Raw genomic sequence first — 60,948 nt, 5'->3', positions numbered from 1 at the left:
TCCCTCGGATTATTATGGATTTTTACGTATCGATTTTTTAAAAAAATCCAAAATCCAGTAGGATTTTCAAAAACAACCGTTGTGTTTTTGAATTTTTTCATGGAATTTCGTATTTTTTTCGGGATTTTGTATTTTTTCGGGGATTTTGTATTTTTTCGGGATTTCGTAATTTGTACTGGAAGGTGAAGGTGAAGTAGTGAAAAATATTCCTGCTAAATGTAAACGTATTCTGTGTTTCTGTTATCGCTTTTGGATCCATTTCTGCTTTGGACGTGAGTACAACTAGACCAATATTTACAAAGAATAATTTTTATCAAATATTATATTGGAGAGGATTTGTTCTTGTAATTGGGATATTTTTACGCGGGTAATTAAACTTCTGCTCTGATTCATAATTATTAAAGGTGTAAAAATATATTTCCCCAAGTATAGCACGTGCTGTCCCGGAAATAAGCACAGGACACTGTCCAATAAAAAATTAAAATGTCCTATAATTTTTTTAAAAACTAAGGGGGTCACTGGACGTTTTGATCATTAAATTTTCCGGCGTTTTGGGAGCTTGACTATGATGATTGAACACCATTTTTGCGCACTCCAGTGGACAATGTCCTATAAATTTTCAGGTCAAAGGGGGATCACATGTCTAATAAGAAATATTTCTTATTTCCGGCCCTGACCACGTGGGGTAGGAACTTAGAAGCAACGTAAATGACTTGCTCTCTCCTTTCTTCCTTACTCTCTCTCTCTTTTTCTCTCTTTTGATAATCGGTTGGATGAAGAGTTCAAAATTGAAAGAAATCTTCTCTAATGAATAGAAACTTCTTAATGATATTTGTGAAAGCGTGTGGACGCCTAAAGATATATAGACAGAAAGAAACATTTTTTTTGGAAATAAATTTATTTAAGATCGAATAACTTTCCGAAGCCGAAAGCTTTCTTTTCGCTATGAATTGAAATAATTTTATTGCTACAGTTCCCTCGTTAATATAAGTTTCAGATTGTTGCCGGTCTTTCTGGTTAAAATTTAGGTTGATTGCGCAATGATATTGAACTATGGCACAGCGGAGTTCTCGTTAGAACCTTCAAGTGGCGTATCCAGTATACCAACTTTGCCCGGCGAAGAACGGAAGAAAACCAAGATCGTTCTCTTGATTTTGTCACTTTCAGTTTCGCAGTTTTTCAACTACCAATCTGCCTTCATATTATCTTCATTCTATCCCCAATATGTAAGAATAATTCGGTTTTAACTGTGACCTACCCATCTTTCTTTTCAAAGGTGATTCGCGCATAAAGAACCCATGGTGACTAAAATTGACAGTTGATATTCATACATGATAATTGTTTTCAGTGCCAGACCAGAGGAATATCGGGTCTTATAATTGGTTTTATCATTGGAGAAACCCAGGTTTTAGCCATTGTTGTGGTATACGCTCAGGTTTGGTTGGTAAGTAATAAAATAAGTTAAAGGCCGACTTCCAGCGAAAAGGGTTCTAGCGAACTGAAAACCGAGCATCGAGGTTAACAATGAAGCGACCGTGCCGATTTTCGAAGCCCCGCTGGGTCAAAAGTTGAAAGGGTTCTAGCTAACTCAGCTAACTGAAAGCCGTACAATGTGGTTCTAGTGAACTGAAGATGAACAAATGAAATCGTTTTAAATTTATTTCCTCTCGAATTTTTGCTTTCCCCTGAAGGAAATTCTCTATTGTGTGTCTTTAGTTCGCTACAACAACATTTAACGGCTTTCAGTTAGCTAGAACCTTTCCAACTTTTACCCCAGCGGGGATTCGAAAATCGGCACGGTCGCTCCATTGTTAGTCTCGATGCTCGGTTTCAGATGGAAGTCGGCCTTTAATAACACGAAGATCTATTAGGCATTTTTATCCGACATCCGAGTCAGAACCAACCGCTCTATTTAGTATGTGATAGCTCTATCTTTCCTTTCTGTCTAGCATTTGAGATAACAACAGTCAGGAAAGCAATATAGGGAACGATAACATTTAACCCCAATCCTTCCTCACAAGTACGTTGTTTTGTCCCATATCACTGACTCTTTTGTCAGCTACTGATATTATGTACTACATGTACCTTCTGGTAAATTCCAAAAAAAAAATAATAACAATAATCTAAATTCCCGGCTTTCATTAATTAAAATTAAACTAATTAAAGATGAATTACGTATCGCCAAAAAATCAACTCGTTTCTGGTATCTTTATTACTGGACTCACCTCTTTGGCATTTGGGTATTTACACTTGTGATTTAGAAATCAAAACAATGTAAATAATTATCCTTTTCATTTTCTGACACAGTTTCACTGATAAAATCGCAGACAACACTATTTTCATTTGGTCGTGCGTCATTCTAAGATTGGTTCAAGGATTGGGTATTGCGACATCTGAGTTATCCGTATTTGTCATTGCCAATGTGGAAACTCCATTGAAGCACCTCTCCACAGCTATGGTACGCATATTTATACAAAATATACTGTATTTAACTAAAGTTATTTTAAGGCCATTTTGGAAAGTCTGGCAGCTGTGTCTATCGGCATTGCAGCTCCGTTAGGTGGAGCTCTTTACAAAGTAATGAACTGCTAGGAAAGCAGACTTCGGAATAAGTATTTTTCCGGACTTGTGTCTCCTGGTGTCTTGAATATTTACACAAGATTACACCAGAGTACCAGTTCCCCTTACCCTATGTGTTGAATTTTCAAAGTAATCCTTGGGACTAGTGAGGCTTGGGGTTTGAATTAAAAAAGTGGTCCAACGAATTGATAAACTAGTTTTGGAATTGCAGACTTGTCTTATCTCGAAGTCAGCATGAAACTGTGCCAAACTTTTTTAGTTAAACTGACGTATTTCAATATTTATTAGGAAGATCAATTTTACATACCGTTCGCTGTCTCGGGCAGCTTGTGTTTAACGCAAGGCGTTTTCATGGCGTTATTTTTAACCAAAAAAGGTATCGTTTGTAGGGCCGGATTAACAATATTTTGGGCCCTAGGCAAGGCGTTAGTTCCGGGCCCCCAGCCCCCCAACAGACCACAGTTTAAGAGAATCTAAGAGACATGCTGTTTTTATATTTTTAATTGACTTAACACTTAACTGCATATTTAAATTTCTTTTTGAACTCAATAGTTAAATTCCTTTCTTTCTATCATAGGAAATTTATAAATGATCTGTTCATAGTCTATGAAGTCTTTTAGCAAATCCCTTTTCAATATATATCAAAGATAAAGAACTTAATTTTTCCTGGGCTTATGTGGTTCTTAAGTAGTTTTTCACTCATTTTAAAGCTGAAAAGTATCTTTCGCCACTTGCATTGCAAACACTTGTAAGTAAATTCTCAAAACAATTTCTAAGTTTGGAAAAGTTGAAATGATATTACTGGTAAGAATGAAGGAATGAAAGAATTCTGGGTTTTTGCTTTCTTCATTCTTCATGAAATGCTTGAAATGTAGCAGTTCGTTTTCAACCTCTTCAAAATTTAAATCATTGCAATACGTTTCTGCCAATTCTTGGAAAGCTCTAGAGAAAGATTCATCGGGGACATTAATGTTAAAAATAGGTTTGAACTTTTCATCATTGTCCTTGTTAACTTTAGATTGTTTTTTTAGTATTTGTCATTAGATTGTCACATATGAGGGGTCCGTCATTCGAAGAAAAAACGTACGGGATTTTTAAATCCCTCGGATTATTATGGATTTTTACGTATCGATTTTTTAAAAAAATCCAAAATCCAGTAGGATTTTCAAAAACAACCGTTGTGTTTTTGAATTTTTTCATGGAATTTCGTATTTTTTTCGGGATTTTGTATTTTTTCGGGGATTTTGTATTTTTTCGGGATTTCGTAATTTGTTTTAGGAATATCGTTATTTGTTTTGGGATTTCGTATTTTTAACTGTAATTTGTATCGTCTTCCTTTTGGATTTTTTGTGGATTTTCACAAAATTTTGGATTTCTAAAAAAATACGCACACACTCCCGGATTTAACATGTTATTTTGGATTTCTAAAAAATTTTCGGTATTTTGGGATTTTCGGTGGATTTTTGGATTTTTCACATAATTTTATATATTTTGAAACTTTTGAAAGATCTTCGGATTTTTCAAAAATTACAAAATCCTTTTTGTATTTTCACTAGAATTTTGGATTTGTTTTTGGATTTTTCCTCGAGCGTACGGGATTTTTTGGCAATGACGGATCCCTCGGTCACATAAGACGTAAAACGCTTTTATTTTGAAAGCTTCCCTTCCACTCAGTGTGTTATCATCGTTTTTAGCCACATCGTATGACGTACATCTACGATGAGTCTCTTAGTTTGGCCTGCCCTGTTGTACTCGTTCTCTTACTAGTACTAGTACCAGTAGACGTGAAAGAGTAGCGCGTTTGGTAGTATAGAATTTTTCGTTCGTCATTTAAGGGAGAGTGAATGGGAGAAATTTGTGGTGAGGTGATTTTTACGTTCGTGTATTTTAAGAGGATGGGGATTATAACAGTAACTTTGAGCATTGCATTTATTTGTACCAGTAAGGTTAAGCATTTTGAATTGTGTTTTACGATTGCTCGACATATTTAAAGCGAGATAGAGGATTATGGTGTTACCCTAATTAAAATGGAAAGTTTTAATACTGCCTTTAAAAATTCCTGTCACCCGTCGACAATAAGGGTTTCACGCTTTCAATCCCGCTCCCCTATTTCAAAATCCAAAGAAATCGAGGAGAATTTTTAAAAAGCAAAAGAAAGTATATTCCGTTGTTATATTTAGAATGGTCTTGAGGAGATGTTTATTATTAGAAGTTACGTGTATTTCTCCACTAGTCGAGAAGAATTTTAAAAGAAAGTACTAGCTTGTGGCCCCTGCATATTACAATTATAACGTAAGTAAATTTATTGAAGTAAGGATTATGGGTTATTATTTTTGTAGGGAAATCGAGGGGTTATGCACTCTCATTTTCTGTACTTCTTTTAATGGGCATTTACGGGTATTTCGTTTAACCATTGTTAAAGGATGCTCATCGTGGGGGTACTCACGTTTTCCGTTCGTGTTACACTATTATAATTATAACAGAAGTAAAAAAATGAAGTAATCATTTTAAAACAGTAGGTAACGCATTAAGGGCTATTCACTCAAATTTTCTGTACGCCTGTCAAGTACGGTACGATGTGGCTACTATTACGAGCCCAAACCTTGGGTCGCCTTGTTCTTTCCTGCGCCTTCATCAAAGAACCGTTTACGTATTTTCCCCTTTCTTCGTTACTTTAGTAAATTATCTATTTTGTGAGCTGAGCAATTATTTAAAATATTTCAAATTATGACGAACACCCTGAATAAAGCTTATCAAGGAATCATACAATGCAACTCCAGTGTTTAATGACGGGACGTCAGTAACAACACGAATTCAAAATGATCTTTCTTTCTCCGAGGATTGCGACTTCTGAAAATACATTTCCATTGCATTTTTAAGTTTCTTTTCGTCTTTTTCTTTCTTTCTTTATAAATTGCCATAATGTTTTTGGGTAACGGGTTTTTCAACATTAGGCTGCCGTTACATCTCACCTGGCTTTTCCATGGTGTCAGTGACGTTATGTTTTGGTAGAGAAAGAGGGGGAAATATATTTTTCGGTTTTTCATTTTCTCAATTTTTGAAAACTAGCTGATTACGGGCCCCTCAGATATCCGGGCCCTAGGCAATTGCCTAACTTGCCTAGTGGTTAATCCGGCCCTGATATTCGTTTGTAAAAATTATGTCCCCACAAGCAGAAATATATTACTTTACACGAAGTTCACTTCTCCCTACCTCGCGCCGGCCATCATCTATGAAGTATTTTTACAGGCTAGAAACGGTACCGCTCCTCCCGAACAGCGAGGCAGAGAGGTGAAAATAAAAACACTAGCGTCGCGTAGTGAGAAAAATGTGCTTTTCTTACAATCGTATCATGGTTGTATCTTATGCAGCGGCTTCTCACTTGCGCGAAATACAGTTGAATCCCGCCGTTTCTAAGAAACGTCAGATTATCTTGGCAGTGGCCATTTATCACATTTCTCTTTCGAGAGGAAAAATTTTTCTCTTCGCGACTAGCGCGCGTCGGGAGGGGGAAAACATTCACGCTCTTCACTCTTGCAAAGATTTTTTTCGGGTTTTCTCTTCATAGATGATGTCCACGATACTAACCATTATTGAAGTGAACTTCGTGTAAGGTAATATATTTCTGCCACAAGTTATATAAACCCATGAAATTATCAATAACTAGCAGCAAAGGAACACAGTGTTGCCCGTTGGGTTATTTTTGTTACTTTTTAACCTGCCATTTTAAATGATCGCGAAAAATTGTACCTCAAAGGCCATAAATCCAGACTTTTAGGACGTAGCGAACCAGTGAACTCTTGCAAAGTAGATACTAACTCAAAAATTGCTTTCTGCGAACACGTTTTCTCCGATTTGCCAACTGCGAACGTGGTGACAGACCTTTGTATTACCTCTCCGTGACGTCATCGTCACTAAACCTTTTTATGGAGTAACGTCTATAAGTTTCAACCTATTTCCCTAATCTATAATACACTGGTTCCCGATATGCTAAAGACGGGCCTTATGGCTTTAGGGGTTCGTCTCGTCACATTTTAAACTGGCGGCCCGATAAGTAATAAAATGTCCCTAAAGGCTAATAGACATATATATATGTACATAAATGTTAATTTAATAAGGTCTTTTTCTTGTACTTAAGAACATAAAGAAGAATTTACAGTACGTGGTCTTCTCTCTAAGACATTCGCTGTATCATTGATTCCCTACTTGTATCACATGATTTTATTCGGTTCATTGTTGGGCTTCTTTGGTGGAATAATCGAACCACACTTAAGAATGGTGAGAACTCTTACGGGATTGTAGCACATGAACCAATAGTTAAATTTTGTTTTTGAGACTACGTAATAATCGTCTCCGTTTTAAGAATTTGGTTTTCACTTATTTTGATGTATTTCAGTTCAATTTGACTCCAGTTGCTGTTGGGGGCATAATTTTATCTACAACAGGGGCTCAAGCCTTGACATACCCTCTGTGGGGTCTCGTATCAGACAAAACAGTAAGTTGATCAACTGAGTCCTGATAAAATGATTGAATTTCATGATGAGTAGAAAAGGAAATGCGAAATAGGGCAGTTCGTAGTGCGAATTTGCGTGAACTCTGATGTCGCTTTCCACGTGATAAGCGATAACCCTACCTCCCTTCCTTTGTGGGCGTTAAGATTCACTTTTGACAAATTACTGATGTCACTAACCAATTCATCGAACAACTTATGTAAAGATTTGTTTTTTCCATTTTCAGGGAAGGTATAACACAATTCTGTTTATTGCGTATGGTCTTATTCTTTGTGGATTGGTTCTGTTTGGACCACTTCCTGGACTTCCCAAACAATTATTGTAAGTATCGAGTAAGAAAATACGCTTTAGTAAATAATATCGAATTCCATTGGACTGCTCTGAGATCGCTCTCGGTTTGCTCTATTTCGTCACCTTGAAGAAAAATAGGTTTTTACGTTACTTTTTCCCCGCAAAATGTCCATGGCGATTTACGGAGCGATCCTCACTGATGAGTCTTTTAATACAAATCAGTTCCGAGAGGAACTTGAGCCGACTGCGCGACCATTGGAAGATGTGAATCCGAGTGAGCTGTGATGTTGATTTATCAATTGAACACAAAAAACCGTTCAGAGCGCCGCGAGTAGTCCAATGCCACTCTCTATAATATTGTAATATATTGTTCTTTGTTTCTAGAATTCTACCTATCGTCCTTCTTTCATTGGTCTTATGTGGCCTTGGATTATCTGCAATGTCTGTTTCAACATTTATGCTGTGTAAAATTCAGTTACTGTAAGTATCAGACATGGTTTTAATCGTAAAATCTGGGTGCACGGCACCCGCCAAGTTGTCGTGCACTACCAGCAATCCTTTACCCGAATCATTTCAGCCTCATTTTCACCCCCTCGTAACTCGGTACTGGGGAATAGTACACCACTCATATTTGCACCTCAAGGGCACAGTGTTAATCCTAGGAAGTCCTCCAACTTCCAGCTTTCTAACTCATTTGGTTTCTGTGATAATCCTATGTGAAAATGACACATTATGAGACTGACTGACTGACACATCATCAAAACCTCTAGGGCATTTCCGGTGGTGCTAGAATGATGAAATTTGGCATACTTGTACCACTAAGCATACAAGCAAAGGGAAAAGTCTCAAAAGCGGGAGTTTTGTCCTTTTAGCCCCTGAAATGGGGGTTTAGAATTAGAGTCATCATCTAAACCTCTAGGGCACTTCCGGTGTTGCGGGAAAGATAAAATTTGACATACAAGTAGGACTTAGCAAACAAAGAATATGAGACTGACTGACTGACTGACTGACACATCATCAAAACCTCTAGGGCATTTCCGGTGGTGCTAGAATGATGAAATTTGGCATACTTGTACCACTAAGCATACAAGCAAAGGGAAAAGTCTCAAAAGCGGGAGTTTTGTCCTTTTAGCCCTTGAAATGGGGGTTTAGAATTAGAGTCATCATCTAAACCTCTAGGGCACTTCCGGTGTTGCGGGAAAGATAAAATTTGACATACAAGTAGGACTTAGCATACAAAGAAAGAAAAAAGTCCCAAAAGCGGGAATTTTCCCCTGTTAGCCCCTGAAATGGGGGTTTTATCATTTAGATCCCCTCGTAATAGGACATTATAATTTAATTTTTTCGTCTTTTAATACTAATATTTTTTACTAATATGATTCTTTCGTATTGTAAAATTTATGTTTTTTACTTAATGTTATAGTAAATAAATTTTTTACTCATTTCCTTTTCATTTCGTCTGAAATGGTTCTAAGCGTGTTTTGTTTCGTACAAATGTTTATTTCACTTCATAATCCTACTTCTATAAATCTACAAAACCATGCACGTACAAAAAGGAGTGAAATCCCAACAAAAACATCTCTGTAAAAATATGCCAAGTTGTTTGGCCGTAAAAAGAAGTGAGATCTAAAATACGGCCAAGTTATTATCTCCAGGTGAACCAACATTTTATTCGACTTAAAACTTCTCAAGAATGTTTTTCTGACTTGGCCATTAGCATTCCAAACTTGCATCCTTCTTCTTTGCGCCAGTGAAGGTTAAGAACGGAAGTTACAAGTTTAACCACAAAGGCTCTTCAAGAATATTTAACCAATTTGATTTAATATTTTAATTTCGATCCATATCTGGAATTAAACGAATCTTTGAAATGCTAATGGCCAAGTCAGAAAAACATTCTTGAGAAGTTTTAAGTCGAATAAAATGTTGGTTCACCTGGAGATAATAACTTGGCCGTATTTTAGATCTCACTTCTTTTTACGGCCAAACAACTTGGCATATTTTTACAGAGATGTTTTTGTTGGGATAATATCATACGCCATTGACTGATAGAAATCAGACACCATGGAACAATACTTTACGAGACCTAATAGAAAAACCCCGCTCATTTAAGGAATGTTTTATTTTCAATTCAGTAAAGCTACTCCATGGAAACCCCCCCCCCCCGAAGGCCCCCCCCCCCACAAAAAATCTGTTTAGTTTCTTTTCTTAATTTATTCGGTAGTTTTTGATTATTAATTGTGTGTTTCAACAGAAAATCATGTCCATCGGAAAACATGGCAAGCTCAGTTGTATCAGCGGCTTACGTAGGCTTCGCTTGTACGGGGTAAGCAATTTTACTGATGGAAATTAAGTTTTATTTGTTTTAAGACTTTTTTGTTGTATTTATATTAAAGCATGGCTATAGGAGATTTGGTAGGAGGATCTTTCATTGATTATATAGGATATCGCAATGGTGCAGCTGTTTGGGCACTTCTCGTCTTATTAGGGGTAAGTGTAAAATAACTTTTTTGAATGCATAGACCCTTATTTCCAAAGTTAGTTCCGGGGTAAAATAGACACTGGTTTTTGACCATCATGTTGTTTTAAGATGAAACATTCGGTATGTGGATACAAAGACGTTAGATATGACTTTGGAGGACTAGTAACAATTAAGCCCTATCTAACGTCTTTGTTGTCCCCATACCGGATGTTCAGTCTTTACCCTAAATCAAGCAGACGATACTGGGGACCCTACTTTTGAAAAGGGTATATTCATTGTGGATCATATCAGATAAAATAGCAATATTTCCGACGAAAGTAACGGGTATTGCATACGGTAGACATATGAAACTGGATGTTTATTTCACCAGTAGTTATATTGCGTCATGTGTATATTTACAGACAATGTAAAATTAATAATAAGGGGACAACGGTTGAAATTTATACTTTAACTATTGCTACTAATAATTATTCGTATTTTGTTGTTGTGTTGCAGATTTTCCTTCAAGTTATTTTCAACATGGTTGCTAGACGTAAGGAATAAAGAGATTTCTCGAACATACTTTGAGCACTCGGTCCGGTACCATTTACATAACCTTATTGTAAGCAGTTTTTTAGAAATAAAAAGTTCGCTTAATCGCCTAGATTCGGAACTAAAGCAATTACCCGAACTATCCAAAACCATGAAAAAGTTTAATTTAGATATGTTACTTACTTTCTGTCCACACACAAAAAAACCTTATCTCTAACGTGTAGTGGCATTCTTTTTGGTCTTATGTTACTTATCCTTAAAGGCTAACGAACCAAATATTTTGACTAAGGAAGTGAGATTTTTCTCAAAATGTAACCTATAGCTTATCTCCCCTCATCCACTTTTGCTATTATGTTCTTCGCAATTTTACTTTTCTGTCTTTTGCTATGGAAGACCAAGCAGGGCCGGCGGATGCTGTGGGTAGGCCTACCCACCCGGAATCTCACGGGAATTATGGCAGAGAAAAAGCCGAGACTCTTAGTATGTGTTTAATATTAAAAATACACATTTCTGGAAATTTTTCAATTTATGTTTTTTTACAGATACGTAGTTAGAATAAAATCTCTTAAATCAGTAAGAGCAAATTATCAGCAGCTTATGGCATTTTTACACGATCGTTCTGTGGACTAAACCGACTAAATGTATTTTCTGCATGGTATTTATAGGGCGCGTCACTACACCGACTTGAAACCTTTTCGATGTAGACAACCCTCTGTATTGGGAGATACTAGGGGTTGATACACCGCCGTCTCTGAGCATTCTCATGATGCAAAACGGTTATAGCGCCGGCGTCAAAAAGTGATATGGAAAGCAAAATTTTAGCGCCTTGCATTTCCCTCTTAATTATATCGAGGGTCTATTACTCTTTCTCTATTAACTTTGAGACGAAAATCAAGATTATATTAAATATTAAGTTAATACCATTTTCTTCAATAGTTATTCACATCATTGTGCGTTACATCGTTTTAAAGAAAAAAATTAAAGTACAAAACGACAAAAATAAAATAGAATGCTTCCTCTCTCCGGTGAGCAGCCAAATAATAAGATCCCTTTTTGATCCCCGGCCCTTCCTTTTATAGACACAGGGTCTCGAGTCGGGTCTAAGGGTTCCTCCAAAAGTCAAGGGGTTGCTTATGGAAGCGATTTCGATATTTCTTTTTAAATGTAAAGCATTAAATTTCAATATTAATATAAATTTCTTCCTGATTGGCAGCAAAAATGTCATTTCAGCTTTTAGTACAGTATCTTAGAACTATATTTGGAAATTCTTGTGCGGTTCTTGGCTACTCGGAGCTCTTCTTCTGACCTACGAAATGTCAGGATACATGGAAACCTATTTCACTGTTAATAGTACAGTCATTTTAGCCCAAAAATAGAGGGAACCCTGAACAAATTGAAACAAAGCTGAAAATTTCAGATTTAATAGATTTTTTGGGCGCTCTTTAACGTGGTGTGGTCTCCCATTGGAGGAATTTCCGCCATATTGGAAAATGGCGGACAAAATCGAGAAAAAGTTTAATAACTCCGGTTCTACTTAACCGATTAACACGTAATTAGGCTTCAATTGTAGATCACCTTCAAACACATAATTCACCTCTTAAGATATTTTGTCCTAGAACTAACCGGAAGTTCACAATCTGACTCTGAAGATTAGCCTCATATAAAAATGGGAATTTAAAGCATTTTATGGTTTCTATATTCAGAATACATTTCCAAAATCGAGAAAAAGTTTAATAACTCTGGTTCTACTAACCCGATTAACAAGTTATTAGGCGTCAATTGTAGATTACTTTCAAACACATAATTCATCCTAAGATATGTTGTCCTACAACTAACCGGAAGTTCACAATCCAGCCGGAAAGGTAAGGCAAATCTAATATTTGAGTATTTCGAAACGGTTTCAAGCGAAATAAAGGCAAAGAGGGTTTTAAACCTAAAATATATTATTCCCACTATATTTTTACATCTTTAAGTGACGATGACGTCACGGAAAGGTATTATACTGGACGTGTGTGTGGGGGGGGGGTTGTCTGTCTGTCTGTGTGTCGTCCGCAGTTGGCAATTCGGAGCAAACGTTTTGCTTCTACTCCCAACGTTAGGATCAAGAAGTGCGTGGCGATCGGCTAGGGTTACGAGAAACCTCCAGCCTCCCAGTTGCAGTGGCGTCGCTAGGCCATTTTTGGGGGGGCTATAGCCCCCCCAAATTCCAAACTTAGCCCCCCCAAAATAATCCGTAAACCCTACCAAAAAATTGCTGTTAGCAACCTAAAATTCTGTAGCAATATATAAAAAAAATTCAATACCAAACAGTACAATTTTGAAGCAAAAAACAGATGGAGACAAGTAAAATGTTTCATGTTCTTTCGAAGGGAGTCCCAATAGTGTGGACTAAAAGCTAACCAATACTAAAAATAAACCTAAGACGAGTGAAAATCCTTCATAATCGGTTCCGTAGTCCTTATCAATAAAGGTTGTACATCTTTAAAATACGAATAATTTCACGTTGACACAAATTTACGGATAGTTTTAAAGGTCTACACATTTTCCAAAGAACCCATTATGCAATTTTTAGCCACATCGTAGTATACGATAGGCTCTTAGTTTGACCCGAGCCGTAGTATTACTGGCCGGGGTTTTCGCTTTCGTTATCGTCAGATTTTAGCGTAAATGGAACCAATAGTGGTAGCTGAGCTCAGTTAGAGATTTTATTTTATTTAAAAAAAATTCACACCGCACCCGGGAATTGAACCCGGCTGGCTTGCGCAGCAGTAAGACACGCTACCACTGTGGGGTCGGACACTTCTGATTTTTTGTTTAGGGTCTTTGAATTTTTTCTTTTCATTTATGTGCTAATTAAATAGATAACGATGTGGCTACTATTAAGTCCCAGCCCTTGGGCCATCTTGTTTATATTAAGTTCTTATAATAACTTTAAAATAGTTTGCCCAGATTTAGCCCCCCAAATTTCAAACCCTAGCGACGCTACTGCCCAGTTGCAGGGCTTCAACCAAAGGTTCATGCAATTGCGGATTTCTTATCATTTATTGTGAATCAATCGCCTTATATACCCTAAATTTCCAAAAATTGTTAAAGAGGCATACGCTAGAATTCAAACGTCAACAAAAGCTATGTTTAAAATTATTTTAGGAATTAAGTTTCTTAAAACGACTTCAGTAGAATTACGTTAAACTACTGACGACTAAAGTAATTAATATCAATTATATTTTCTTAATTATTTTCTTAATATTATCAGAAGGGGATAATAGAAGAAGGATGACACTCTGTGTCCTCTTAATGCTTTAGTTATGTAACGTCATTCTTCCCAGGTTCACCCTTTTAGTTTGCTTTCCCACTGATCAAACTACAAATGGGCATCGCACCGTAAGGTGAATTCTATAATTGTTTTGCACTAAATCCCCAGCAATTATTATATACTTCTGATATTATTAATTGCGTCTCGAATCGGGGAGGTATATTTTGGGGTCATTCCTATTTTAGAGGCCGTTTTCCATAGTGGTAAATTTTTTAGTAGGATGGTAGTAAAAATCGAGGGGCTAGCCACTTACGAAATATGGTGTACAAGCCTTAAGAAATATATTTCAATATTTCGAGAAATATCTGAAATAATAAGAAATATCGGAAATATTGGGAAATAATGAGAAATATCGGAAATATAGGGAAATAATGAGAAATATCGGAAATATTGGGAAATAATGAGAAATATCGGAAATATAGGGAAATAATGAGAAATATCGGAAATATTGGGAAATAATGAGAAATATCGGAAATATTGGGAAATAATGAGAAATATCGGAAATAATGAGAAATATCGGAAATAATGAGAAATATCGGAAATAATGAGAAATATCGGAAATAATGAGAAATATCATCGGAAATTCGGGGAAATATGGCGAAATCTTGGTAAAGCAGAGATTTGTATTTTCCTCAGCATTTTCTAAGGGAAGCGAGCTCAAGGGGGCCGTCATTACTCATGAGAGCGTACGAGATTTGAAATCTTTCTCGATTTTGATGATTTCAAAGATTTAAGAATGATTTGACTGATTTGCTGATTTGGAGCCGATTTGAATGATGTGGGAGTGATTTTCAAGATTTTACGATGATTTCGATTCGATTTATGTGATTTGAAGGATTTGGAAATGATTTGAAAGATTTGTACGATTTGAATGACTGGTGACTTAACGAGGATTTGCATGATTTGGTAGTGATTTGAATGATTTGGTAGTTATTTGAATGATTTGGTGCGATTTGCATGATTTGTCGAGGATTTGAATGATTTGTCGAGGATTTGAATGATTTGGTAGTGATTTGAATGATTTAGTAGTGATTTGAACGATTTGCTAGTGATTTGAATGATTTGCTAGTGATTCAAATGATTTGGTAGTGATTCGAGTGATTTAGCGTTGATTTCATAGTGATTTTAATGATTTGATTGATTTCATGAATTCTTGATTTGACTGCTTTGTATAGTGATTTCACTGATTTACGATTGATTTCATAGTGATTTTAAAGCAAAGCGCGGGTCCAGCGGATCCACTACAAGTTGACTTTCCTTACGAACTCCAGTTTTGGCTTGGCGAAGGCAGGAGACATTTGTGGGCGGGGTTTATAAGTGCACTTATAAATCCCGCCCACCAGCCTTTGCTATGTTACTTATGATTTTAGCACTGAACTTTGTAGGCTCATAAATCTCGTTCTATTAGAGATACGGGGATCTCCTTTGGATATGTTATAGTACTCTTTGCTCCCCATACAAGGATACTTTAAACTTGAGGCTACCTCAATATCGTCGTCAACTTATTTTTTGTCTCACTTATTGTTAGGGGGTTACTTTTGATTTTTGAAAATAAACTTTGCAGGCTCGTAACTCTTTTTCTACTAGAGATACGGGGATGTCCTTTGAGTATGTTATAGCCCAATTTGTCCCTCATCTAATCATACTAAAAACTTTGGGCTGCGACAAGCATGGGCCGAGTACTTAAGCAAAACGTAAAGAAACAAACCCCTCCATAGGAATAGCATTAGACCCAACTTTGGAGGCTCGTAACTCGGGTTCTAGTAAAGATAAGGAGATGTCCTTTGAGTATGTTATAGTGCAATTTGTCCCCCATCTGACCATACTAAAAACTTTGGGCTACACCAAACAGGGGCCGAGTACTTAAGCAAAACGTAAAGAAACAAAACCCTCCATAGGAAATGCTTTAGACTATACTTTGCAGGCTCGTAACTCTGTTTCTACTAGAGATACGGGAATGTCCTCTGAGTATGTTATAGCCCAATTTGCTCCCCATCTAACCATACTAAAAACTTTGGGCTGCGACAAACAGGGGCCGAGTACTTAAGCAAAATGTAAAGAAACAAACCCCTCCATAGGAAATGCATTAAACTAAATTTTTTAGGCTCGGAACTCTGGTTCTACCAGAGATACGGGGATGTAAATAATGTGACCTTGACACAAATGTTCGGATAATTATAAAGGTCTTTACATATCCCAAGCGAAAAAAAAAACTTCGCGGTTTCGAACCTGTGGCCTTCCGGGAGTGAGGCGGATGTGTTAACCACTACACTACAGATATGTTATTATGGGTGACCGAGAATACAGAGCCGAGTAATTAAGGAAAAAGTAAAGAAACAACTCCATCCATAGGAATAGCATTAGACCCAACTTTGGAGGCTCGTAACTCGAGTTCTAGTAGAGATAAGGGGATGTCCTTTGAGTATGTTATAGTGCAATTTGTCCCCCATCTGACCATACTAAAAACGTAGGGCTACGACAAACATGGGCCAAGTAATTAAGCAAAACGTAAACGAACAACCCCTCCATAGGAAAAGCGTTTGACCCAATTTTGGAGGCTTGTAACTCTGGTTCTACTAGAGATACGGGGATGTTCTCTGAGTATGTTATAGCCCAATTTGCTCCCCATCTAACCATACTAAAAACTTTGGGCTGCGACAAACAGGGGCCGAGTACTTAAGCAAAACGTAAAGAAACAAACCCCTCCATAGGAAATGCTTTAGACTATACTTTGCAGGCTCGTAACTCTGTTTCTACTAGAGATACGGGAATGTCCTCTGAGTATGTTATAGCCCAATTTGCTCCCCATCTAACCATACTAAAAACTTTGGGCTGCGACAAACAGGGGCCGAGTACTTAAGCAAAACGTAAAGAAACAAACCCCTCCATAGGAAATGCATTAAACTAAATTTTTTAGGCTCGGAACTCTGGTTCTACCAGAGATACGGGGATGTAAATAATGTGACCTTGACACAAATGTTCGGATAATTATAAAGGTCTTTACATATCCCAAGCGAAAAAAAAAACTTCGCGGTTTCGAACCTGTGGCCTTCCGGGAGTGAGGCGGATGTGTTAACCACTACACTACAGATATGTTATTATGGGTGACCGAGAATACAGAGCCGAGTAATTAAGGAAAAAGTAAAGAAACAACTCCATCCATAGGAATAGCATTAGACCCAACTTTGGAGGCTCGTAACTCGAGTTCTAGTAGAGATAAGGGGATGTCCTTTGAGTATGTTATAGTGCAATTTGTCCCCCATCTGACCATACTAAAAACGTAGGGCTACGACAAACATGGGCCAAGTAATTAAGCAAAACGTAAACGAACAACCCCTCCATAGGAAAAGCGTTTGACCCAATTTTGGAGGCTTGTAACTCTGGTTCTACTAGAGATACGGGGATGTTCTCTGAGTATGTTATAGCCCAATTTGCTCCCCATCTAACCATACTAAAAACTTTGGGCTGCGACAAACAGGGGCCGAGTACTTAAGCAAAACGTAAAGAAACAAACCCCTCCATAGGAAATGCATTAAACTAAATTTTTTAGGCTCGGAACTCTGGTTCTACCAGAGATACGGGGATGTAAATAATGTGACCTTGACACAAATGTTCGGATAATTATAAAGGTCTTTACATATCCCAAGCGAAAAAAAAACTTCGCGGTTTCGAACCTGTGGCCTTCCGGGAGTGAGGCGGATGTGTTAACCACTACACTACAGATATGTTATTATGGGTGACCGAGAATACAGAGCCGAGTAATTAAGGAAAAAGTAAAGAAACAACTCCATCCATAGGAATAGCATTAGGCCCAACTTTGGAGGCTCGTAACTCGGGTTCTAGTAGAGATACGGGGATGTCCTTTGAGTATGTTATAGTGCAATTTGTCCCCCATCTGACCATACTAAAAACGTAGGGCTACGACAAACATGGGCCAAGTAATTAAGCAAAACGTAAACGAACAACCCCTCCATAGGAAAAGCGTTTGACCCAATTTTGGAGGCTTGTAACTCTGGTTCTACTAGAGATACGGGGATGTTCTCTGAGTATGTTATAGCCCAATTTGCTCCCCATCTAACCATACTAAAAACTTTGGGCTGCGACAAACAGGGGCCGAGTACTTAAGCAAAACGTAAAGAAACAAACCCCTCCATAGGAAATGCATTAAACTAAATTTTTTAGGCTCGGAACTCTGGTTCTACCAGAGATACGGGGATGTAAATAATGTGACCTTGACACAAATGTTCGGATAATTATAAAGGTCTTTACATATCCCAAGCGAAAAAAAAAACTTCGCGGTTTCGAACCTGTGGCCTTCCGGGAGTGAGGCGGATGTGTTAACCACTACACTACAGATATGTTATTATGGGTGACCGAGAATACAGAGCCGAGTAATTAAGGAAAAAGTAAAGAAACAACTCCATCCATAGGAATAGCATTAGACCCAACTTTGGAGGCTCGTAACTCGGGTTCTAGTAGAGATACGGGGATGTCCTTTGAGTATGTTATAGTGCAATTTGTCCCCCATCTGACCATACTAAAAACGTAGGGCTACGACAAACATGGGCCAAGTAATTAAGCAAAACGTAAACGAACAACCCCTCCATAGGAAAAGCGTTTGACCCAATTTTGGAGGCTCGTAACTCTGGTTCTAGTAGAGATACGGGGATGTCCTTTGAGTAAGTTATAGTGCAATTTGTCCCCCATCTAACCATACTAAAAACTTTGGGCTACGACAAACAGAGGCCGAGTACTTAAGCAAAACGTAAAGAAACAAACCCCTCCATAGGAAATGCATTAAACTAAATTTTTTAGGCTCGGAACTCTGGTTCTACCAGAGATACGGGGATGTAAATAATGTGACCTTGACACAAATGTTCGGATAATTATAAAGGTCTTTACATATCCCAAGCGAAAAAAAAAAACTTCGCGGTTTCGAACCTGTGGCCTTCCGGGAGTGAGGCGGATGTGTTAACCACTACACTACAGATATGTTATTATGGGTGACCGAGAATACAGAGCCGAGTAATTAAGGAAAAAGTAAAGAAACAACTCCATCCATAGGAATAGCATTAGACCCAACTTTGGAGGCTCGTAACTCGAGTTCTAGTAGAGATAAGGGGATGTCCTTTGAGTATGTTATAGTGCAATTTGTCCCCCATCTGACCATACTAAAAACGTAGGGCTACGACAAACATGGGCCAAGTAATTAAGCAAAACGTAAACGAACAACCCCTCCATAGGAAAAGCGTTTGACCCAATTTTGGAGGCTTGTAACTCTGGTTCTACTAGAGATACGGGGATGTTCTCTGAGTATGTTATAGCCCAATTTGCTCCCCATCTAACCATACTAAAAACTTTGGGCTGCGACAAACAGGGGCCGAGTACTTAAGCAAAACGTAAAGAAACAAACCCCTCCATAGGAAATGCATTAAACTAAATTTTTTAGGCTCGGAACTCTGGTTCTACCAGAGATACGGGGATGTAAATAATGTGACCTTGACACAAATGTTCGGATAATTATAAAGGTCTTTACATATCCCAAGCGAAAAAAAAAAACTTCGCGGTTTCGAACCTGTGGCCTTCCGGGAGTGAGGCGGATGTGTTAACCACTACACTACAGATATGTTATTATGGGTGACCGAGAATACAGAGCCGAGTAATTAAGGAAAAAGTAAAGAAACAACTCCATCCATAGGAATAGCATTAGACCCAACTTTGGAGGCTCGTAACTCGAGTTCTAGTAGAGATAAGGGGATGTCCTTTGAGTATGTTATAGTGCAATTTGTCCCCCATCTGACCATACTAAAAACGTAGGGCTACGACAAACATGGGCCAAGTAATTAAGCAAAACGTAAACGAACAACCCCTCCATAGGAAAAGCGTTTGACCCAATTTTGGAGGCTTGTAACTCTGGTTCTACTAGAGATACGGGGATGTTCTCTGAGTATGTTATAGCCCAATTTGCTCCCCATCTAACCATACTAAAAACTTTGGGCTGCGACAAACAGGGGCCGAGTACTTAAGCAAAACGTAAAGAAACAAACCCCTCCATAGGAAATGCATTAAACTAAATTTTTTAGGCTCGGAACTCTGGTTCTACCAGAGATACGGGGATGTAAATAATGTGACCTTGACACAAATGTTCGGATAATTATAAAGGTCTTTACATATCCCAAGCGAAAAAAAAACTTCGCGGTTTCGAACCTGTGACCTTCCGGGAGTGAGGCGGATTTGTTAACCACTACACTACAGATATGTTATTATGGGTGACCGAGAATACAGAGCCGAGTAATTAAGGAAAAAGTAAAGAAACAACTCCATCCATAGGAATAGCATTAGGCCCAACTTTGGAGGCTCGTAACTCGGGTTCTAGTAGAGATACGGGGATGTCCTTTGAGTATGTTATAGTGCAATTTGTCCCCCATCTGACCATACTAAAAACGTAGGGCTACGACAAACATGGGCCAAGTAATTAAGCAAAACGTAAACGAACAACCCCTCCATAGGAAAAGCGTTTGACCCAATTTTGGAGGCTTGTAACTCTGGTTCTACTAGAGATACGGGGATGTTCTCTGAGTATGTTATAGCCCAATTTGCTCCCCATCTAACCATACTAAAAACTTTGGGCTGCGACAAACAGGGGCCGAGTACTTAAGCAAAACGTAAAGAAACAAACCCCTCCATAGGAAATGCATTAAACTAAATTTTTTAGGCTCGGAACTCTGGTTCTACCAGAGATACGGGGATGTAAATAATGTGACCTTGACACAAATGTTCGGATAATTATAAAGGTCTTTACATATCCCAAGCGAAAAAAAAAACTTCGCGGTTTCGAACCTGTGGCCTTCCGGGAGTGAGGCGGATGTGTTAACCACTACACTACAGATATGTTATTATGGGTGACCGAGAATACAGAGCCGAGTAATTAAGGAAAAAGTAAAGAAACAACTCCATCCATAGGAATAGCATTAGACCCAACTTTGGAGGCTCGTAACTCGGGTTCTAGTAGAGATACGGGGATGTCCTTTGAGTATGTTATAGTGCAATTTGTCCCCCATCTGACCATACTAAAAACGTAGGGCTACGACAAACATGGGCCAAGTAATTAAGCAAAACGTAAACGAACAACCCCTCCATAGGAAAAGCGTTTGACCCAATTTTGGAGGCTCGTAACTCTGGTTCTAGTAGAGATACGGGGATGTCCTTTGAGTAAGTTATAGTGCAATTTGTCCCCCATCTAACCATACTAAAAACTTTGGGCTACGACAAACAGAGGCCGAGTACTTAAGCAAAACGTAAAGAAACAAACCCCTCCATAGGAAATGCATTAAACTAAATTTTTTAGGCTCGGAACTCTGGTTCTACCAGAGATACGGGGATGTAAATAATGTGACCTTGACACAAATGTTCGGATAATTATAAAGGTCTTTACATATCCCAAGCGAAAAAAAAAAACTTCGCGGTTTCGAACCTGTGGCCTTCCGGGAGTGAGGCGGATGTGTTAACCACTACACTACAGATATGTTATTATGGGTGACCGAGAATACAGAGCCGAGTAATTAAGGAAAAAGTAAAGAAACAACTCCATCCATAGGAATAGCATTAGACCCAACTTTGGAGGCTCGTAACTCGAGTTCTAGTAGAGATAAGGGGATGTCCTTTGAGTATGTTATAGTGCAATTTGTCCCCCATCTGACCATACTAAAAACGTAGGGCTACGACAAACATGGGCCAAGTAATTAAGCAAAACGTAAACGAACAACCCCTCCATAGGAAAAGCGTTTGACCCAATTTTGGAGGCTTGTAACTCTGGTTCTACTAGAGATACGGGGATGTTCTCTGAGTATGTTATAGCCCAATTTGCTCCCCATCTAACCATACTAAAAACTTTGGGCTGCGACAAACAGGGGCCGAGTACTTAAGCAAAACGTAAAGAAACAAACCCCTCCATAGGAAATGCATTAAACTAAATTTTTTAGGCTCGGAACTCTGGTTCTACCAGAGATACGGGGATGTAAATAATGTGACCTTGACACAAATGTTCGGATAATTATAAAGGTCTTTACATATCCCAAGCGAAAAAAAAACTTCGCGGTTTCGAACCTGTGACCTTCCGGGAGTGAGGCGGATTTGTTAACCACTACACTACAGATATGTTATTATGGGTGACCGAGAATACAGAGCCGAGTAATTAAGGAAAAAGTAAAGAAACAACTCCATCCATAGGAATAGCATTAGGCCCAACTTTGGAGGCTCGTAACTCGGGTTCTAGTAGAGATACGGGGATGTCCTTTGAGTATGTTATAGTGCAATTTGTCCCCCATCTGACCATACTAAAAACGTAGGGCTACGACAAACATGGGCCAAGTAATTAAGCAAAACGTAAACGAACAACCCCTCCATAGGAAAAGCGTTTGACCCAATTTTGGAGGCTTGTAACTCTGGTTCTACTAGAGATACGGGGATGTTCTCTGAGTATGTTATAGCCCAATTTGCTCCCCATCTAACCATACTAAAAACTTTGGGCTGCGACAAACAGGGGCCGAGTACTTAAGCAAAACGTAAAGAAACAAACCCCTCCATAGGAAATGCATTAAACTAAATTTTTTAGGCTCGGAACTCTGGTTCTACCAGAGATACGGGGATGTAAATAATGTGACCTTGACACAAATGTTCGGATAATTATAAAGGTCTTTACATATCCCAAGCGAAAAAAAAAACTTCGCGGTTTCGAACCTGTGGCCTTCCGGGAGTGAGGCGGATGTGTTAACCACTACACTACAGATATGTTATTATGGGTGACCGAGAATACAGAGCCGAGTAATTAAGGAAAAAGTAAAGAAACAACTCCATCCATAGGAATAGCATTAGACCCAACTTTGGAGGCTCGTAACTCGGGTTCTAGTAGAGATACGGGGATGTCCTTTGAGTATGTTATAGTGCAATTTGTCCCCCATCTGACCATACTAAAAACGTAGGGCTACGACAAACATGGGCCAAGTAATTAAGCAAAACGTAAACGAACAACCCCTCCATAGGAAAAGCGTTTGACCCAATTTTGGAGGCTTGTAACTCTGGTTCTACTAGAGATACGGGGATGTTCTCTGAGTATGTTATAGCCCAATTTGCTCCCCATCTAACCATACTAAAAACTTTGGGCTGCGACAAACAGGGGCCGAGTACTTAAGCAAAACGTAAAGAAACAAACCCCTCCATAGGAAATGCATTAAACTAAATTTTTTAGGCTCGGAACTCTGGTTCTACCAGAGATACGGGGATGTAAATAATGTGACCTTGACACAAATGTTCGGATAATTATAAAGGTCTTTACATATCCCAAGCGAAAAAAAAAACTTCGCGGTTTCGAACCTGTGGCCTTCCGGGAGTGAGGCGGATGTGTTAACCACTACACTACAGATATGTTATTATGGGTGACCGAGAATACAGAGCCGAGTAATTAAGGAAAAAGTAAAGAAACAACTCCATCCATAGGAATAGCATTAGACCCAACTTTGGAGGCTCGTAACTCGGGTTCTAGTAGAGATACGGGGATGTCCTTTGAGTATGTTATAGTGCAATTTGTCCCCCATCTGACCATACTAAAAACGTAGGGCTACGACAAACATGGGCCAAGTAATTAAGCAAAACGTAAACGAACAACCCCTCCATAGGAAAAGCGTTTGACCCAATTTTGGAGGCTCGTAACTCTGGTTCTAGTAGAGATACGGGGATGTCCTTTGAGTAAGTTATAGTGCAATTTGTCCCCCATCTAACCATTCTAAAAACTTTGGGCTACGACAAACAGAGGCCGAGTACTTAAGCAAAACGTAAAGAAACAAACCCCTCCATAGGAAATGCATTAAACTAAATTTTTTAGGCTCGGAACTCTGGTTCTACCAGAGATACGGGGATGTAAATAATGTGACCTTGACACAAATGTTCGGATAATTATAAAGGTCTTTACATATCCCAAGCGAAAAAAAAAACTTCGCGGTTTCGAACCTGTGGCCTTCCGGGAGTGAGGCGGATGTGTTAACCACTACACTACAGATATGTTATTATGGGTGACCGAGAATACAGAGCCGAGTAGTTAAGGAAAAAGTAAAGAAACAACTCCATCCATAGGAATAGCATTAGGCCCAACTTTGGAGGCTCGTAACTCGGGTTCTAGTAGAGATACGGGGATGTCCTTTGAGTATGTTATAGTGCAATTTGTCCCCCATCTGACCATACTAAAAACGTAGGGCTACGACAAACATGGGCCAAGTAATTAAGCAAAACGTAAACGAACAACCCCTCCATAGGAAAAGCGTTTGACCCAATTTTGGAGGCTCGTAGCTCTGGTTCTAGTAGAGATACGGGGATGTCCTTTGAGTAAGTTATAGTGCAATTTGTCCCCCATCTAACCATACTAAAAACTTTGGGCTGCGACAAACAGAGGCCGAGTACTTAAGCAAAACGTAAAGAAGCAAACCCCTCCATAGGAAATGCATTAAACTAAATTTTTTAGGCTCGGAACTCTGGTTCTACCAGAGATACGGGGATGTAAATAATGTGACCTTGACACAAATGTTCGGATAATTATAAAGGTCTTTACATATCCCAAGCGAAAAAAAAAACTTCGCGGTTTCGAACCTGTGGCCTTCCGGGAGTGAGGCGGATGTGTTAACCACTACACTACAGATATGTTATTATGGGTGACCGAGAATACAGAGCCGAGTAATTAAGGAAAAAGTAAAGAGACAACTCCATCCATAGGAATAGCATTAGACCCAACTTTGGAGGCTCGTAACTCGGGTTCTAGTAGAGATAAGGGGATGTCCTTTGAGTATGTTATAGTGCAATTTGTCCCCCATCTGACCATACTAAAAACGTAGGGCTACGACAAACATGGGCCAAGTAATTAAGCAAAACGTAAACGAACAACCCCTCCATAGGAAAAGCGTTTGACCCAATTTTGGAGGCTCGTAACTCTGGTTCTAGTAGAGATACGGGGATGTCCTTTGAGTAAGTTATAGTGCAATTTGTCCCCCATCTAACCATACTAAAAACTTTGGGCTACGACAAACAGAGGCCGAGTACTTAAGCAAAACGTAAAGAAACAAACCCCTCCATAGGAAATGCATTAAACTAAATTTTTTAGGCTCGGAACTCTGGTTCTACCAGAGATACGGGGATGTAAATAATGTGACCTTGACACAAATGTTCGGATAATTATAAAGGTCTTTACATATCCCAAGCGAAAAAAAAAACTTCGCGGTTTCGAACCTGTGGCCTTCCGGGAGTGAGGCGGATGTGTTAACCACTACACTACAGATATGTTATTATGTGTGACCGAGAATACAGAGCCGAGTAATTAAGGAAAAAGTAAAGAGACAACTCCATCCATAGGAATAGCATTAGACCCAACTTTGGAGGCTCGTAACTCGGGTTCTAGTAGAGATAAGGGGATGTCCTTTGAGTATGTTATAGTGCAATTTGTCCCCCATCTGACCATACTAAAAACGTAGGGCTACGACAAACATGGGCCAAGTAATTAAGCAAAACGTAAACGAACAACCCCTCCATAGGAAAAGCGTTTGACCCAATTTTGGAGGCTAGTAACTCTGGTTCTATTAGAGATACGGGGATGTCCTTTGAGTAAGTTATAGTGCAATTTGTCCCCCATCTAACCATACTAAAAACTTTGGGCTACGACAAACAGAGGCCGAGTACTTAAGCAAAACGTAAAGAAACAAACCCCTCCATAGGAAATGCATTAAACTAAATTTTTTAGGCTCGGAACTCTGGTTCTACTAGAGATACGGGGATGTAAATAATGTGACCTTGACACAAATGTTCGGATAATTATAAAGGTCTTTACATATCCCAAGCGAAAAAAAAAACTTCGCGGTTTCGAACCTGTGGCCTTCCGGGAGTGAGGCGGATGTGTTAACCACTACACTACAGATATGTTATTATGGGTGACCGAGAATACAGAGCCGAGTAATTAAGGAAAAAGTAAAGAAACAACTCCATCCATAGGAATAGCATTAGACCCAACTTTGGAGGCTCGTAACTCGGGTTCTAGTAGAGATACGGGGATGTCCTTTGAGTATGTTATAGTGCAATTTGTCCCCCATCTGACCATACTAAAAGCGTAGGGCTACGACAAACATGGGCCAAGTAATTAAGCAAAACGTAAACGAACAACCCCTCCATAGGAAAAGCGTTTGACCCAATTTTGGAGGCTCGTAACTCTGGTTCTAGTAGAGATACGGGGATGTCCTTTGAGTAAGTTATAGTGCAATTTGTCCCCCATCTAACCATACTAAAAACTTTGGGCTACGACAAACAGAGGCCGAGTACTTAAGCAAAACGTAAAGAAACAAACCCCTCCATAGGAAATGCATTAAACTAAATTTTTTAGGCTCGGAACTCTGGTTCTACCAGAGATACGGGGATGTAAATAATGTGACCTTGACACAAATGTTCGGATAATTATAAAGGTTTTACATATCCCAAGCGAAAAAAAAACTTCGCGGTTTCGAACCTGTGGCCTTCCGGGAGTGAGGCGGATGTGTTAACCACTACACTACAGATATGTTATTATGGGTGACCGAGAATACAGAGCCGAGTAGTTAAGGAAAAAGTAAAGAAACAACTCCATCCATAGGAATAGCATTAGGCCCAACTTTGGAGGCTCGTAACTCGGGTTCTAGTAGAGATACGGGGATGTCCTTTGAGTATGTTATAGTGCAATTTGTCCCCCATCTGACCATACTAAAAACGTAGGGCTACGACAAACATGGGCCAAGTAATTAAGCAAAACGTAAACGAACAACCCCTCCATAGGAAAAGCGTTTGACCCAATTTTGGAGGCTCGTAACTCTGGTTCTATTAGAGATACGGGGATGTCCTTTGAGTAAGTTATAGTGCAATTTGTCCCCCATCTAACCATACTAAAAACTTTGGGCTACGACAAACAGAGGCCGAGTACTTAAGCAAAACGTAAAGAAACAAACCCCTCCATAGGAAATGCATTAAACTAAATTTTTTAGGCTCGGAACTCTGGTTCTACTAGAGATACGGGGATGTAAATAATGTGACCTTGACACAAATGTTCGGATAATTATAAAGGTCTTTACATATCCCAAGCGAAAAAAAAAACTTCGCGGTTTCGAACCTGTGGCCTTCCGGGAGTGAGGCGGATGTGTTAACCACTACACTACAGATATGTTATTATGGGTGACCGAGAATACAGAGCCGAGTAATTAAGGAAAAAGTAAAGAAACAACTCCATCCATAGGAATAGCATTAGACCCAACTTTGGAGGCTCGTAACTCGGGTTCTAGTAGAGATACGGGGATGTCCTTTGAGTATGTTATAGTGCAATTTGTCCCCCATCTGACCATACTAAAAACGTAGGGCTACGACAAACATGGGCCAAGTAATTAAGCAAAACGTAAACGAACAACCCCTCCATAGGAAAAGCGTTTGACCCAATTTTGGAGGCTCGTAACTCTGGTTCTAGTAGAGATACGGGGATGTCCTTTGAGTAAGTTATAGTGCAATTTGTCCCCCATCTAACCATACTAAAAACTTTGGGCTACGACAAACAGAGGCCGAGTACTTAAGCAAAACGTAAAGAAACAAACTCCTCCATAGGAAATGCATTAAACTAAATTTTTTAGGCTCGGAACTCTGGTTCTACCAGAGATACGGGGATGTAAATAATGTGACCTTGACACAAATGTTCGGATAATTATAAAGGTCTTTACATATCCCAAGCGAAAAAAAAACTTCGCGGTTTCGAACCTGTGGCCTTCCGGGAGTGAGGCGGATGTGTTAACCACTACACTACAGATATGTTATTATGGGTGACCGAGAATACAGAGCCGAGTAGTTAAGGAAAAAGTAAAGAAACAACTCCATCCATAGGAATAGCATTAGGCCCAACTTTGGAGGCTCGTAACTCGGGTTCTAGTAGAGATACGGGGATGTCCTTTGAGTATGTTATAGTGCAATTTGTCCCCCATCTGACCATACTAAAAACGTAGGGCTACGACAAACATGGGCCAAGTAATTAAGCAAAACGTAAACGAACAACCCCTCCATAGGAAAAGCGTTTGACCCAATTTTGGAGGCTTGTAACTCTGGTTCTACTAGAGATACGGGGATGTTCTCTGAGTATGTTATAGCCCAATTTGCTCCCCATCTAACCATACTAAAAACTTTGGGCTGCGACAAACAGGGGCCGAGTACTTAAGCAAAACGTAAAGAAACAAACCCCTCCATAGGAAATGCATTAAACTAAATTTTTTAGGCTCGGAACTCTGGTTCTACCAGAGATACGGGGATGTAAATAATGTGACCTTGACACAAATGTTCGGATAATTATAAAGGTCTTTACATATCCCAAGCGAAAAAAAAAACTTCGCGGTTTCGAACCTGTGGCCTTCCGGGAGTGAGGCGGATGTGTTAACCACTACACTACAGATATGTTATTATGGGTGACCGAGAATACAGAGCCGAGTAATTAAGGAAAAAGTAAAGAAACAACTCCATCCATAGGAATAGCATTAGACCCAACTTTGGAGGCTCGTAACTCGGGTTCTAGTAGAGATACGGGGATGTCCTTTGAGTATGTTATAGTGCAATTTGTCCCCCATCTGACCATACTAAAAACGTAGGGCTACGACAAACATGGGCCAAGTAATTAAGCAAAACGTAAACGAACAACCCCTCCATAGGAAAAGCGTTTGACCCAATTTTGGAGGCTCGTAACTCTGGTTCTAGTAGAGATACGGGGATGTCCTTTGAGTAAGTTATAGTGCAATTTGTCCCCCATCTAACCATACTAAAAACTTTGGGCTACGACAAACAGAGGCCGAGTACTTAAGCAAAACGTAAAGAAACAAACCCCTCCATAGGAAATGCATTAAACTAAATTTTTTAGGCTCGGAACTCTGGTTCTACCAGAGATACGGGGATGTAAATAATGTGACCTTGACACAAATGTTCGGATAATTATAAAGGTCTTTACATATCCCAAGCGAAAAAAAAAAACTTCGCGGTTTCGAACCTGTGGCCTTCCGGGAGTGAGGCGGATGTGTTAACCACTACACTACAGATATGTTATTATGGGTGACCGAGAATACAGAGCCGAGTAGTTAAGGAAAAAGTAAAGAAACAACTCCATCCATAGGAATAGCATTAGGCCCAACTTTGGAGGCTCGTAACTCGGGTTCTAGTAGAGATACGGGGATGTCCTTTGAGTATGTTATAGTGCAATTTGTCCCCCATCTGACCATACTAAAAACGTAGGGCTACGACAAACATGGGCCAAGTAATTAAGCAAAACGTAAACGAACAACCCCTCCATAGGAAAAGCGTTTGACCCAATTTTGGAGGCTCGTAGCTCTGGTTCTAGTAGAGATACGGGGATGTCCTTTGAGTAAGTTATAGTGCAATTTGTCCCCCATCTAACCATACTAAAAACTTTGGGCTGCGACAAACAGAGGCCGAGTACTTAAGCAAAACGTAAAGAAGCAAACCCCTCCATAGGAAATGCATTAAACTAAATTTTTTAGGCTCGGAACTCTGGTTCTACCAGAGATACGGGGATGTAAATAATGTGACCTTGACACAAATGTTCGGATAATTATAAAGGTCTTTACATATCCCAAGCGAAAAAAAAAACTTCGCGGTTTCGAACCTGTGGCCTTCCGGGAGTGAGGCGGATGTGTTAACCACTACACTACAGATATGTTATTATGGGTGACCGAGAATACAGAGCCGAGTAATTAAGGAAAAAGTAAAGAGACAACTCCATCCATAGGAATAGCATTAGACCCAACTTTGGAGGCTCGTAACTCGGGTTCTAGTAGAGATAAGGGGATGTCCTTTGAGTATGTTATAGTGCAATTTGTCCCCCATCTGACCATACTAAAAACGTAGGGCTACGACAAACATGGGCCAAGTAATTAAGCAAAACGTAAACGAACAACCCCTCCATAGGAAAAGCGTTTGACCCAATTTTGGAGGCTCGTAACTCTGGTTCTAGTAGAGATACGGGGATGTCCTTTGAGTAAGTTATAGTGCAATTTGTCCCCCATCTAACCATACTAAAAACTTTGGGCTACGACAAACAGAGGCCGAGTACTTAAGCAAAACGTAAAGAAACAAACTCCTCCATAGGAAATGCATTAAACTAAATTTTTCAGGCTCGGAACTCTGGTTCTACCAGAGATACGGGGATGTAAATAATGTGACATTGACACAAATGTTCGGATAATTATAAAGGTCTTTACATATCCCAAGCGAAAAAAAAAACTTCGCGGTTTCGAACCTGTGGCCTTCCGGGAGTGAGGCGGATGTGTTAACCACTACACTACAGATATGTTATTATGGGTGACCGAGAATACAGAGCCGAGTAATTAAGGAAAAAGTAAAGAAACAACTCCATCCATAGGAATAGCATTAGACCCAACTTTGGAGGCTCGTAACTCGGGTTCTAGTAGAGATAAGGGGATGTCCTTTGAGTATGTTATAGTGCAATTTGTCCCCCATCTGACCATACTAAAAACGTAGGGCTACGACAAACATGGGCCAAGTAATTAAGCAAAACGTAATCGAACAACCCCTCCATAGGAAAAGCGTTTGACCCAATTTTGGAGGCTCGTAACTCTGGTTCTAGTAGAGATACGGGGATGTCCTTTGAGTAAGTTATAGTGCAATTTGTCCCCCATCTAACCATACTAAAAACTTTGGGCTACGACAAACAGAGGCCGAGTACTTAAGCAAAACGTAAAGAAACAAACTCCTCCATAGGAAATGCATTAAACTAAATTTTTCAGGCTCGGAACTCTGGTTCTACCAGAGATACGGGGATGTAAATAATGTGACATTGACACAAATGTTCGGATAATTATAAAGGTCTTTACATATCCCAAGCGAAAAAAAAAACTTCGCGGTTTCGAACCTGTGGCCTTCCGGGAGTGAGGCGGATGTGTTAACCACTACACTACAGATATGTTATTATGGGTGACCGAGAATACAGAGCCGAGTAATTAAGGAAAAAGTAAAGAAACAACTCCATCCATAGGAATAGCATTAGACCCAACTTTGGAGGCTCGTAACTCGGGTTCTAGTAGAGATACGGGGATGTCCTTTGAGTATGTTATAGTGCAATTTGTCCCCCATCTGACCATACTAAAAACGTAGGGCTACGACAAACATGGGCCAAGTAATTAAGCAAAACGTAAACGAACAACCCCTCCATAGGAAAAGCGTTTGACCCAATTTTGGAGGCTCGTAACTCTGGTTCTAGTAGAGATACGGGGATGTCCTTTGAGTAAGTTATAGTGCAATTTGTCCCCCATCTAACCATACTAAAAACTTTGGGCTACGACAAACAGAGGCCGAGTACTTAAGCAAAACGTAAAGAAACAAACCCCTCCATAGGAAATGCATTAAACTAAATTTTTTAGGCTCGGAACTCTGGTTCTACCAGAGATACGGGGATGTAAATAATGTGACCTTGACACAAATGTTCGGATAATTATAAAGGTCTTTACATATCCCAAGCGAAAAAAAAACTTCGCGGTTTCGAACCTGTGGCCTTCCGGGAGTGAGGCGGATGTGTTAACCACTACACTACAGATATGTTATTATGGGTGACCGAGAATACAGAGCCGAGTAGTTAAGGAAAAAGTAAAGAAACAACTCCATCCATAGGAATAGCATTAGGCCCAACTTTGGAGGCTCGTAACTCGGGTTCTAGTAGAGATACGGGGATGTCCTTTGAGTATGTTATAGTGCAATTTGTCCCCCATCTGACCATACTAAAAACGTAGGGCTACGACAAACATGGGCCAAGTAATTAAGCAAAACGTAAACGAACAACCCCTCCATAGGAAAAGCGTTTGACCCAATTTTGGAGGCTTGTAACTCTGGTTCTACTAGAGATACGGGGATGTTCTCTGAGTATGTTATAGCCCAATTTGCTCCCCATCTAACCATACTAAAAACTTTGGGCTGCGACAAACAGGGGCCGAGTACTTAAGCAAAACGTAAAGAAACAAACCCCTCCATAGGAAATGCATTAAACTAAATTTTTTAGGCTCGGAACTCTGGTTCTACCAGAGATACGGGGATGTAAATAATGTGACCTTGACACAAATGTTCGGATAATTATAAAGGTCTTTACATATCCCAAGCGAAAAAAAAAACTTCGCGGTTTCGAACCTGTGGCCTTCCGGGAGTGAGGCGGATGTGTTAACCACTACACTACAGATATGTTATTATGGGTGACCGAGAATACAGAGCCGAGTAATTAAGGAAAAAGTAAAGAAACAACTCCATCCATAGGAATAGCATTAGACCCAACTTTGGAGGCTCGTAACTCGGGTTCTAGTAGAGATACGGGGATGTCCTTTGAGTATGTTATAGTGCAATTTGTCCCCCATCTGACCATACTAAAAACGTAGGGCTACGACAAACATGGGCCAAGTAATTAAGCAAAACGTAAACGAACAACCCCTCCATAGGAAAAGCGTTTGACCCAATTTTGGAGGCTCGTAACTCTGGTTCTAGTAGAGATACGGGGATGTCCTTTGAGTAAGTTATAGTGCAATTTGTCCCCCATCTAACCATACTAAAAACTTTGGGCTACGACAAACAGAGGCCGAGTACTTAAGCAAAACGTAAAGAAACAAACCCCTCCATAGGAAATGCATTAAACTAAATTTTTTAGGCTCGGAACTCTGGTTCTACTAGAGATACGGGGATGTAAATAATGTGACCTTGACACAAATGTTCGGATAATTATAAAGGTCTTTACATATCCCAAGCGAAAACAAAAACTTCGCGGTTTCGAACCTGTGGCCTTCCGGGAGTGAGGCGGATGTGTTAACCACTACACTACAGATATGTTATTATGGGTGACCGAGAATACAGAGCCGAGTAATTAAGGAAAAAGTAAAGAAACAACTCCATCCATAGGAATAGCATTAGACCCAACTTTGGAGGCTCGTAACTCGGGTTCTAGTAGAGATACGGGGATGTCCTTTGAGTATGTTATAGTGCAATTTGTCCCCCATCTGACCATACTAAAAACGTAGGGCTACGACAAACATGGGCCAAGTAATTAAGCAAAACGTAAACGAACAACCCCTCCATAGGAAAAGTGTTTGACCCAATTTTGGAGGCTCGTAACTCTGGTTCTAGTAGAGATACGGGGATGTCCTTTGAGTAAGTTATAGTGCAATTTGTCCCCCATCTAACCATACTAAAAACTTTGGGCTGCGACAAACAGAGGCCGAGTACTTAAGCAAAACGTAAAGAAGCAAACCCCTCCATAGGAAATGCATTAAACTAAATTTTTTAGGCTCGGAACTCTGGTTCTACCAGAGATACGGGGATGTAAATAATGTGACCTTGACACAAATGTTCGGATAATTATAAAGGTCTTTACATATCCCAAGCGAAAAAAAAAACTTCGCGGTTTCGAACCTGTGGCCTTCCGGGAGTGAGGCGGATGTGTTAACCACTACACTACAGATATGTTATTATGGGTGACCGAGAATACAGAGCCGAGTAATTAAGGAAAAAGTAAAGAGACAACTCCATCCATAGGAATAGCATTAGACCCAACTTTGGAGGCTCGTAACTCGGGTTCTAGTAGAGATAAGGGGATGTCCTTTGAGTATGTTATAGTGCAATTTGTCCCCCATCTGACCATACTAAAAACGTAGGGCTACGACAAACATGGGCCAAGTAATTAAGCAAAACGTAAACGAACAACCCCTCCATAGGAAAAGCGTTTGACCCAATTTTGGAGGCTCGTAACTCTGGTTCTATTAGAGATACGGGGATGTCCTTTGAGTAAGTTATAGTGCAATTTGTCCCCCATCTAACCATACTAAAAACTTTGGGCTACGACAAACAGAGGCCGAGTACTTAAGCAAAACGTAAAGAAACAAACCCCTCCATAGGAAATGCATTAAACTAAATTTTTTAGGCTCGGAACTCTGGTTCTACTAGAGATACGGGGATGTAAATAATGTGACCTTGACACAAATGTTCGGATAATTATAAAGGTCTTTACATATCCCAAGCGAAAAAAAAAACTTCGCGGTTTCGAACCTGTGGCCTTCCGGGAGTGAGGCGGATGTGTTAACCACTACACTACAGATATGTTATTATGGGTGACCGAGAATACAGAGCCGAGTAATTAAGGAAAAAATAAAGAAACAACTCCATCCATAGGAATAGCATTAGACCCAACTTTGGAGGCTCGTAACTCGGGTTCTAGTAGAGATAAGGGGATGTCCTTTGAGTATGTTATAGTGCAATTTGTCCCCCATCTGACCATACTAAAAACGTAGGGCTACGACAAACATGGGCCAAGTAATTAAGCAAAACGTAAACGAACAACCCCTCCATAGGAAAAGCGTTTGACCCAATTTTGGAGGCTCGTAACTCTGGTTCTAGTAGAGATACGGGGATGTCCTTTGAGTAAGTTATAGTGCAATTTGTCCCCCATCTAACCATACTAAAAACTTTGGGCTACGATAAACAGAGGCCGAGTACTTAAGCAAAACGTAAAGAAACAAACCCCTCCATAGGAAATGCATTAAACTAAATTTTTTAGCCTCGGAACTCTGGTTCTACTAGAGATACGGGGATGTAAATAATGTGACCTTGACACAAATGTTCGGATAATTATAAAGGTCTTTACATATCCCAAGCGAAAAAAAAAACTTCGCGGTTTCGAACCTGTGGCCTTCCGGGAGTGAGGCGGATGTGTTAACCACTACACTACAGATATGTTATTATGGGTGACCGAGAATACAGAGCCGAGTAATTAAGGAAAAAGTAAAGAAACAACTCCATCCATAGGAATAGCATTAGACCCAACTTTGGAGGCTCGTAACTCGGGTTCTAGTAGAGATAAGGGGATGTCCTTTGAGTATGTTATAGTGCAATTTTCCCCCATCTGACCATACTAAAAACGTAGGGCTACGACAAACATGGGCCAAGTAATTAAGCAAAACGTAAACGAACAACCCCTCCATAGGAAAAGCGTTTGACCCAATTTTGGAGGCTCGTAACTCTGGTTCTAGTTGAGATACGGGGATGTCCTTTGAGTAAGTTATAGTGCAATTTGTCCCCCATCTAACCATACTAAAAACTTTGGGCTACGACAAACAGAGGCCGAGTACTTAAGCAAAACGTAAAGAAACAAACTCCTCCATAGGAAATGCATTAAACTAAATTTTTCAGGCTCGGAACTCTGGTTCTACCAGAGATACGGGGATGTAAATAATGTGACATTGACACAAATGTTCGGATAATTATAAAGGTCTTTACATATCCCAAGCGAAAAAAAAAACTTCGCGGTTTCGAACCTGTGGCCTTCCGGGAGTGAGGCGGATGTGTTAACCACTACACTACAGATATGTTATTATGGGTGACCGAGAATACAGAGCCGAGTAATTAAGGAAAAAGTAAAGAAACAACTCCATCCATAGGAATAGCATTAGACCCAACTTTGGAGGCTCGTAACTCGGGTTCTAGTAGAGATAAGGGGATGTCCTTTGAGTATGTTATAGTGCAATTTTCCCCCATCTGACCATACTAAAAACGTAGGGCTACGACAAACATGGGCCAAGTAATTAAGCAAAACGTAAACGAACAACCCCTCCATAGGAAAAGCGTTTGACCCAATTTTGGAGGCTCGTAACTCTGGTTCTAGTTGAGATACAGGGATGTTCTCTGAGTATGTTATAGCCCAATTTGCTCCCCATCTAACCATACTAAAAACTTTGGGCTGCGACAAACAGGGGCCGAGTACTTAAGCAAAACGTAAAGAAACAAACCCCTCCATAGGAAATGCATTAAACGAAATTTTTAGGCTCGGAACTCTGGTTCTACCAGAGATACGGGGATGTAAATAATGTGACCTTGACACAAATGTTCGGATAATTATAAAGGTCTTTACATATCCCAAGCGAAAAAAAAAACTTCGCGGTTTCGAACCTGTGGCCTTCCGGGAGTGAGGCGGATGTGTTAACCACTACACTACAGATATGTTATTATGGGTGACCGAGAATACAGAGCCGAGTAATTAAGGAAAAAATAAAGAAACAATTCCATCCATAGGAATAGCATTAGACCCAACTTTGGAGGCTCGTAACTCGGGTTCTAGTAGAGATAAGGGGATGTCCTTTGAGTATGTTATAGTGCAATTTGTCCCCCATCTGACCATACTAAAAACGTAGGGCTACGACAAACATGGGCCAAGTAATTAAGCAAAACGTAAACGAACAACCCCTCCATAGGAAAAGCGTTTGACCCAATTTTGGAGGCTCGTAACTCTGGTTCTAGTAGAGATACGGGGATGTCCTTTGAGTAAGTTATAGTGCAATTTGTCCCCCATCTAACCATACTAAAAACTTTGGGCTACGATAAACAGAGGCCGAGTACTTAAGCAAAACGTAAAGAAACAAACCCCTCCATAGGAAATGCATTAAACTAAATTTTTTAGCCTCGGAACTCTGGTTCTACTAGAGATACGGGGATGTAAATAATGTGACCTTGACACAAATGTTCGGATAATTATAAAGGTCTTTACATATCCCAAGCGAAAAAAAAAACTTCGCGGTTTCGAACCTGTGGCCTTCCGGGAGTGAGGCGGATGTGTTAACCACTACACTACAGATATGTTATTATGGGTGACCGAGAATACAGAGCCGAGTAATTAAGGAAAAAGTAAAGAAACAACTCCATCCATAGGAATAGCATTAGACCCAACTTTGGAGGCTCGTAACTCGGGTTCTAGTAGAGATAAGGGGATGTCCTTTGAGTATGTTATAGTGCAATTTTCCCCCATCTGAGCATACTAAAAACGTAGGGCTACGACAAACATGGGACAAGTAATTAAGCAAAACGTAAACGAACAACCCCTCCATAGGAAAAGCGTTTGACCCAATTTTGGAGGCTCGTAACTCTGGTTCTAGTTGAGATACGGTGATGTCCTTTGAGTAAGTTATAGTGCAATTTGTCCCCCATCTAACCATACTAAAAACTTTGGGCTACGACAAACAGAGGCCGAGTACTTAAGCAAAACGTAAAGAAACAAACTCCTCCATAGGAAATGCATTAAACTAAATTTTTCAGGCTCGGAACTCTGGTTCTACCAGAGATACGGGGATGTAAATAATGTGACATTGACACAAATGTTCGGATAATTATAAAGGTCTTTACATATCCCAAGCGAAAAAAAAAAACTTCGCGGTTTCGAACCTGTGGCCTTCCGGGAGTGAGGCGGATGTGTTAACCACTACACTACAGATATGTTATTATGGGTGACCGAGAATACAGAGCCGAGTAATTAAGGAAAAAATAAAGAAACAATTCCATCCATAGGAATAGCATTAGACCCAACTTTGGAGGCTCGTAACTCGGGTTCTAGTAGAGATACGGGGATGTCCTTTGAGTATGTTATAGTGCAATTTGTCCCCCATCTGACCATACTAAAAACGTAGGGCTACGACAAACATGGGCCAAGTAATTAAGCAAAACGTAAACGAACAACCCCTCCATAGGAAAAGCGTTTGACCCAATTTTGGAGGCTCGAAACTCTGGTTCTAGTAGAGATACGGGGATGTCCTTTGAGTAAGTTATAGTGCAATTTGTCCCCCATCTAACCATACTAAAAACTTTGGGCTACGACAAACAGAGGCCGAGTACTTAAGCAAAACGTAAAGAAACAAACTCCTCCATAGGAAATGCATTAAACTAAATTTTTCAGGCTCGGAACTCTGGTTCTACCAGAGATACGGGGATGTAAATAATGTGACATTGACACAAATGTTCGGATAATTATAAAGGTCTTTACATATCCCAAGCGAAAAAAAAAACTTCGCGGTTTCGAACCTGTGGCCTTCCGGGAGTGAGGCGGATGTGTTAACCACTACATTACAGATATGTTATTATGGGTGACCGAGAATACAGAGCCGAGTAATTAAGGAAAAAGTAAAGAAACAACTCCATCCATAGGAATAGCATTAGACCCAACTTTGGAGGCTCGTAACTCGGGTTCTAGTAGAGATAAGGGGATGTCCTTTGAGTATGTTATAGTGCAATTTGTTCCCCATCTGACCATACTAAAAACGTAGGGCTACGACAAACATGGGCCAAGTAATTAAGCAAAACGTAAACGAACAACCCCTCCATAGGAAAAGCGTTTGACCCAATTTTGGAGGCTCGTAACTCTGGTTCTAGTAGAGATACGGGGATGTCCTTTGAGTAAGTTATAGTGCAATTTGTCCCCCATCTAACCATACTAAAAACTTTGGGCTACGACAAACAGAGGCCGAGTACTTAAGCAAAACGTAAAGAAACAAACTCCTCCATAGGAAATGCATTAAACTAAATTTTTCAGGCTCGGAACTCTGGTTCTACCAGAGATACGGGGATGTAAATAATGTGACATTGACACAAATGTTCGGATAATTATAAAGGTCTTTACATATCCCAAGCGAAAAAAAAAACTTCGCAGTTTCGAACCTGTGGCCTTCCGGGAGTGAGGCGGATGTGTTAACCACTACACTACAGATATGTTATTATGGGTGACCGAGAATACAGAGCCGAGTAATTAAGGAAAAAGTAAAGAAACAACTCCATCCATAGGAATAGCATTAGACCCAACTTTGGAGGCTCGTAACTCGGGTTCTAGTAGAGATAAGGGGATGTCCTTTGAGTATGTTATAGTGCAATTTGTCCCCCATCTGACCATACTAAAAACGTAGGGCTACGACAAACATGGGCCAAGTAATTAAGCAAAACGTAAACGAACAACCCCTCCATAGGAAAAGCGTTTGACCCAATTTTGGAGGCTCGTAACTCTGGTTCTAGTAGAGATACGGGGATGTCCTTTGAGTAAGTTATAGTGCAATTTGTCCCCCATCTAACCATACTAAAAACTTTGGGCTACGACAAACAGAGGCCGAGTACTTAAGCAAAACGTAAAGAAACAAACTCCTCCATAGGAAATGCATTAAACTAAATTTTTCAGGCTCGGAACTCTGGTTCTACCAGAGATACGGGGATGTAAATAATGTGACATTGACACAAATGTTCGGATAATTATAAAGGTCTTTACATATCCCAAGCGAAAAAAAAAACTTCGCGGTTTCGAACCTGTGGCCTTCCGGGAGTGAGGCGGATGTGTTAACCACTACACTACAGATATGTTATTATGGGTGACCGAGAATACAGAGCCGAGTAATTAAGGAAAAAGTAAAGAAACAACTCCATCCATAGGAATAGCATTAGACCCAACTTTGGAGGCTCGTAACTCGGGTTCTAGTAGAGATAAGGGGATGTCCTTTGAGTATGTTATAGTGCAATTTGTCCCCCATCTGACCATACTAAAAACGTAGGGCTACGACAAACATGGGCCAAGTAATTAAGCAAAACGTAAACGAACAACCCCTCCATAGGAAAAGCGTTTGACCCAATTTTGGAGGCTCGTAACTCTGGTTCTAGTAGAGATACGGGGATGTCCTTTGAGTAAGTTATAGTGCAATTTGTCCCCCATCTAACCATACTAAAAACTTTGGGCTACGACAAACAGAGGCCGAGTACTTAAGCAAAACGTAAAGAAACAAACTCCTCCATAGGAAATGCATTAAACTAAATTTTTCAGGCTCGGAACTCTGGTTCTACCAGAGATACGGGGATGTAAATAATGTGACATTGACACAAATGTTCGGATAATTATAAAGGTCCTTACATATCCCAAGCGAAAAAAAAAACTTCGCGGTTTCGAACCTGTGGCCTTCCGGGAGTGAGGCGGATGTGTTAACCACTACACTACAGATATGTTATTATGGGTGACCGAGAATACAGAGCCGAGTAATTAAGGAAAAAGTAAAGAAACAACTCCATCCATAGGAATAGCATTAGACCCAACTTTGGAGGCTCGTAACTCGGGTTCTAGTAGAGATAAGGGGATGTCCTTTGAGTATGTTATAGTGCAATTTGTCCCCCATCTGACCATACTAAAAACGTAGGGCTACGACAAACATGGGCCAAGTAATTAAGCAAAACGTAAACGAACAACCCCTCCATAGGAAAAGCGTTTGACCCAATTTTGGAGGCTCGTAACTCTGGTTCTAGTAGAGATACGGGGATGTCCTTTGAGTAAGTTATAGTGCAATTTGTCCCCCATCTAACCATACTAAAAACTTTGGGCTACGATAAACAGAGGCCGAGTACTTAAGCAAAACGTAAAGAAACAAACCCCTCCATAGGAAATGCATTAAACTAAATTTTTTAGCCTCGGAACTCTGGTTCTACTAGAGATACGGGGATGTAAATAATGTGACCTTGACACAAATGTTCGGATAATTATAAAGGTCTTTACATATCCCAAGCGAAAAAAAAAACTTCGCGGTTTCGAACCTGTGGCCTTCCGGGAGTGAGGCGGATGTGTTAACCACTACACTACAGATATGTTATTATGGGTGACCGAGAATAGAGAGCCGAGTAATTAAGGAAAAAGTAAAGAAACAACTCCATCCATAGGAATAGCATTAGACCCAACTTTGGAGGCTCGTAACTCGGGTTCTAGTAGAGATAAGGGGATGTCCTTTGAGTATGTTATAGTGCAATTTTCCCCCATCTGACCATACTAAAAACGTAGGGCTACGACAAACATGGGCCAAGTAATTAAGCAAAACGTAAACGAACAACCCCTCCATAGGAAAAGCGTTTGACCCAATTTTGGAGGCTCGTAACTCTGGTTCTAGTTGAGATACGGGGATGTCCTTTGAGTAAGTTATAGTGCAATTTGTCCCCCATCTAACCATACTAAAAACTTTGGGCTACGACAAACAGAGGCCGAGTACTTAAGCAAAACGTAAAGAAACAAACTCCTCCATAGGAAATGCATTAAACTAAATTTTTCAGGCTCGGAACTCTGGTTCTACCAGAGATACGGGGATGTAAATAATGTGACATTGACACAAATGTTCGGATAATTATAAAGGTCTTTACATATCCCAAGCGAAAAAAAAAACTTCGCGGTTTCGAACCTGTGGCCTTCCGGGAGTGAGGCGGATGTGTTAACCACTACACTACAGATATGTTATTATGGGTGACCGAGAATACAGAGCCGAGTAATTAAGGAAAAAGTAAAGAAACAACTCCATCCATAGGAATAGCATTAGACCCAACTTTGGAGGCTCGTAACTCGGGTTCTAGTAGAGATAAGGGGATGTCCTTTGAGTATGTTATAGTGCAATTTTCCCCCATCTGACCATACTAAAAACGTAGGGCTACGACAAACATGGGCCAAGTAATTAAGCAAAACGTAAACGAACAACCCCTCCATAGGAAAAGCGTTTGACCCAATTTTGGAGGCTCGTAACTCTGGTTCTAGTTGAGATACAGGGATGTTCTCTGAGTATGTTATAGCCCAATTTGCTCCCCATCTAACCATACTAAAAACTTTGGGCTGCGACAAACAGGGGCCGAGTACTTAAGCAAAACGTAAAGAAACAAACCCCTCCATAGGAAATGCATTAAACGAAACTTTTTAGGCTCGGAACTCTGGTTCTACCAGAGATACGGGGATGTAAATAATGTGACCTTGACACAAATGTTCGGATAATTATAAAGGTCTTTACATATCCCAAGCGAAAAAAAAAACTTCGCGGTTTCGAACCTGTGGCCTTCCGGGAGTGAGGCGGATGTGTTAACCACTACACTACAGATATGTTATTATGGGTGACCGAGAATACAGAGCCGAGTAATTAAGGAAAAAATAAAGAAACAATTCCATCCATAGGAATAGCATTAGACCCAACTTTGGAGGCTCGTAACTCGGGTTCTAGTAGAGATAAGGGGATGTCCTTTGAGTATGTTATAGTGCAATTTGTCCCCCATCTGACCATACTAAAAACGTAGGGCTACGACAAACATGGGCCAAGTAATTAAGCAAAACGTAAACGAACAACCCCTCCATAGGAAAAGCGTTTGACCCAATTTTGGAGGCTCGTAACTCTGGTTCTAGTAGAGATACGGGGATGTCCTTTGAGTAAGTTATAGTGCAATTTGTCCCCCATCTAACCATACTAAAAACTTTGGGCTACGATAAACAGAGGCCGAGTACTTAAGCAAAACGTAAAGAAACAAACCCCTCCATAGGAAATGCATTAAACTAAATTTTTTAGCCTCGGAACTCTGGTTCTACTAGAGATACGGGGATGTAAATAATGTGACCTTGACACAAATGTTCGGATAATTATAAAGGTCTTTACATATCCCAAGCGAAAAAAAAAACTTCGCGGTTTCGAACCTGTGGCCTTCCGGGAGTGAGGCGGATGTGTTAACCACTACACTACAGATATGTTATTATGGGTGACCGAGAATACAGAGCCGAGTAATTAAGGAAAAAGTAAAGAAACAACTCCATCCATAGGAATAGCATTAGACCCAACTTTGGAGGCTCGTAACTCGGGTTCTAGTAGAGATAAGGGGATGTCCTTTGAGTATGTTATAGTGCAATTTTCCCCCATCTGAGCATACTAAAAACGTAGGGCTACGACAAACATGGGCCAAGTAATTAAGCAAAACGTAAACGAACAACCCCTCCATAGGAAAAGCGTTTGACCCAATTTTGGAGGCTCGTAACTCTGGTTCTAGTTGAGATACGGTGATGTCCTTTGAGTAAGTTATAGTGCAATTTGTCCCCCATCTAACCATACTAAAAACTTTGGGCTACGACAAACAGAGGCCGAGTACTTAAGCAAAACGTAAAGAAACAAACTCCTCCATAGGAAATGCATTAAACTAAATTTTTCAGGCTCGGAACTCTGGTTCTACCAGAGATACGGGGATGTAAATAATGTGACATTGACACAAATGTTCGGATAATTATAAAGGTCTTTACATATCCCAAGCGAAAAAAAAAACTTCGCGGTTTCGAACCTGTGGCCTTCCGGGAGTGAGGCGGATGTGTTAACCACTACACTACAGATATGTTATTATGGGTGACCGAGAATACAGAGCCGAGTAATTAAGGAAAAAATAAAGAAACAATTCCATCCATAGGAATAGCATTAGACCCAACTTTGGAGGCTCGTAACTCGGGTTCTAGTAGAGATACGGGGATGTCCTTTGAGTATGTTATAGTGCAATTTGTCCCCCATCTGACCATACTAAAAACGTAGGGCTACGACAAACATGGGCCAAGTAATTAAGCAAAACGTAAACGAACAACCCCTCCATAGGAAAAGCGTTTGACCCAATTTTGGAGGCTCGTAACTCTGGTTCTAGTAGAGATACGGGGATGTCCTTTGAGTAAGTTATAGTGCAATTTGTCCCCCATCTAACCATACTAAAAACTTTGGGCTACGACAAACAGAGGCCGAGTACTTAAGCAAAACGTAAAGAAACAAACTCCTCCATAGGAAATGCATTAAACTAAATTTTTCAGGCTCGGAACTCTGGTTCTACCAGAGATACGGGGATGTAAATAATGTGACATTGACACAAATGTTCGGATAATTATAAAGGTCTTTACATATCCCAAGCGAAAAAAAAAACTTCGCGGTTTCGAACCTGTGGCCTTCCGGGAGTGAGGCGGATGTGTTAACCACTACATTACAGATATGTTATTATGGGTGACCGAGAATACAGAGCCGAGTAATTAAGGAAAAAGTAAAGAAACAACTCCATCCATAGGAATAGCATTAGACCCAACTTTGGAGGCTCGTAACTCGGGTTCTAGTAGAGATAAGGGGATGTCCTTTGAGTATGTTATAGTGCAATTTGTCCCCCATCTGACCATACTAAAAACGTAGGGCTACGACAAACATGGGCCAAGTAATTAAGCAAAACGTAAACGAACAACCCCTCCATAGGAAAAGCGTTTGACCCAATTTTGGAGGCTCGTAACTCTGGTTCTAGTAGAGATACGGGGATGTCCTTTGAGTAAGTTATAGTGCAATTTGTCCCCCATCTAACCATACTAAAAACTTTGGGCTACGACAAACAGAGGCCGAGTACTTAAGCAAAACGTAAAGAAACAAACTCCTCCATAGGAAATGCATTAAACTAAATTTTTCAGGCTCGGAACTCTGGTTCTACCAGAGATACGGGGATGTAAATAATGTGACATTGACACAAATGTTCGGATAATTATAAAGGTCTTTACATATCCCAAGCGAAAAAAAAAACTTCGCGGTTTCGAACCTGTGGCCTTCCGGGAGTGAGGCGGATGTGTTAACCACTACACTACAGATATGTTATTATGGGTGACCGAGAATACAGAGCCGAGTAATTAAGGAAAAAGTAAAGAAACAACTCCATCCATAGGAATAGCATTAGACCCAACTTTGGAGGCTCGTAACTCGGGTTCTAGTAGAGATAAGGGGATGTCCTTTGAGTATGTTATAGTGCAATTTGTCCCCCATCTGACCATACTAAAAACGTAGGGCTACGACAAACATGGGCCAAGTAATTAAGCAAAACGTAAACGAACAACCCCTCCATAGGAAAAGCGTTTGACCCAATTTTGGAGGCTCGTAACTCTGGTTCTAGTAGAGATACGGGGATGTCCTTTGAGTAAGTTATAGTGCAATTTGTCCCCCATCTAACCATACTAAAAACTTTGGGCTACGACAAACAGAGGCCGAGTACTTAAGCAAAACGTAAAGAAACAAACTCCTCCATAGGAAATGCATTAAACTAAATTTTTCAGGCTCGGAACTCTGGTTCTACCAGAGATACGGGGATGTAAATAATGTGACATTGACACAAATGTTCGGATAATTATAAAGGTCTTTACATATCCCAAGCGAAAAAAAAAACTTCGCGGTTTCGAACCTGTGGCCTTCCGGGAGTGAGGCGGATGTGTTAACCACTACACTACAGATATGTTATTATGGGTGACCGAGAATACAGAGCCGAGTAATTAAGGAAAAAGTAAAGAAACAACTCCATCCATAGGAATAGCATTAGACCCAACTTTGGAGGCTCGTAACTCGGGTTCTAGTAGAGATAAGGGGATGTCCTTTGAGTATGTTATAGTGCAATTTGTCCCCCATCTGACCATACTAAAAACGTAGGGCTACGACAAACATGGGCCAAGTAATTAAGCAAAACGTAAACGAACAACCCCTCCATAGGAAAAGCGTTTGACCCAATTTTGGAGGCTCGTAACTCTGGTTCTAGTAGAGATACGGGGATGTCCTTTGAGTAAGTTATAGTGCAATTTGTCCCCCATCTAACCATACTAAAAACTTTGGGCTACGACAAACAGAGGCCGAGTACTTAAGCAAAACGTAAAGAAACAAACTCCTCCATAGGAAATGCATTAAACTAAATTTTTCAGGCTCGGAACTCTGGTTCTACCAGAGATACGGGGATGTAAATAATGTGACATTGACACAAATGTTCGGATAATTATAAAGGTCTTTACATATCCCAAGCGAAAAAAAAAACTTCGCGGTTTCGAACCTGTGGCCTTCCGGGAGTGAGGCGGATGTGTTAACCACTACACTACAGATATGTTATTATGGGTGACCGAGAATACAGAGCCGAGTAATTAAGGAAAAAGTAAAGAAACAACTCCATCCATAGGAATAGCATTAGACCCAACTTTGGAGGCTCGTAACTCGGGTTCTAGTAGAGATAAGGGGATGTCCTTTGAGTATGTTATAGTGCAATTTGTCCCCCATCTGACCATACTAAAAACGTAGGGCTACGACAAACATGGGCCAAGTAATTAAGCAAAACGTAATCGAACAACCCCTCCATAGGAAAAGCGTTTGACCCAATTTTGGAGGCTCGTAACTCTGGTTCTAGTAGAGATACGGGGATGTCCTTTGAGTAAGTTATAGTGCAATTTGTCCCCCATCTAACCATACTAAAAACTTTGGGCTACGACAAACAGAGGCCGAGTACTTAAGCAAAACGTAAAGAAACAAACTCCTCCATAGGAAATGCATTAAACTAAATTTTTCAGGCTCGGAACTCTGGTTCTACCAGAGATACGGGGATGTAAATAATGTGACATTGACACAAATGTTCGGATAATTATAAAGGTCTTTACATATCCCAAGCGAAAAAAAAAACTTCGCGGTTTCGAACCTGTGGCCTTCCGGGAGTGAGGCGGATGTGTTAACCACTACACTACAGATATGTTATTATGGGTGACCGAGAATACAGAGCCGAGTAATTAAGGAAAAAGTAAAGAAACAACTCCATCCATAGGAATAGCATTAGACCCAACTTTGGAGGCTCGTAACTCGGGTTCTAGTAGAGATAAGGGGATGTCCTTTGAGTATGTTATAGTGCAATTTGTCCCCCATCTGACCATACTAAAAACGTAGGGCTACGACAAACATGGGCCAAGTAATTAAGCAAAACGTAATCGAACAACCCCTCCATAGGAAAAGCGTTTGACCCAATTTTGGAGGCTCGTAACTCTGGTTCTAGTAGAGATACGGGGATGTCCTTTGAGTAAGTTATAGTGCAATTTGTCCCCCATCTAACCATACTAAAAACTTTGGGCTACGACAAACAGAGGCCGAGTACTTAAGCAAAACGTAAAGAAACAAACTCCTCCATAGGAAATGCATTAAACTAAATTTTTCAGGCTCGGAACTCTGGTTCTACCAGAGATACGGGGATGTAAATAATGTGACATTGACACAAATGTTCGGATAATTATAAAGGTCTTTACATATCCCAAGCGAAAAAAAAAACTTCGCGGTTTCGAACCTGTGGCCTTCCGGGAGTGAGGCGGATGTGTTAACCACTACACTACAGATATGTTATTATGGGTGACCGAGATTACAGAGCCGAGTAATTAAGGAAAAAGTAAAGAAACAACTCCATCCATAGGAATAGCATTAGACCCAACTTTGGAGGCTCGTAACTCGGGTTCTAGTAGAGATAAGGGGATGTCCTTTGAGTATGTTATAGTGCAATTTGTCCCCCATCTGACCATACTAAAAACGTAGGGCTACGACAAACATGGGCCAAGTAATTAAGCAAAACGTAAACGAACAACCCCTCCATAGGAAAAGCGTTTGACCCAATTTTGGAGGCTCGTAACTCTGGTTCTAGTAGAGATACGGGGATGTCCTTTGAGTATGTTATAGTGCAATTTGTCCCCCATCTAACCATACTAAAAACTTTGGGCTACGACAAACAGAGGCCGAGTACTTAAGCAAAACGTAAAGAAACAAACTCCTCCATAGGAAATGCATTAAACTAAATTTTTCAGGCTCGGAACTCTGGTTCTACCAGAGATACGGGGATGTAAATAATGTGACATTGACACAAATGTTCGGATAATTATAAAGGTCCTTACATATCCCAAGCGAAAAAAAAAACTTCGCGGTTTCGAACCTGTGGCCTTCCGGGAGTGAGGCGGATGTGTTAACCACTACACTACAGATATGTTATTATGGGTGACCGAGAATACAGAGCCGAGTAATTAAGGAAAAAGTAAAGAAACAACTCCATCCATAGGAATAGCATTAGACCCAACTTTGGAGGCTCGTAACTCGGGTTCTAGTAGAGATAAGGGGATGTCCTTTGAGTATGTTATAGTGCAATTTGTCCCCCATCTGACCATACTAAAAACGTAGGGCTACGACAAACATGGGCCAAGTAATTAAGCAAAACGTAAACGAACAACCCCTCCATAGGAAAAGCGTTTGACCCAATTTTGGAGGCTCGTAACTCTGGTTCTAGTAGAGATACGGGGATGTCCTTTGAGTAAGTTATAGTGCAATTTGTCCCCCATCTAACCATACTAAAAACTTTGGGCTACGATAAACAGAGGCCGAGTACTTAAGCAAAACGTAAAGAAACAAACCCCTCCATAGGAAATGCATTAAACTAAATTTTTTAGGCTCGGAACTCTGGTTCTACCAGAGATACGGGGATGTAAATAATGTGACATTGACACAAATGTTCGGATAATTATAAAGGTCTTTACATATCCCAAGCGAAAAAAAAAACTTCGCGGTTTCGAACCTGTGGCCTTCCGGGAGTGAGGCGGATGTGTTAACCACTACACTACAGATATGTTATTATGGGTGACCGAGAATACAGAGCCGAGTAATTAAGGAAAAAGTAAAGAAACAACTCCATCCATAGGAATAGCATTAGACCCAACTTTGGAGGCTCGTAACTCGGGTTCTACTAGAGATAAGGGGATGTCCTTTGAGTATGTTATAGTGCAATTTGTCCCCCATCTGACCATACTAAAAACGTAGGGCTACGACAAACATGGGCCAAGTAATTAAGCAAAACGTAAACGAACAACCCCTCCATAGGAAAAGCGTTTGACCCAATTTTGGAGGCTCGTAACTCTGGTTCTAGTTGAGATACGGGGATGTCCTTTGAGTAAGTTATAGTGCAATTTGTCCCCCATCTAACCATACTAAAAACTTTGGGCTACGACAAACAGAGGCCGAGTACTTAAGCAAAACGTAAAGAAACAAACTCCTCCATAGGAAATGCATTAAACTAAATTTTTCAGGCTCGGAACTCTGGTTCTACCAGAGATACGGGGATGTAAATAATGTGACATTGACACAAATGTTCGGATAATTATAAAGGTCTTTACATATCCCAAGCGAAAAAAAAAACTTCGCGGTTTCGAACCTGTGGCCTTCCGGGAGTGAGGCGGATGTGTTAACCACTACACTACAGATATGTTATTATGGGTGACCGAGAATACAGAGCCGAGTAATTAAGGAAAAAGTAAAGAAACAACTCCATCCATAGGAATAGCATTAGACCCAACTTTGGAGGCTCGTAACTCGGGTTCTAGTAGAGATAAGGGGATGTCCTTTGAGTATGTTATAGTGCAATTTTCCCCCATCTGACCATACTAAAAACGTAGGGCTACGACAAACATGGGCCAAGTAATTAAGCAAAACGTAAACGAACAACCCCTCCATAGGAAAAGCGTTTGACCCAATTTTGGAGGCTCGTAACTCTGGTTCTAATAGAGATACGGGGATGTCCTTTGAGTAAGTTATAGTGCAATTTGTCCCCCATCTAACCATACTAAAAACTTTGGGCTACGACAAACAGAGGCCGAGTACTTAAGCAAAACGTAAAGAAACAAACCCCTCCATAGGAAATGCATTAAACTAAATTTTTTAGGCTCGGAACTCTGGTTCTACCAGAGATACGGGGATGTAAATAATGTGACCTTGACACAAATGTTCGGATAATTATAAAGGTCTTTACATATCCCAAGCGAAAAAAAAAACTTCGCGGTTTCGAACCTGTGGCCTTCCGGGAGTGAGGCGGATGTGTTAACCACTACACTACAGATATGTTATTATGGGTGACCGAGAATACAGAGCCGAGTAATTAAGGAAAAAGTAAAGAAACAACTCCATCCATAGGAATAGCATTAGACCCAACTTTGGAGGCTCGTAACTCGGTTTCTAGTAGAGATACGGGGATGTCCTTTGAGTATGTTATAGTGCAATTTGTCCCCCATCTGACCATACTAAAAACGTAGGGCTACGACAAACATGGGCCAAGTAATTAAGCAAAACGTAAACGAACAACCCCTCCATAGGAAAAGCGTTTGACCCAATTTTGGAGGCTCGTAACTCTGGTTCTAGTAGAGATACGGGGATGTCCTTTGAGTAAGTTATAGTGCAATTTGTCCCCCATCTAACCATACTAAAAACTTTGGGCTACGACAAACAGAGGCCGAGTACTTAAGCAAAACGTAAAGAAACAAACTCCTCCATAGGAAATGCATTAAACTAAATTTTTCAGGCTCGGAACTCTGGTTCTACCAGAGATACGGGGATGTAAATAATGTGACATTGACACAAATGTTCGGATAATTATAAAGGTCTTTACATATCCCAAGCGAAAAAAAAAACTTCGCGGTTTCGAACCTGTGGCCTTCCGGGAGTGAGGCGGATGTGTTAACCACTACACTACAGATATGTTATTATGGGTGACCGAGAATACAGAGCCGAGTAATTAAGGAAAAAGTAAAGAAACAACTCCATCCATAGGAATAGCATTAGACCCAACTTTGGAGGCTCGTAACTCGGGTTCTCGTAGAGATAAGGGGATGTCCTTTGAGTATGTTATAGTGCAATTTGTCCCCCATCTGACCATACTAAAAACGTAGGGCTACGACAAACATGGGCCAAGTAATTAAGCAAAACGTAAACGAACAACCCCTCCATAGGAAAAGCGTTTGACCCAATTTTGGAGGCTCGTAACTCTGGTTCTAATAGAGATACGGGGATGTCCTTTGAGTAAGTTATAGTGCAATTTGTCCCCCATCTAACCATACTAAAAACTTTGGGCTACGACAAACAGAGGCCGAGTACTTAAGCAAAACGTAAAGAAACAAACCCCTCCATAGGAAATGCATTAAACTAAATTTTTTAGGCTCGGAACTCTGGTTCTACCAGAGATACGGGGATGTAAATAATGTGACCTTGACACAAATGTTCGGATAATTATAAAGGTCTTTACATATCCCAAGCGAAAAAAAAAACTTCGCGGTTTCGAACCTGTGGCCTTCCGGGAGTGAGGCGGATGTGTTAACCACTACACTACAGATATGTTATTATGGGTGACCGAGAATACAGAGCCGAGTAATTAAGGAAAAAGTAAAGAAACAACTCCATCCATAGGAATAGCATTAGACCCAACTTTGGAGGCTCGTAACTCGGGTTCTAGTAGAGATACGGGGATGTCCTTTGAGTATGTTATAGTGCAATTTGTCCCCCATCTGACCATACTAAAAACGTAGGGCTACGACAAACATGGGCCAAGTAATTAAGCAAAACGTAAACGAACAACCCCTCCATAGGAAAAGCGTTTGACCCAATTTTGGAGGCTCGTAACTCTGGTTCTAGTTGAGATACGGGGATGTTCTCTCAGTATGTTATAGCCCAATTTGCTCCCCATCTAACCATACTAAAAACTTTGGGCTGCGACAAACAGGGGCCGAGTACTTAAGCAAAACGTAAAGAAACAAACCCCTCCATAGGAAATGCATTAAACGAAACTTTTTAGGCTCGGAACTCTGGTTCTACCAGAGATACGGGGATGTAAATAATGTGACCTTGACACAAATGTTCGGATAATTATAAAGGTCTTTACATATCCCAAGCGAAAAAAAAAACTTCGCGGTTTCGAACCTGTGGCCTTCCGGGAGTGAGGCGGATGTGTTAACCACTACACTACAGATATGTTATTATGGGTGACCGAGAATACAGAGCCGAGTAATTAAGGAAAAAGTAAAGAAACAACTCCATCCATAGGAATATCATTAGACCCAACTTTGGAGGCTCGTAACTCGGGTTCTAGTAGAGATAAGGGGATGTCCTTTGAGTATGTTATAGTGCAATTTGTCGCCCATCTGACCATACTAAAAACGTAGGGCTACGACAAACATGGGCCAAGTAATTAAGCAAAACGTAAACGAACAACCCCTCCATAGGAAAAGCGTTTGACCCAATTTTGGAGGCTCGTAACTCTGGTTCTAATAGAGATACGGGGATGTCCTTTGAGTAAGTTATAGTGCAATTTGTCCCCCATCTAACCATACTAAAAACTTTGGGCTACGACAAACAGAGGCCGAGTACTTAAGCAAAACGTAAAGAAACAAACCCCTCCATAGGAAATGCATTAAACTAAATTTTTTAGGCTCGGAACTCTGGTTCTACCAGAGATACGGGGATGTAAATAATGTGACCTTGACACAAATGTTCGGATAATTATAAAGGTCTTTACATATCCCAAGCGAAAAAAAAAACTTCGCGGTTTCGAACCTGTGGCCTTCCGGGAGTGAGGCGGATGTGTTAACCACTACACTACAGATATGTTATTATGGGTGACCGAGAATACAGAGCCGAGTAATTAAGGAAAAAGTAAAGAAACAACTCCATCCATAGGAATAGCATTAGACCCAACTTTGGAGGCTCGTAACTCGGTTTCTAGTAGAGATACGGGGATGTCCTTTGAGTATGTTATAGTGCAATTTGTCCCCCATCTGACCATACTAAAAACGTAGGGCTACGACAAACATGGGCCAAGTAATTAAGCAAAACGTAAACGAACAACCCCTCCATAGGAAAAGCGTTTCACCCAATTTTGGAGGCTCGTAACTCTGGTTCTAGTAGAGATACGGGGATGTCCTTTGAGTAAGTTATAGTGCAATTTGTCCCCCATCTAACCATACTAAAAACTTTGGGCTACGTCAAACAGAGGCCGAGTACTTAAGCAAAACGTAAAGAAACAAACCCCTCCATAGGAAATGCATTAAACTAAATTTTTTAGGCTCGGAGCTCTGGTTCTACCAGAGATACGGGGATGTAAATAATGTGACCTTGACACAAATGTTCGGATAATTATAAAGGTCTTTACATATCCCAAGCGAAAAAAAAAACTTCGCGGTTTCGAACCTGTGGCCTTCCGGGAGTGAGGCGGATGTGTTAACCACTACACTACAGATATGTTATTATGGGTGACCGAGAATACAGAGCCGAGTAATTAAGGAAAAAGTAAAGAAACAACTCCATCCATAGGAATAGCATTAGACCCAACTTTGGAGGCTCGTAACTCGGGTTCTAGTAGAGATACGGGGATGTCCTTTGAGTATGTTATAGTGCAATTTGTCCCCCATCTGACCATACTAAAAACGTAGGGCTACGACAAACATGGGCCAAGTAATTAAGCAAAACGTAAACGAACAACCCCTCCATATGAAAAGCGTTTGACCCAATTTTGGAGGCTCGTAACTCTGGTTCTAATAGAGATACGGGGATGTCCTTTGAGTAAGTTATAGTGCAATTTGTCCCCCATCTAACCATACTAAAAACTTTGGGCTACGACAAACAGAGGCCGAGTACTTAAGCAAAACGTAAAGAAACAAACCCCTCCATAGGAAATGCATTAAACTAAATTTTTTAGGCTCGGAACTCTGGTTCTACCAGAGATACGGGGATGTAAATAATGTGACCTTGACACAAATGTTCGGATAATTATAAAGGTCTTTACATATCCCAAGCGAAAAAAAAACTTCGCGGTTTCGAACCTGTGGCCTTCCGGGAGTGAGGCGGATGTGTTAACCACTACACTACAGATATGTTATTATGGGTGACCGAGAATACAGAGCCGAGTAATTAAGGAAAAAGTAAAGAAACAACTCCATCCATAGGAATAGCATTAGACCCAACTTTGGAGGCTCGTAACTCGGGTTCTAGTAGAGATACGGGGATGTCCTTTGAGTATGTTATAGTGCAATTTGTCCCCCATCTGACCATACTAAAAACGTAGGGCTACGACAAACATGGGCCAAGTAATTAAGCAAAACGTAAACGAACAACCCCTCCATAGGAAAAGCGTTTGACCCAATCTTGGAGGCTCGTAACTCTGGTTCTAGTAGAGATACGGGGATGTCCTTTGAGTAAGTTATAGTGCAATTTGTCCCCCATCTAACCATACTAAAAACTTTGGGCTACGACAAACAGAGGCCGAGTACTTAAGCAAAACGTAAAGAAACAAACCCCTCCATAGGAAATGCATTAAACTAAATTTTTTAGGCTCGGAACTCTGGTTCTACCAGAGATACGGGGATGTAAATAATGTGACCTTGACACAAATGTTCGGATAATTATAAAGGTCTTTACATATCCCAAGCGAAAAAAAAAAACTTCGCGGTTTCGAACCTGTGACCTTCCGGGAGTGAGGCGGATGTGTTAACCACTACACTACAGATATGTTATTATGGGTGACCGAGAATACAGAGCCGAGTAATTAAGGAAAAAGTAAAGAAACAACTCCATCCATAGGAATAGCATTAGACCCAACTTTGGAGGCTCGTAACTCGGGTTTTAGTAGAGATACGGGGATGTCCTTTGAGTATGTTATAGTGCAATTTGTCCCCCATCTGACCATACTAAAAACGTAGGGCTACGACAAACATGGGCCAAGTAATTAAGCAAAACGTAAACGAACAACCCCTCCATAGGAAAAGCGTTTGACCCAATTTTGGAGGCTCGTAACTCTGGTTCTAGTAGAGATACGGGGATGTCCTTTGAGTAAGTTATAGTGCAATTTGTCCCCCATCTAACCATACTAAAAACTTTGGGCTACGACAAACAGAGGCCGAGTACTTAAGCAAAACGTAAAGAAACAAACCCCTCCATAGGAAATGCATTAAACTAATTTTTTTAGGCTCGGAACTCTGGTTCTACCAGAGATACGGGGATGTAAATAATGTGACCTTGACACAAATGTTCGGATAATTATAAAGGTCTTTATATATCCCAAGCGAAAAAAAAAACTTCGCGGTTTCGAACCTGTGGCCTTCCGGGAGTGAGGCGGATGTGTTAACCACTACACTACAGATATGTTATTATGGGTGACCGAGAATACAGAGCCGAGTAATTAAGGAAAAAGTAAAGAAACAACTCCATCCATAGGAATAGCATTAGACCCAACTTTGGAGGCTCGTAACTCGGGTTCTAGTAGAGATAAGGGGATGTCCTTTGAGTATGTTATAGTGCAATTTTCCCCCATCTGACCATACTAAAAACGTAGGGCTACGACAAACATGGGCCAAGTAATTAAGCAAAACGTAAACGAACAACCCCTCCATAGGAAAAGCGTTTGACCCAATTTTGGAGGCTCGTAACTCTGGTTCTAGTTGAGATACGGGGATGTTCTCTGAGTATGTTATAGCCCAATTTGCTCCCCATCTAACCATACTAAAAACTTTGGGCTGTGACAAACAGGGGCCGAGTACTTAAGCAAAACGTAAAGAAACAAACCCCTCCATAGGAAATGCATTAAACTAAATTTTTTAGGCTCGGAACTCTGGTTCTACCAGAGATACGGGGATGTAAATAATGTGACCTTGACACAAATGTTCGGATAATTATAAAGGTCTTTACATATCCCAAGCGAAAAAAAAAACTTCGCGGTTTCGAACCTGTGGCCTTCCGGGAGTGAGGCGGATGTGTTAACCACTACACTACAGATATGTTATTATGGGTGACCGAGAATACAGAGCCGAGTAATTAAGGAAAAAGTAAAGAAACAACTTCATCCATAGGAATAGCATTAGACCCAACTTTGGAGGCTCGTAACTCGGGTTCTAGTAGAGATACGGGGATGTCCTTTGAGTATGTTATAGTGCAATTTGTCCCCCATCTGACCATACTAAAAACGTAGGGCTACGACAAACATGGGCCAAGTAATTAAGCAAAACGTAAACGAACAACCCCTCCATAGGAAAAGCGTTTGACCCAATCTTGGAGGCTCGTAACTCTGGTTCTAGTAGAGATACGGGGATGTCCTTTGAGTAAGTTATAGTGCAATTTGTCCCCCATCTAACCATACTAAAAACTTTGGGCTACGACAAACAGAGGCCGAGTACTTAAGCAAAACGTAAAGAAACAAACCCCTCCATAGGAAATGCATTAAACTAAATTTTTTAGGCTCGGAGCTCTGGTTCTACCAGAGATACGGGGATGTAAATAATGTGACCTTGACACAAATGTTCGGATAATTATAAAGGTCTTTACATATCCCAAGCGAAAAAAAAAACTTCGCGGTTTCGAACCTGTGGCCTTCCGGGAGTGAGGCGGATGTGTTAACCACTACACTACAGATATGTTATTATGGGTGACCGAGAATACAGAGCCGAGTAATTAAGGAAAAAGTAAAGAAACAACTCCATCCATAGGAATAGCATTAGACCCAACTTTGGAGGCTCGTAACTCGGTTTCTAGTAGAGATACGGGGATGTCCTTTGAGTATGTTATAGTGCAATTTGTCCCCCATCTGACCATACTAAAAACGTAGGGCTACGACAAACATGGGCCAAGTAATTAAGCAAAACGTAAACGAACAACCCCTCCATAGGAAAAGCGTTTGACCCAATTTTGGAGGCTCGTAACTCTGGTTCTAGTAGAGATACGGGGATGTCCTTTGAGTAAGTTATAGTGCAATTTGTCCCCCATCTAACCATACTAAAAACTTTGGGCTACGACAAACAGAGGCCGAGTACTTAAGCAAAACGTAAAGAAACAAACCCCTCCATAGGAAATGCATTAAACTAAATTTTTTAGGCTCGGAACTCTGGTTCTACCAGAGATACGGGGATGTAAAAAATGTGACCTTGACACAAATGTTCGGATAATTATAAAGGTCTTTACATATCCCAAGCGAAAAAAAAAACTTCGCGGTTTCGAACCTGTGGCCTTCCGGGAGTGAGGCGGATGTGTTAACCACTACACTACAGATATGTTATTATGGGTGACCGAGAATACAGAGCCGAGTAATTAAGGAAAAAGTAAAGAAACAACTCCATCCATAGGAATAGCATTAGACCCAACTTTGGAGGCTCGTAACTCGGGTTCTAGTAGAGATAAGGGGATGTCCTTTGAGTATGTTATAGTGCAATTTTCCCCCATCTGACCATACTAAAAACGTAGGGCTACGACAAACATGGGCCAAGTAATTAAGCAAAACGTAAACGAACAACCCCTCCATATGAAAAGCGTTTGACCCAATTTTGGAGGCTCGTAACTCTGGTTCTAATAGAGATACGGGGATGTCCTTTGAGTAAGTTATAGTGCAATTTGTCCCCCATCTAACCATACTAAAAACTTTGGGCTACGACAAACAGAGGCCGAGTACTTAAGCAAAACGTAAAGAAACAAACCCCTCCATAGGAAATGCATTAAACTAAATTTTTTAGGCTCGGAACTCTGGTTCTACCAGAGATACGGGGATGTAAATAATGTGACCTTGACACAAATGTTCGGATAATTATAAAGGTCTTTACATATCCCAAGCGAAAAAAAAAACTTCGCGGTTTCGAACCTGTGGCCTTCCGGGAGTGAGGCGGATGTGTTAACCACTACACTACAGATATGTTATTATGGGTGACCGAGAATACAGAGCCGAGTAATTAAGGAAAAAGTAAAGAAACAACTCCATCCATAGGAATAGCATTAGACCCAACTTTGGAGGCTCGTAACTCGGGTTCTAGTAGAGATACGGGGATGTCCTTTGAGTATGTTATAGTGCAATTTGTCCCCCATCTGACCATACTAAAAACGTAGGGCTACGACAAACATGGGCCAAGTAATTAAGCAAAACGTAAACGAACAACCCCTCCATAGGAAAAGCGTTTGACCCAATCTTGGAGGCTCGTAACTCTGGTTCTAGTAGAGATACGGGGATGTCCTTTGAGTAAGTTATAGTGCAATTTGTCCCCCATCTAACCATACTAAAAACTTTGGGCTACGACAAACAGAGGCCGAGTACTTAAGCAAAACGTAAAGAAACAAACCCCTCCATAGGAAATGCATTAAACTAAATTTTTTAGGCTCGGAACTCTGGTTCTACCAGAGATACGGGGATGTAAATAATGTGACCTTGACACAAATGTTCGGATAATTATAAAGGTCTTTACATATCCCAAGCGAAAAAAAAAAACTTCGCGGTTTCGAACCTGTGACCTTCCGGGAGTGAGGCGGATGTGTTAACCACTACACTACAGATATGTTATTATGGGTGACCGAGAATACAGAGCCGAGTAATTAAGGAAAAAGTAAAGAAACAACTCCATCCATAGGAATAGCATTAGACCCAACTTTGGAGGCTCGTAACTCGGGTTTTAGTAGAGATACGGGGATGTCCTTTGAGTATGTTATAGTGCAATTTGTCCCCCATCTGACCATACTAAAAACGTAGGGCTACGACAAACATGGGCCAAGTAATTAAGCAAAACGTAAACGAACAACCCCTCCATAGGAAAAGCGTTTGACCCAATTTTGGAGGCTCGTAACTCTGGTTCTAGTAGAGATACGGGGATGTCCTTTGAGTAAGTTATAGTGCAATTTGTCCCCCATCTAACCATACTAAAAACTTTGGGCTACGACAAACAGAGGCCGAGTACTTAAGCAAAACGTAAAGAAACAAACCCCTCCATAGGAAATGCATTAAACTAAATTTTTTAGGCTCGGAACTCTGGTTCTACCAGAGATACGGGGATGTAAATAATGTGACCTTGACACAAATGTTCGGATAATTATAAAGGTCTTTATATATCCCAAGCGAAAAAAAAAACTTCGCGGTTTCGAACCTGTGGCCTTCCGGGAGTGAGGCGGATGTGTTAACCACTACACTACAGATATGTTATTATGGGTGACCGAGAATACAGAGCCGAGTAATTAAGGAAAAAGTAAAGAAACAACTCCATCCATAGGAATAGCATTAGACCCAACTTTGGAGGCTCGTAACTCGGGTTCTAGTAGAGATAAGGGGATGTCCTTTGAGTATGTTATAGTGCAATTTTCCCCCATCTGACCATACTAAAAACGTAGGGCTACGACAAACATGGGCCAAGTAATTAAGCAAAACGTAAACGAACAACCCCTCCATAGGAAAAGCGTTTGACCCAATTTTGGAGGCTCGTAACTCTGGTTCTAGTTGAGATACGGGGATGTTCTCTGAGTATGTTATAGCCCAATTTGCTCCCCATCTAACCATACTAAAAACTTTGGGCTGTGACAAACAGGGGCCGAGTACTTAAGCAAAACGTAAAGAAACAAACCCCTCCATAGGAAATGCATTAAACTAAATTTTTTAGGCTCGGAACTCTGGTTCTACCAGAGATACGGGGATGTAAATAATGTGACCTTGACACAAATGTTCGGATAATTATAAAGGTCTTTACATATCCCAAGCGAAAAAAAAAACTTCGCGGTTTCGAACCTGTGGCCTTCCGGGAGTGAGGCGGATGTGTTAACCACTACACTACAGATATGTTATTATGGGTGACCGAGAATACAGAGCCGAGTAATTAAGGAAAAAGTAAAGAAACAACTTCATCCATAGGAATAGCATTAGACCCAACTTTGGAGGCTCGTAACTCGGGTTCTAGTAGAGATACGGGGATGTCCTTTGAGTATGTTATAGTGCAATTTGTCCCCCATCTGACCATACTAAAAACGTAGGGCTACGACAAACATGGGCCAAGTAATTAAGCAAAACGTAAACGAACAACCCCTCCATAGGAAAAGCGTTTGACCCAATCTTGGAGGCTCGTAACTCTGGTTCTAGTAGAGATACGGGGATGTCCTTTGAGTAAGTTATAGTGCAATTTGTCCCCCATCTAACCATACTAAAAACTTTGGGCTACGACAAACAGAGGCCGAGTACTTAAGCAAAACGTAAAGAAACAAACCCCTCCATAGGAAATGCATTAAACTAAATTTTTTAGGCTCGGAGCTCTGGTTCTACCAGAGATACGGGGATGTAAATAATGTGACCTTGACACAAATGTTCGGATAATTATAAAGGTCTTTACATATCCCAAGCGAAAAAAAAAACTTCGCGGTTTCGAACCTGTGGCCTTCCGGGAGTGAGGCGGATGTGTTAACCACTACACTACAGATATGTTATTATGGGTGACCGAGAATACAGAGCCGAGTAATTAAGGAAAAAGTAAAGAAACAACTCCATCCATAGGAATAGCATTAGACCCAACTTTGGAGGCTCGTAACTCGGGTTCTAGTAGAGATACGGGGATGTCCTTTGAGTATGTTATAGTGCAATTTGTCCCCCATCTGACCATACTAAAAGCGTAGGGCTACGACAAACACGGGCCAAGTAATTAAGCAAAACGTAAACGAACAACCCCTCCATAGGAAAAGCGTTTGACCCAATTTTGGAGGCTCGTAACTCTGGTTCTAGTAGAGATACGGGGATGTCCTTTGAGTAAGTTATAGTGCAATTTGTCCCCCATCTAACCATACTAAAAACTTTGGGCTACGACAAACAGAGGCCGAGTACTTAAGCAAAACGTAAAGAAACAAACCCCTCCATAGGAAATGCATTAAACTAAATTTTTTAGGCTCGGAACTCTGGTTCTACCAGAGATACGGGGATGTAAATAATGTGACCTTGACACAAATGTTCGGATAATTATAAAGGTCTTTACATATCCCAAGCGAAAAAAAAAACTTCGCGGTTTCGAACCTGTGGCCTTCCGGGAGTGAGGCGGATGTGTTAACCACTACACTACAGATATGTTATTATGGGTGACCGAGAATACAGAGCCGAGTAATTAAGGAAAAAGTAAAGAAACAACTCCATCCATAGGAATAGCATTAGACCCAACTTTGGAGGCTCGTAACTCGGGTTCTAGTAGAGATAAGGGGATGTCCTTTGAGTATGTTATAGTGCAATTTTCCCCCATCTGACCATACTAAAAACGTAGGGCTACGACAAACATGGGCCAAGTAATTAAGCAAAACGTAAACGAACAACCCCTCCATAGGAAAAGCGTTTGACCCAATTTTGGAGGCTCGTAACTCTGGTTCTAGTTGAGATACGGGGATGTTCTCTGAGTATGTTATAGCCCAATTTGCTCCCCATCTAACCATACTAAAAACTTTGGGCTGTGACAAACAGGGGCCGAGTACTTAAGCAAAACGTAAAGAAACAAACCCCTCCATAGGAAATGCATTAAACTAAATTTTTTAGGCTCGGAACTCTGGTTCTACCAGAGATACGGGGATGTAAATAATGTGACCTTGACACAAATGTTCGGATAATTATAAAGGTCTTTACATATCCCAAGCGAAAAAAAAAACTTCGCGGTTTCGAACCTGTGGCCTTCCGGGAGTGAGGCGGATGTGTTAACCACTACACTACAGATATGTTATTATGGGTGACCGAGAATACAGAGCCGAGTAATTAAGGAAAAAGTAAAGAAACAACTCCATCCATAGGAATAGCATTAGACCCAACTTTGGAGGCTCGTAACTCGGGTTCTAGTAGAGATACGGGGATGTCCTTTGAGTATGTTATAGTGCAATTTGTCCCCCATCTGACCATACTAAAAGCGTAGGGCTACGACAAACACGGGCCAAGTAATTAAGCAAAACGTAAACGAACAACCCCTCCATAGGAAAAGCGTTTGACCCAATTTTGGAGGCTCGTAACTCTGGTTCTAGTAGAGATACGGGGATGTCCTTTGAGTAAGTTATAGTGCAATTTGTCCCCCATCTAACCATACTAAAAACTTTGGGCTACGACAAACAGAGGCCGAGTACTTAAGCAAAACGTAAAGAAACAAACCCCTCCATAGGAAATGCATTAAACTAAATTTTTTAGGCTCGGAACTCTGGTTCTACCAGAGATAC

General features: G+C 40.4%; 1 protein-coding gene and 1 long non-coding RNA gene across 9 annotated transcripts; one reads left to right on the top strand and one right to left on the bottom strand.

Annotated features, from left to right (window-relative positions):
- Positions 1-246: 246 nt before the first annotated feature.
- On the bottom strand, positions 247-3,027 carry LOC149708794 (uncharacterized). Of its 4 annotated transcripts, none has more exons than XR_016381219.1 (3): positions 2,888-3,027; positions 2,226-2,820; positions 247-282 (listed from the first exon to the last, which is right to left on the bottom strand). It is a non-coding gene; the product is annotated as an uncharacterized LOC149708794 (long non-coding RNA). The 4 variants fall into 4 exon arrangements; XR_016381218.1 differs by lacking the exon at positions 247-282 and adding an exon at positions 1,089-1,213; XR_016381220.1 differs by lacking the exon at positions 247-282 and having other exon boundaries at positions 2,453-2,588; positions 2,689-2,820.
- LOC149708793 (MFS-type transporter SLC18B1-like) lies at positions 605-11,369 on the top strand. Of its 5 annotated transcripts, XR_016381217.1 has the most exons (16): positions 1,041-1,226; positions 1,349-1,444; positions 2,167-2,240; positions 2,308-2,458; positions 2,509-2,577; positions 2,869-2,956; positions 6,719-6,858; positions 6,977-7,075; positions 7,318-7,412; positions 7,767-7,862; positions 9,634-9,705; positions 9,776-9,869; positions 10,357-10,462; positions 10,786-10,872; positions 10,935-10,965; positions 11,058-11,369. XR_016381217.1 is itself a non-coding variant. In XM_089864313.1 (14 exons), the coding sequence occupies exons 2-14, from the start codon at positions 1,041-1,043 to the stop codon at positions 10,402-10,404; spliced, it is 1,308 nt and encodes a 435-aa protein (XP_089720439.1). In that variant the 5' UTR covers positions 605-704; positions 1,029-1,040; the 3' UTR covers positions 10,405-10,727. The 5 variants fall into 5 exon arrangements, 3 of the variants coding, with proteins under 3 accessions (XP_089720439.1, XP_089720440.1, XP_089720441.1); XR_016381216.1 differs by having other exon boundaries at positions 10,935-11,369; XM_089864313.1 differs by lacking the exons at positions 10,786-10,872; positions 10,935-10,965; positions 11,058-11,369 and adding an exon at positions 605-704 and having other exon boundaries at positions 1,029-1,226; positions 10,357-10,727.
- Positions 11,370-60,948: the final 49,579 nt, after the last annotated feature.

This window comes from Phalangium opilio, unplaced genomic scaffold (assembly GCF_054372755.1).
Source record: "Phalangium opilio isolate 3A_F unplaced genomic scaffold, DU_Popi_V2 ptg000013l_1, whole genome shotgun sequence".
Classification (NCBI taxonomy): domain Eukaryota; kingdom Metazoa; phylum Arthropoda; class Arachnida; order Opiliones; family Phalangiidae; genus Phalangium; species Phalangium opilio.
The sequence above is the reverse complement of the archived record's forward strand: the minus strand, read 5'-3'. Positions and strand labels throughout refer to the sequence as shown.

What these genes read in the sequence shown, in the direction of transcription:
- LOC149708793 (XM_089864313.1), top strand. Translation starts at nt 1,041, where the DNA reads ATGATATTGAACTATGGCACAGCGGAGTTCTCGTTAGAACCTTCAAGT. An exon ending in TCGAACCACACTTAAGAATG is followed by an intron (nt 6,859 to 6,976) that starts GTGAGAACTCTT and finishes GATGTATTTCAG; the next exon opens with TTCAATTTGACTCCAGTTGC. An exon ending in GTAGGCTTCGCTTGTACGGG is followed by an intron (nt 9,706 to 9,775) that starts GTAAGCAATTTT and finishes TTTATATTAAAG; the next exon opens with CATGGCTATAGGAGATTTGG.